A 72089-nucleotide genomic window follows, 5' to 3' on the forward strand; every position below is an offset into this window, starting at 1 on the left:
GTGGTTAACTCGCCCAATTAAAAGTCTAGCCCACATTTCTCTCTTCCACTCCAGAATTAAACCCAAGTAACCAAAGGACCTGAAGATGTAAAATAAAATAAAAGACTTTGCAGAGAAATGGAGTTCAACAGTCACAGAAGAATGTAAACAGTTCTGACAAGAAGAACTTGAGGTGATTAATTAGATGTGTCACTAGAGCTCTATGATTTACTAAAGAGTGGTTGAACTTCACAGACTTAAGGCAAATACAAAGAAAGCCTTAAACTGTTGACATTTTTATAACAGTCTGCATTAGTTGGGGTAACACAGAAACCCAAACATCTTATCAGCTCAACATAAGAGAAGTTTATTTCTCACCTACGGTCCAATACAGACGTTCTTGGTCAGTAAGCAGCATTTCTCCCAGTAGTGATTTAGGGGCCAGGCTCCTTCCATGAGCACAGAGGTGCATGCATGAGAGTTTCCCTGGGTCAGGACTGGAAATGGCCCACATCGCTTACATACGTGGCCACACCTAACTGCAAAGGACTCTGGGAAATGCAGCCTAGCTCTGAACCCAGACTATAAATAGTTAGCCAAGCTCTTCCATAACCATTGTCAAAATGCGAAACCTAATTCAAATTCGCTCTGCTGATCTGAAAGATGCAAGCAGTTTTCCAGGGATTAAATCAAGAAACATCTCTGTAAATCATACAAATATCATTAGATATGCAGGGAGGAAGCTTTACTGACTCTAGACATTTCAACCAGAACTGTTGCCATGTGTACGCTGACCCCATCTCCCAATTGAGCAACTCAGAATATGCTCTTAGCTGTCTTCTTTCATATTTTATACCTGACATTATATTTAGCTGCACAATTTATTTCTTTAGCAAATTCTAGCAATACCGTTAGATATGCCACTAGTGAATCAAGTGAAAAACTATGATCCCTAACAGTTAAGCCCTGAGGTCACTGCAACTATCTCTTTTCTGCTGTCCAATACTCACAGACCCTGCCAGCTTAATAAAGATGCTCTTTACTCTGGCTCCTGTGCTCTTCATAATTAACAGATGTTTAATGCCACAACAAGGTTCTAAGCTGATTACCATTACTGCAGCCTTATCTTCTAGTGTCAGGATATCTGTTTACTTCAGCTAAACAGAATGCTTAGACTCCTCTGATAGACCAGGGTCAGGCCTGCTATAGGCCCAAAGATGTAGCAGGAGGCAGAACACAAAAGTACATCACTGTAGCACAGCCAGGATTCCTTTATATGGTGTTGGGTAGCCCATAGCACACTGACGTGAAACCTCCACCAGCCAAACAGCATAAAATCTAAGTACACTGCTCTGTCCTTCTCTGGCCTGGAAGATTTCTCTTTCCATGATGACTCCATTGGCCACTGAATTAAAGACTCACCTCCAAAAGGAAATGAGAAATCCTCTGGGACCTGGGTCCACTCCTTTACCTGTATCCTGATCTCATATATCCTCTGCTTATTTGCTATTTCAATAAAAACCCAGAGTGAAGATCATTTAAACTAAGTGTACTTTATTATTCTCATCAACCTTGTAAACCAGTGCTAACTTTTTGAGTCTGGTCTAGCTCAGGTTCCTTATATACTTAACTCTAACTCCTCTTACAAGCTCTTGACACTTCTCACCACCAATCTGCTAGATATTTTCCACTGGGGTATCCCACAACAATCACCCTCAACTTGACAACTTCTGCTCCATGTTACTCCCTATTAGAACTTAATTTAATTATACTATCATTTTTGCAGTTGCCTGGCCTTGGAATAACAGTCATGTTTTACTCTTCCCTGTCTTTCTTGGTCCTCTTACATTCTAGCAGCCACCAAAGCTATACTCTACCCTTTTCTCAGTCAGGGTGCTACATTGTTCATGGCTGAAATAACTCTGATTCATCCAAGTAGAATCAGAGTTCATTCAATGATGTAGGGGACTTCACGGAATGCCCAGAATGGCCAGAGAATGAAACCAGGGAACCAGAACAATGCCCCAAACTGTGCTATAGCACCTATCCTAGTAGGATGTGATTGCCACCATCTCGAGTAACAGTAACAACAGCTCACATGACAGACACCAAGAATGCTGGGCCTGGAGGCTGTTTGCAAGAACTGTTACTTCTGTCTGATGTCCCTGGGAAATGGGCACACATCACCACCACCCTTACCAGAATGGCTTCTGCACTGTCCTCATCTCTTCATATCACTAATGTTCAGTTTAATGTCTTGGGTGGGTGGGTGGATCTGATTGATAGAGCTCTGGTTCCACGAGGAACCCCAAGGAACATTGGAAACATAAGAAAGGTTCAGATGCTGGATGTCTGAGGCAGGTACTAGGTTTTCAGTGCCCATTCTCACCCCCTGTTGTCTTCTAAACCTCACTTTCTTAGAAACTCTTATAGCAACTCTGTTCTGACTGATAAAATAGAAGCAGTGCTGTCTCTTTTGCTTTATTCTTTTTATTTGAATATGAAGCTGATTCTTTGTAGGGCATTGGTCACATGTGGGTCATTCACAGCCATCTCAGGTCCAAATAACACAGAATCTGGTAAATGAAAGTGAGAATTATGAAATCAAAGTGTCCATCATTGGATGAATGGATAAAGAAGATGTGGCACATATATACAATGGAATATTACTCAGCCATAAAAAGGAACGAAATTGAGTTATTTGTAGTGAGGTGGATGGACCTAGAGTCTGTCATACAGAGTGAAGTAAGTCAGAAAGAGAAAGACAAATACCGTATGTTAACACATATATATGGAATTTAAGAAAAAAAATGTCATGAAGAACCTAGGGGTAAGACAGGAATAAAGACACAGACCTACTAGAGAATGGAGTTGAGGATATGGGGAGGGGGAAGGGTAAGCTGTGACAAAGTGAGAGAGTGGCATGGACATATATACACTACCAAATGTAAAATAGATAGCTAGTGGGAAGCAGCCGCATAGCATAGGGAGATCAGCTCAGTGCTTTGCGACCATCTAGAGGGGTGGGATAGGGAGGGTGGGAGGGAGGGAGACGCAAGAGGGAAGAGATATGGGAACATATGTATATGTATAACTGATTCACTTTGTTATAAAGCAGAAACTAACACACCATTGTAAAGCAGTTATACTCCAATAAAGATGTAAAAAAAAAAGAATTATGAAATCAGCTCACTGAGGATGGGGAAGCTGCTAGCCTTTAAAATGCACTGGTAAGACATTTGGTCACACTAGTCACCTGCTGGATGCAGAATGCAGAGCAGGCAGTACCTAAAATAGTGTTAGAAGATATGCAGGGAAATTCTCCATAAAGTTGGCATCTGCTGACCATGTCCTAAAAGAGAGGGATGAACCAGTGTAGAGCTAGCAGTCTGCAAACAGAGATAGAGGGAAATACCACTTTGCTAAAGGAGGGGCTTTCTGCCTGAAGCCTACAGTCTAGCTTCACAATGCTGAGTCCTGCATGTTTGAAAAAGCCCAATCTGCTGCACCCTGACCTGTAATTTTTATTAGCAATGGCTGGAAGGGGCAGGTCTTAGCATTAGATAGGTCTGTGGCCCCAAAGCATTTTCTAGCACCGGAAAAGATGGTAGAACTGGAGATGAGAAGGACTCTGCTTCCTTGATTGCACTGCTGAAGTCTGCACTCCAGACTTCCAGGCTTCTTACTCTTTTTGGCTGAGGTTACTCTTTTATAGTTGATAATCCTATTGACACAGGGCCAATCAGAATGACAAATGGACATAAACCATATTGTGAACTAACCCTCCCACACTGTAGTCCATTCTATTCCAGGTGCTTTGCCATGAACTCCACATTCCTGCAGTAAGGTTGGCACTAGCCTGCCAATTCTCCTTCGGCTTCATAAACTACACTGCATTTGTAGCTGTAGCAGATCCTCAGCCGCCTAGTACAAGGCCTGACATACAATGGTTGATCCATACATATTTGTTGGAACATGAATAAATGGAAACCACAGTGGCCAAGGAATCAGAAAATTATGCATCAGCCCCCATCTGGCAGGTTCAACAGCATGAACTTAAACAACTCTGGTAATATTTCTGGATTCTAGGATACTTTAGTATATATGGAAGAATAATCTATTTATTGCCTACTGATAGAGGGTATATGTGAAAGTCCTTTCAAAATTATAAAACATTATAAAGAGTATTATTTTGGTTATCATTATTAAAAATTGCAGAGAGAACCAAATTAGGTTGACACATAAAATAAAATTAACGTAGAAAACATTACCACCTATACTACTCCACTATCAGGTAGAATATTTGGAAAGTGTATTGAAAGATACTAGAAACATAATCATCATTTAATTTTCAACATTAGGATAGGACCAGAAGATAGCAGTTCACAAGCCAGAAATAACTATCTGCTGCTTATTGTGTCATAACATAATATTTACTCTGTAATTACCTGGTCAATATTTACTTGGTGAATACATAGTTTTTCACGTGGTTGCTTGAATCCAATAAAATAAAGGAACAGCAGTTATCTTGATTTTCCTAGGGGATAGACCAGACAAAGATAAACTGTTTTGAAGGTCTTCCTTATTGGCTTATTTAGCCCTGAAAATTGTTAATATTTTAAAACCATAAGGAGCTTTTGTGGCATAAGCTTGCATTTGTGAACTTCAAAATCAATCCCCAGCAGAAAAAGCCTACCCTTTTGTCTGAAATCCCCTCCTACCTACCTGCACTCCCAATATGCAGGGCAGTTTTTTTCAAGACAAATAACACTGCTTGCCTTTTGAAACTTGTCACATAATGTGATTGAAGATAAAGACCAAAGTATTGAGGCTGCTTCCAAATCCCAAATCCCCCAAATTCTGAAAAGACTACTAATATGGATTTGTGGTTCTCTAAAACTGCCTCGCAGACTGCAGGGAAAGATGCTCTAAAATCTTCTGTGTTTTTATTTTTTCAGCGTTACATTGTAAAACATCCCTTGTGAATTCACTGGAGGTTTACTAAGGTATGTTGGGATCATTGTTTATTTTCAGAAGATGAAAGGGTCTACCTAGTGAGAAAACCAAGTTGCTTCATAAAATCACCTCAGGATCCAAACTATCTTCAATCTGAAATGTGCCACCATTCCAGACTATGGCAGATGTATTGTTTTGCAGGTCCAGTGACATTTACTTGTCTTGTATTTAGGAAGCCATCTGCTCCACTTAAGGCACTTTAAGAATTCTAGAACTAAGGCAACTAAATTTGGATAAACAAAACTGAAAGAAATCTATTTGAGGGAGAGGAGTTCAGACAAGAAGGAAAAAGAATACTATAAAGCTTCAAAGCACATGAAAAACCCAGCTTCTCTGCTCAGTAGACTTGAACATGAAGGGGGGGGAAAGATGTAACTGATTGAGTTTAATTTGGAATCCTATTGGATATTGCTATACTTAATGAATCTACATATTTCATGATCACCCTAATTGTTCCTATTTCTGAGATGGGCAGAGTGAAACAATTAAATAATGGTTGAAAAATACAACCTAATGGCATGTATGATACCATTGTTACTGTTGAAATAAGAGCAAATAACACATACACCACTCATGGCCAATAACAGCATTTCCTTCATATTTAAAAGCAGTGCAAATTGGTATTGGTTTCAGAGATATTTGCATGTTTCAATGATACATATTGAAAATATGTCCCTTAAAAGTTTAAAAAGTTGTTCCTAAACCAATCCCTTATAACAATAAACAGAGCAGAATAAAAGGTACATGGCAGCAATGTACAACTGGAATCTCTCTAGTCCTTTATTACTTATACTCCATATATTTCCAAAAAGAAAATAATGCCAAGTAAGAAAAGCCATGTGTGTGTGTGTGTGTGTGTGTGTGTGTGTGTACATACAGATGCATATGGAGGGAGGAGGGGAACGGAAGTGTTGGAAGAGTGTGTATAGTTGCGCCTGTGAACTCAGCACAAGGAAGCAGTCATATTTTTTGCAGAAAGGTAAAAAAAAAGAAGCATAATTATTTTGAGATTTATTTTATTAATAGCTTTTGTAACATACAAGTGTGTTATCAGAGGAATCAATAAGATAATGTGTCAAGCACCTAGCACAGACTCTGGCACACAGCATACTCAATATTTAGTCATTCATTCACTTACTCATTCACAAGGGACTGGGTACTGTCCTGCTAAATGGGAATCTGAAATCTGAATAAATTTGTCACTTACAATTTTTAGGGGAAAAAAAGGAAAATGTTAATGGTTAGACCTCAAATGTAGTTTTACAAAGACCTAGAAGCTTCTATGTTTTTTTCAAGCCCATCTTGGATAAAAGTCAAAAACCCAATGTTAAAATTTTGATTCTCTGAAGACATTTCTACACAGAGGTAAAGTATTACAGAACAGACATGGAGGTTTCTAAAGCTTGGACTTGACCCAGTACTAGAACTGAGAGAGTCTCTTCTGGAGGAACAGAAGTTTAGCATGAAGCCACAGAAGAGAGTCCTCAAGATGGATATCCATGGCCTTTTTCTGAAGTTCAGGTACTTTGGGGCTTGTTGATTAAAGTATCAATTTGCTTTAGGTAACAAAAATGGACTGTGATTTGTAGCCCTCCTCCTGACCAGAAATATCTTTCCCACCTAGTTATGAGTCACCTGAAACCTGAAATTCTACTCTAAGGGATTTATTGCATTGGGATAGAAATGTTCTTCAAGCATCCTTTGTGATGCTTCTATTATCATGCTTCTTATACATGGTTTATTTGTCTTTCTTTAATAGATGTGAGCATGTTTGGCTTCTTACTCCATAACCCCAGAACCCAGCACAGTGCCAATCATATAAAAAGGACTCAAATGTTTATATAGCAAATGAATAAATATACAATTTCCAAGGGTGCAACTCTTCACCAAATGGTATGATCCACCCATAGACTGCCTGGACAATATGAATGTTATTTAGACGAACACATCCTGGTCCTCATGGACAGCTATGAACACACTTGCCAGTGGTATCAAACTACTTTCCGGAAGGAGCATTAGATCTGTTCAGGCACTCAAACAAATTTGTCATTAAAGCGCTAGAGGAATATTACTCAGCCATAAAAAGAAACAAAATTGAGCTATTTGTAATGAGGTGGATGGACCTAGAGTCTGTCATACAGAGTGAAGTAAGTCAGAAAGAGAAAGACAAATACCATATGCTAACACATATATATGGAATTTAAGAAAAAAAAATGTCATGACGAACCTAGGGGTAAGACAGGAATAAAGACACAGACCTACTAGAGAATGGACTTGAGGATATGGGGAGGGGGAAGAATAAGCTGTGACAAAGCGAGAGAGTGGCATGGACATACATACACTACCAAATGTAAAATAGATAGCTAGTGGGAAGCAGCCGCATAGCACAGGGAGATCACCTCAGTGCTTTGTGACCACCTAGAGGGGTGGGATAGGGAGGGTGGGAGGGAGGGAGAGGCAAGAGGGAAGAGATATGGGAACATATGTATATGTATAACTGATTCACTTTGTTATAAAGCAGAAACTAACACACCATTGTAAAGCAATTATACTCCAATAAAGATGTAAAAAAAAAAAAAAAGCGCTAGAGTCTGACAATACAAAGCATGAAAAATACTACCTTTTCCTAGAGAAGTCGAGGGCAGGTATTATCAATCAACTACTTATACTATAAAACAATCATCCCACGACTCACTCTGCACTTTCATAGGCCCCAAGAAGTTTAGCTACCAAATACACCTCTGACCACTAAATCAATTCACTTGTGAAATGAAGTAGTTTGTTCAGATGGCCTTTGTCTTAGACAAGATTAATAAAGAAAGGGCCAAAGAATCTAAAACATATCATCCATCTCCTTGTTTAGTGAAAATTAGGGCATCTAATTATAAGGGAATTTTTTACTCTAGATCCTAAAACCAACTTAAAACAATTCATCAATCAATTAAATTCAACAAAAAATACATTTTGAGTGCCTACTAAATAAATGCCACAGAAATAAAACAACTAAGAGTCTCCATTTTTAAACAACCTACTAGCACAAAAGAGTTATTTATTGTTGTGAGTAACAATTCAGGAAAACAAAACTTTGAGAACTCCTGGTCTCATGCGGAAAATAAAACAAATCCACAAGAAAGAATTAAATGAGGTAAAAATGTAATAAGTATTAAAAGAGAAGTATCAACCAAATAGTGCATAAATAATATCTCTTCTCAATACTTCTTTACATTTTTTTAAAGACATTTAAGGAGAGAAGTAAGAATTATTATTTTTATTAAAAAGAAGATACACATGCAAATGGTAAAGGCTTAAAACAAAATATAGACCTGGGGCCTCCCTGGTGGCGCAGTAGTTGAGAGTCCGCCTGCCGATGCAGGGGACATGGGTTCGTGCCACGGTCTGGGAAGATCCCACATGCCGCAGAGGGGCTGGGCCCGTGAGCCATGGCCGCTGAGCCTGTGCGTCCGGAGCCTGTGCTCTGCAATAGGAGAGGCCACAACAGTGAGAGGCCCGCGTACCCACAAAAAAAACAAAAACAAAAAAACATAGCCCTGGTGGTCCCACTCCCTAGTCTTACACCACAGGGCAATAACTTCCAATTCTTCGGGCTACATTATAATACTAACCTCCCTATTTCTGAATAATAACATTAAACTGTGTCTGCTTTACCAGTGTTAGGCAACAACTACTAACTCTCTTCTTGGTAAATGAGGATTGAGCTCTTTGCTCCACTACCCCATTTTCCTTTCCAAATTTTCCCAGCATAGTTATTTCACAACATTTTAAGTTGATCATCAGTGTTCACTGCTAAGCAACGTTAGATGTATTATGATTATATTACACTTCATTTCTTGGGCAATTTTGTGTTTTTCTTAACTACAAAATTGTCTTTTCATTTACTTCAATATCTCTATCTCTAATCCTTCCCAAATATTCAAATTTATCCGCAAAAATGCTTCAGTTTTGTTTTCCACATAGTTCTCTGTGTAGTTCATTTGGTCTTTCATACAAGATTGTGGACCCATTTAGTCTTCTCTCCCACCCTCTACCCAAGTAGTATTTTTCTGTGTCCTGGACTCTATCTTCCTGTTCCAGTCAGCTGTGGTTACTCTCAAAAACTGCTGCATAAGTGTCCCAGGACTTTGTCTATTTCTATGATGTTTCCAGTGTATCCTGGATCTCATGTCTTCTTTTCGGGTCTATGACCTCATTTTGGTGAAGAATATCCTCGGTGGCTGAGACAGGGGGCCTCAGAGGCACAGTCTCCGTCCTGGCATATCTGCGGCTATCTTCATTCTACCCTCACACATAACGGATGGTTTGCTTCCACATAGAATTCAAGGTTGGAAATCATTTTTCCCCAGGATTTTGGAGGCATTCTCCCATTGTCTTTAGCTCCCAGTGAGTAGTTAAGATGCCAAAGGCCACTCTAATCCTGAACACTCCTTTTCACTGCAAAACTCCACAAGACACTTGTTCAAAACCACTATTTCTATTTGTTCACTCTCTCTCCTCAACTCATTTCAGTTGGGCTTCCTCTGTCATCACTCCACTAAACCAGGCCCTGTAATGATCAGAAAGGCCCTTCCCTGGCCATCTGCCATAATCAATTCCTGGTCCTCATCTCAGTGGCATGTGACTGGCTGAATGCCCTGCCTCCTTCGAACACTCTCTTCCCTGGGCTTCTATAGCGAAACTGCCCTTTACTGACCACCTTACCATCACTGCCAGCCCCGCCCTGACTTCTAATTATTGAATTACAGGGGGGTTTGCCCCTCAGCCTCCTTTTCTCTCGTCTGCCTCCTCAGATGGTCAATCTCAGTTCCATGGCTGATAAACAACCTCCATATGTTGATGTCTCTGACTTCTCTCATGAGCTGTAAACGCATATATCCAACTGCCTGCTCACCACCTTCACTGGTAAGTCTAAGGAGCATCTCAAATTTAACATGTCTAGGGCTTCTCTGGTGGCGCAGTGGTTGAGAGTCCGCCTGCCGATGCAGGGGACACGGGTTCGTGCCCCGGTCCGGGAGGATCCTGCATGCCGCGGAGCGGCTGGGCCCGTGAGCCATGGCCGCTGAGCCTGTGCGTCCGGAGCCTGTGCTCCGCATCAGGAGAAGCCCGCGTACCACAAAAAAAAAAAAAAAAATTTAACATGTCTACAGCAGAACTCATGATTTTCTGCCCCACATCTGCTCCCTCTGCCAGGCTTCACCGTCTAAGTGAATGGCAACTCCATCCACCAAAACCTAGGAATCAGGCCCAAACCTACATGTCAACTTGGACTCTCCTCTTTCCCTTGTACTCTGCATCTAGTAAACTAGTGATTCTTCATTGGGCTATTCACAAACTATATCCTAAACCTCACGTCGAAGCTACCATCCCTCAACTGGATACTCCCACAGCCTCCTCTATTTCTTGGGCTCTCTTGCCCTCTAGCTTCAGGGTTGGTTAATGGAAAGCACTGGCAGAAGACTGGAGGGCAGCCCCCTGGCGGGCCTCAGCTTCCAGCAGTGGAAACTCTGCATCCTCACATTGTCCTGCCAGGCCTAGGGGTAATAACAGTTTCTTACTGTTGCTAATCTTTGGGTTTCCTTGGCATCCTGTTTGACTTCCCAGCTCTTCCAGCAGCAATGCAACAATCTTCCCACGTTAAATTCCCTGTATTTGAAAGTCCTGGACTTCTTTCCATTTTCCAAGCTGGATTTCAAGGAAAACCAGTTCTATTCACTTATTATTGGCTTTCCCAAACTGAAATCTAAATGAAATCATGTAACCTACATGAAATCATGTAACCTACATGAAAGCAGGAAATTTGGTGCCCAGAACACAGTCCAGCCTATTTTGGGTACTCAATAAATATATTTTAAATGAAGAAAATGTTCAAGCATTTACCCATAGCAACAAGTCCTTTGGATTATATACAGTTAAAATATAATAACTATGATAAAACTTAGAGTTTTACTAGGCTCATAAGAAATGTTTAGTTTTATAGAGCACCCAGAGTAACTAAAATCATCCAAACCAAGATAAAAAAATCAAATTAAAAATAAATAAATAAAAACAGGCAAAGGGCTCAAATGACCTGAAAATAAAGAAATTACTTTCTGCCAAACAATATCAGAGGAAGGAACACTCCCAAACTCATTCTACGAGGGCACCATCACCTTGATACCAAAACCAGGCAAGGATGTCACAAAGAAAGAAAACTACAGGCCAATATCACTGATGAACATAGATGCAAAAATCCTCAACAAAATACTAGCAAACAGAATCCAACAGCACATTAAAAGGATCATACACCATGATCAAGTGGGGTTTATTCCAGGAATGCAAGGATTCTTCAATATACGCAAATCAATCAATGTGATACACCATATTAACAAGTTGAAGGAGAAAAACCATATGATCATCTCAATAGATGCAGAGAAAGCTTTCGACAAAATTCAACACCCATTTATGATAAAAACCCTGCAGAAAGTAGGCATAGAGGGATCTTTCCTCAACATAATAAAGGCCATATATGACAAACCCACAGCCAACATTGTCCTCAATGGTGAAAAACTGAAACCATTTCCACTAAGATCAGGAACAAGACAAGGCTGCCCACTCTCACCACTCTTATTCAACATAGTTTTGGAAGTTTTAGCCACAGCAATCAGAGAAGAAAAGGAAATAAAAGGAATCCAAATTGGAAAAGAAGAAGTAAAGCTGTCACTGTTTGCAGATGACATGATACTATACATAGAGAATCCTAAAGATGCTACCGAAAAACTACTAGAGCTAATCAATGAATTTGGTAAAGTAGCAGGATACAAAATTAATGTACAGAAATCTCTGGCATTCCTGTACACTAATGATGAAAAATCTGAAAATGAAATCAAGAAAACACTCCCATTTACCATCGCAACAAAAAGAATAAAATATCTAGGAATAAACCTACCTAAGGAGACAAAAGACCTGTATGCAGAAAATTATAAGACACTGATGAAAGAAATTAAAGATGATAGAAATAGATGGAGAGATATACCATGCTCCTGGATTGGAAGAATCAATATTGTGAAAATGACTCTACTACCCAAAGCAATCTACAGATTCAATGCAATCCCTATCAAACTGCCACTGGCATTTTTCACAGAACTAGAACAAAAAATTTCAAAATTTGTTTAGAAAAACAAAAGACCCCGAATAGCCAAAGCAATCTTGAGAACGAAAAACGGAGCTGGAGGAATCAGGCTCCCTGACTTCAGACTGTACTACAAAGCTACAGTAATTAAGACAGTGTGGTACTGGCATAAAAACAGAAAGACAGATCAGTGGATCAGGATAGAAAGCCCAGAGATAAACCCACGCACATATGGCCAACTTATCTTTGATAAAGGAGCCAGGAATGTACAGTGGAGAAAGGACAGCCTCTTCAATAAGTGGTGCTGGGAAAACTGGACAGGGACATGTAAAAGTAGGAGATTAGATCATTCCCTAACACCATACACAAAAATAAGCTCAAAATGGATTAAAGACTTAAATGTAAGGCCAGAAACTATCAAACTCTTAGAGGAAAACATAGGTAGAACACTCTATGACATAAATCACAGCAAGATCCTTTTGAACCCACCTCCTAGAGAAATGGAAATAAAAACAAAGAGAAACAAATGGAATCTAATGAAACTTCAAAGCTTTTGCACAGCAAAGGAAACCATAAAGAAGACCAAAAGACAACCCTCAGAATGGGAGAAAATATTTGCAAATGAAGCAACTGACAAAGGATTAATCTCCAAAATTTATAAACAGCTTATGCAGCTCAATAGCAAAAAAACAAACAACCCAATCCAAAAATGGGCAGAAGACTTAAATAGGCATTTCTCCAAAGAAGATATACAGACTGCCAACAAACACATGAAAGAATGCTCAACATCATTAATCATTAGAGAAATGCAAATCAAAACTACAATGAGATATCATCTCACACCAGTCAGAATGGCCATCATCAAGAAATCTAGAAACAATAAATGCTGGAGAGGGTGTGGAGAAAAGGGAACACTCTCGCACTGCTGGTGGGAATGTGAATTGGTACAGCCACTATGGAGAACGGTATGGAGGTTCCTTAAAAAACTAAAAATAGAACTACCATATGACCCAGCAATCCCACTACTAGACATATACCCTGAGAAAACCATAATTCAAAAAGAGACATGTACCAAAATGTTCATTGCAGCTCTATTCACAATAGCCCGGAGCTGGAAACAACCTAAGTGTCCATCATCGGATGAAAGGATAAAGAAGATGTGGCACATATATACAATGGAATATTACTCAGCCATAAAAATAAACAAAACTGAGCTATTTGTTATGAGGTGGATAGACCTAGAGTCTGTCATACAGAGTGAAGTAAGTCAGAAAGAGAAAGACAAATACCGTATGCTAACACATATATACGGAATTTAAAAAAAAAATGTCATGAAGAACCTAGGGGTATAACGGGAATAAAGACACAGACCTACTTGAGAATGGACTTGAGGATATGGGGAGGGGGAAGGGTAAGCTGTGACAAAGCGAAAGAGAGGCATGGACATATATACACTACCAAACGTAAGGTAGATAGATAGTGGGAAGCAGCCGCAGAGCACAGGGAGATCAGCTCGGTGCTTTGTGACCGCCTGGAGGGGTGGGATGGGGAGGGTGGGAGGGAGGGAGATGCATGAGGGAAGGGATGTGGGAACAGATGTATATGTGTGACTGATTCACTTTGTTATAAAGCAGAAACTAATATAAATAAATAAATAAATAAATAAATAAGTCCTTTAAAAAAAAAAAGAAATTACTTTCTGAAGGTCATTTCATTCCATTAATTTGGGTACCAGCTTCAAGTTATTTTTTAAAGTTTATTTTATCTATAAAATACATGCTTTCATTAAACGCATCATTACTTTTATGACCCTTGTAATCAATCTTTTTCCCCTTCTAAATATGATAAACAAATAAAACAGACACAAACATTTATATTGATGAACTTTCAAAAATACGTGGGTGATGGCTTACGGGAAAAGGAATTAAAGATAGCTTTATGATAAAATCTACCTTCGGGGCAGAACTTAAATGACTAAGGATTCTGAGAGCATTTCACAGCTCAGAAAATACTCAATCCAAAGTAAAATGGACTCTGAGCAGGGCTTGTATAAAATAAGAACATGAGTAATTAAGGCCCACTTTAAGACACTAAACTCTTTTCAAAAAGAAAATTGTGATCAGGGAGCTTTTCTTTCTGTCTAAGTATAGGGATTTTTTAATGCAGTAAAACAGAGATTGCAATTTGGAGGCTAGCTTGTTGCACCTGCCTCATAGGCCGGTTTTGTTTGTCAACACAAAAAGTTTTTTATTTCACTTTGTTCGATTTTTAAATTTGAAGTTGATGCCATCATTTACAAATCAGGCAATTTCACATAAACATCTGGAATTCTGATCTCTCTCCAAAATTCCCCCAGCGCCATCATGGGCTCTAATTGAGCAGTTGATGCCCCTTAGCCAGGCACAGGCTCTCTGGATAGCCCATCACTTCCTCCCGGGCCCGATATTCACCCACCTTCACTAATTTAAGTCTCCTGCTTGGTCCACTAAGGGTTGGTATTTGCACACACTGCAGGAAAAGATCTCATTTCACTTCCTGCTAATTTGAAATGTCTTACATTTTCAAATCAGGATTACTTCCATTTTTACTTTACAGTAAGGCAGGGCCTAAGATGGAATCCTTGGGTCAGGGACTTAATGGTTGGTGTTTACAAACTCAGATTGAGGAGTCAGGTGAATAAAGGACCTTTTTAGTTTTACCTCTTTCCCCAAACATAAGGCCTCCTCTGGACACCTTGGCATGTGTGTAGGGGACCATGGCTGCAGCTCCATGTCTCAGGCAGCAATGAAACCCTTACTCTACACCACCAAGATGTATTCCCTGGATTCTTGGGGTCTTAGCTTTCTGTCTGCTCTAAGGAAGCACATTGGTCTCTGCAGGGCACTACCCAATTAGCTTCTAGAAAAAGACTGTTTTATCAGTGGTATGGATTTTATCCAATTTTCAAAGCAAATATTGAAAATATTAAGTGCTTCTAACACTCTTTATCACCCACCAACTGCCTTTTTTAAAAAAAAAGACCATATCATTTTTCTCATATTCAGAAATTTCCTTTTCTGCTGGGAAACATTCACTGATTCTAGTATTCATTAGGACAAATCCTTGACATCTGAAACAAACCTTCTTCAAAGCTGAAAACTAATTCTCATAACAGCTCCATTTATTTTTGCATTAATTGGTAGGTAGTTGACTTTAAAAATTGGTTTTAACACTACATAGAAATTGAATTTTTTAATGGCTTAATGACATTAAAGCGAATAATTTACACCCTCACAAAAGCTTTTGTCTCTTGTGGTCCCATTTTTACCTCCCTTGATTCTCCAGTTTTATAATGATAAGTATTATAAAAATGCCCAGACAAGCTGAAGAGATACTTCTGGAATCCATATTTGGGTATATGAAGGAAAAGATGCTGCCAATTAAAAATGCAATAGAGCCCACTATTGTTAATTTATGGCTGTGAAAGACATAACTTTTTCTCATTTTGGTTATTTGATTTGGATAAAAACCCAGTTGCTGTGTGAAATAACTTGATTTTCCCCGTTGATGTGCAATTCTTCTAACACCATCATTTGGCATCCTGACTGATGATTGGATAAATTCCTTCGACTTTTATCATGAATCATTTAAATTACTCCTTTGCATAAAGGTTTAAATTGGCTTTGGAGCAGCCATTAGAGAATTTTTTTAAACACTGTTCTGTTTTGCTTTTCATGATATTATCTCACTTTCTGCACTGGATGTTCTTCCCTCTCAAGGTTGTTACTGTTAATTGGCCTCCCCCTTTCACATTACTAGAGTGCAACAAAACACACCTTCCAAACTGAAGAGGCTGAGGTTAGGGAACAGGGACAGGATAGAAATGGAACTCTCCCATCTTCTTTCCCTGCAAACCTGTGCTATGACATCTCCATCCCTATGAAACCACCTCCCTCCAGGACCCAGACCATCCCATTTTCTAGGTTTTGATTCAACAGGCAGGATCAAAAATCAAATGGGACTTTTTATAAAATTGTAGCTCCAACAACACCCAAAGCCTACAAATCCATACGCTATGCACCAAAGGAAAACCTGACAATCTGTTTCTAATTTTCCACGAGGAGCCTGGGTCACAGTGTTGGACCAGAAGGAGTAGAGGGCAAGTTCCACTGTCAGAAAGATCTAGAAAACTGCAGGGCCAGATGCTCAATAGATATATAGCTAGGGCAGAGATCTCTCTCCTCTGGAAACCTGTCTGCCAGAAATTCCTCACTGGTAGTCACTTCTTTGGTTAAACGACAGAAGCACATGCATTATCTCCAGGAAACTGCTACAAAACAATCATATATTACCTGGAAGGGTAAGAAGAATGGCATCCTGTTAACTGTGTATGAATGGATTGGATGTAAAAGAGCTGTGCTGTCCAATACTGAGGCCACTAGGCACATATGGCTCTTATGTACTTAAAATGTGGCTGGTCCAAACTGAGATGTGCTATAAGTGTAAAAAACACACCAGATTTCAAAGACTTAGTATGAAAAAAAAAGAGTGAAAATATCTCATTAATAATATTTACTCTGGGGGCTTCCCTGGTGGCGCAGTGGTTGAGAGTCCGCCTGCCAATGCAGGGGACACGGGTTCGTGCCCCAGTCCGGGAAGATCCCACATGTCATGGAGCAGCTGGGCCCGTGAGCCATGGCCGCTGAGCCTGCGCGCCCGGAGCCTGTGCTCCGTAATGGGAGAGGCCACAACAGTGAGAGGCCCACGTACCGCAAAAAAAAATAATAATAATAAATAATAATAATAATAATATTTATTCTGATTACATATAGAAATGATACTTTGTATATGTTTGATAAGATACATTATTAAAATTCCTTTCACCTATTTCTTTTCACTCTTTTAATATGAATTTTTAATATAAAAATTTTAATTACATAATGCAGCACATTTCTATTAGACAGTGCTATAATAGAATATGAGAGAACTTTTGCCTTATTGTGATGGTTAATTTTATGTGTCAACTTGACTGGGCTAAGGGGGGCCCAGAGAGCTGGTAAAACATTATTTCTGGATGTGTCTGTGAGGGTGTTCCTGGAAAAGATTAGCATTTGATGCAGTAGACTGAGTAAAGGAGACCTGCCCTCACCAAGGTAGGTGAGCATCATCCTATCCACTGGGGGCCCAAACAGAGCAAAAAAAGGTGAAGGAAGGGTGAATTCCCTCTTCTTGAGCTGGGACGTCTCTTTTTCTGCCCTCTTACATCACAGCTCCTGGTTTTCAGGCTTTCAGTCTTGAACTGAATTACACCACTGGTTTCCTGGTCCTCCAGCTTGCAGACGGCAGACTGTGGGATGTCTCAGCCTCCATAACCTCATGAGCCAGTTCTTATAATACATTTCCTCTATATCTATATCTATAGCTACATCTATATCATCTGTCAAGTTGGTTCTATTTCTCTGGAGAACTCTGAATAATACACTTATACTATATGGAATCTGAGCCTGAGAAAAGATAGTATATAAGAGGGGAACAGTGAAGAGGTGAGCTTGAGATGGCATCCTGGGAGCAAGAAAAGGTGAGGTCCAGGGGCCAACGGCAGTCTGGCTGTGCCCTCTAAGTGGTAGAGATCCCTGTGCAAGCAGAGCACAGAGGTAAGGGAAGGAGGACTTAGAGGAACTAAACAACCAATTTGCTGGCTTCATCATTTTGTCTAAGACTGGGCCTTAGACTATGAGAGGAGGCACCAACTAGATATTCCAACGTGGTTAAATTAGAATACATGTGGTCACTAAAAGCTCTACTTAAATGGGGTGATATCTGCTTAAATGGGGTTAAATGCCTGCTGTTTCTATAATTTTTATATGATTTGGCTTAGCCCATATCAGTTTCAGTCAGGATAAATTGTGAACACAAACTAGTCTAAAATCTCAAGGATTTTCAATCTTAAGATTTTCAATCTTAAAATAGCAAATGTTTATTTCTTCCTCAGGTCTACCTGTCCATCATGGCACATGTAGCCCTGCTCCGTCACATCGTTACTCCTTCTGCCTGGGATTTTGCCAACCCAGCATCATGGCAGATGGGGGAGAGGCATGGAGAACCACAGGCTGGCTCTTAAATCTTCTGCTCAAAAGTGCCACATGGCACCTCTACTGACATTTCATTGGCCAAATCAAGTCAAATGACCCTAGGGCAATAGGGTAGGAACATAAAATCCTCCTGTAGAAAGAGTTCTGAGGGATAGAAATGGGACTGCTTAACAAGGAGTAATACCACTGTGCACAGTACTTAAGCAGTGGGGTCTCATGGAAAAATTGCTGTCCCCAAATGCTTGAACATGCCCCTCTGTAGCAGACGTTTTGTTGCCTTACTAATATGGTGCATTCTCTAAGAGCTGCATCCTCTCCGACATTCATACCCTCCACATCCCTTTCAGATGACTGGACCAGGGATGAGGCCAGAAGCAGAGCTCAGAATTCTTGAATTCCAGTGTAGAGTTCAGGTGGAAATGGTCATTTTTATCCACAGGCACCACAGAGGAAAAGCTGGCAGGTAAAGCAGATGTAGAAAGGGATGCAGATATGAGACCATGAGAGAGACAGAGGGAGAAATAAGGTGTGGCCACCCTGGTCCGTGAGGGTGTCCACCCACCAGCTCCAGCTCCAGATTCTTAAAGCGTCTCTGTGCCACGTGGCTGAGAGATGCCTCTTACCATACACTTTCTATGGCCGCTTCATTCAAGCTACTTTCTCTTTGGGCAGATTACAGCAATACAGCATGGCAGTTACATCCGGACTTTCGAGGCAAACTGAGTTAAAAGCATGACTCTGCACAGTTATGTGCAACTTTGGGCAAACCACTTTGTCTTGGGCCTCCTCTATAAAATAGGGATAAGATCCATTTGTAATCTGAGTGCCATGAGGATTCAATGAGTCAGTATATATCAAAGCAATGATATACAAATGTCAGTCCTTATTACTATATTATTATTACAACCAAAAAATTTGGAAGACTTTTTCTGAGCTGCAGTTTCATGATTCTCGGCAGCTACTGCACACAATATCTCTTTCAGGAAAGTTAATGCTGATAGAGTTAATCTGAGGTCTGCAAATGATTAGGTTATGAGGTGCCCCCATTTCCCCAAATTGACTATCCATACATGATCTAGATACACTAAATACTTAATCACCCCAAATGTTCTCAGCAATGATACATCTGGACAAAGGAAGAGGGGGGGATTATACCCACAAAGCTTGGCCAAAGTGTTCACAGGTTCAGCTGGCAGCTGAAAGAGGATTTAGATAAGCATTCCAAACACACAGAACCATCCTTATTTATTAGCATTCTTCCAAATTAGCACTCTTGAGATTTGTCAATCATACATAAGAATTCTTTGTTTTTTCTGCCTTCTAAGAATGTTCCCAGGTTAAATTTATCCCAGGCATCCGTATGCTCAAAACATATGGAAAAGAGAAAAAAAAGAACATTTTTCCAAGGATTTTTTTAAATTTTATTTCTAAAAGAAATATTTTCTTGTTATAGGATATTTTTCAATGTTTTCTCCTCTTGACTGAAATTTAAGAATTAATTTGTGAAATTTTTTTATCTGACTGATTTTAGTGGTGGAAGAGGTTGATTTTTACTATTGATTATGAAGAATAAAAACCCAATAATCCCATCTTGTACATATGAACTTAAAATATTAAGTCTCTGTCCTTGACAAACTTGGATTCTAAGTGAAAAAATAGGACAAGTCAAGAAATGTTGTTTTAAATAAGAATAACTAACCATAGGTAATGCTACAGAGAAATTTCCCCCTAAGACTTTTACCCCGTCAATTTGCCTTTCCCCCCCTCCCAATTAATGCTTTCAGAAACTCTTTTTTCCTTCCTTCATTTCCCTTTCCAGAGTCTCAGAGATCTCTTCCTGGCCCAACCCTGTATGTGTTATAGAAATGAAATCTGCCAAACTTTCTCCAAGGAGAAGGTCTAGAACCCTTAGCCAAGAGAAATATTTTGGCAAAAGATGTGCCAGGTAGTTATTTGGATACAAGGAGAGCCTTCTGGATACCTGCCCATCTCTCCAAACCTGTAATCATCCAATTTGCCTCCAGCTGATGCTAACTCTATGAACACAAATACTCTGACAGGCAGTCACAGATCCATTGGGTCATACTCATAAGGACGCCCGATTATGGGCATAATCACATTGTTAGAAGATGATGTGAGCATTTATGAATCTGGATTGAGTAGTGTTTTAAAGTCAAAGACATAACACAATCACAAGAGTTACTGTACGTAATTATTTTAAGAAACAATGGAATTTAAGCCTGTTTAAAAAAAGTGGGAGGAATTCTACTATCACTATTAAAAAACTTTATTCTAGGCAAGGTATAAAACACCTGATTTCTGCTTTCACCTAAATCTCAAGAAGTATATACAATGTTCATGATGGGAGATGCTCATTCTGCTCTCAGGTAACTTGGGACTTAAATTTGAGCATGCTGTCCAATTGTATCCTTCAAATGCATTCATTTATTCACTTGTCCAATAATTTCTTCACCATTCAAATGTCTTGAAATGAAAAGCAGAAATGAAGGCAGAATTTGAGGAGTTTCACAAGTCGATAATTTAGGCTGAAAAATATGTTCATACAAAAAAAGTCAAATGAACTTTTATACAGCTGAGCCAGTGTACATTACAGGTCACCTGTAGTGAGAACACTTCCCAAATAATGGACATTTGTGGCGAGTATTCTTTTCTTTTTAAGTAGAGATGGAAGCAAATAGCTTCAAATCCATTTATGGGGCCAAATATCATGGTAATATATGGTTAAGATATGTAATCCAAATGCTTCTGAATATAACTCTATGTTATTGGTGTCATAAAGACTTGAATGATCCTAGAGTTATTTCCATAATTCTGTCCTTTGCCAAAAACACCTTAAATATAAGGAAGTCAATCAAAGAGGATACTCTAAGCAAAAATGTTGGGTGCTACACAATGAACAGAAAAGAGCAGTGAGTCCAAAAGAACAAACATAGAATAAGCAACAGAATAGCTTGGTTAGTCAAGGGATGCACTGAAACTCACATTTTTCAGAAATTCACCATGTTCTGATTTGACATCCAAGAACAGCAAGAGGACTAGTACTGGTCTAGTTGAAAAGGCAAAATGAAGTCCTAACACAATCCTGGATCATTGAGGCTCACTAAAGACCTCTCTCTAAAACACACACACACACACACACACACACACACACACATTAAAGTTCCACAGGGGAAACAGATAAACATACACACACATACATAATATGTCTATCTGAAAAGAAATCATATTCTCTCCTTCCTTTTTTTCTTACTGCACACCCTTAATAGTATCACTTGCTTAGTTCCCAAGAAACCTTTCATAGATTTTGTAAACGAAGGTCATATCACAGAAAGACTGGTATAATAACTCTTAAGTCTGAAAAGGGCAGATTCTAGGCCATTTTCCCACAGGACTGCTGTTTCTTAGGTAGTGCTTCTTGGTTATGCAATTAAACTAGAAGGCAGAAAAGCACCCCATGCAGCACTTAGTCTTGCCCTCCTCCTGTATCTAAGTAAGCCTGGATATGCCAACTTTCTGAGCAATTGACTCAGAACCAATTTGTGGCAAACAAATGCTCTCCTGCTACTTAGAGTGGAAAGATCTCTCCATGTGCTTTTGTCTAGACAGTCTCAACTACAGGAATATAGTGTGTTTGCTGGCCCTCCAGTGACTTATTAAATGCCAAATCCATACAGCATAGGCACTAAAGCTTAAGAAATGGAAAAATAGCTTACCCAGTGGACTTGTAAGGTTATGTTGGCAGCAAGACTTATACAGTATCAATAAATAATAGCAATCTATCAAAAAACTTTAGTTGAAATAGTAATGTTTAGAAATATCCCATTTAAGGTGGGTGAAATGCACCCACTGGGGATTAGTAGCATGGAAAATATTCCCATGCAGTGATGTAAAAGAGTCTCAGGCCCACTACAGCAATTCTGCTTGGAATGTCAGTTGCCTTTAAAAAACTACAACGTAAAACTAAACCCTCAACTAAAACTGTTTCAAAAATGAAAGGCACAGACCAGAATCTGTCCAAGAGAAAACAAAAGCTTTTCTCTACAAAAAACCCAGTACATTTTCTTCATAAAGTTTCTCAAATAAAAAATCAGATATTATCATTATTGCTGTTATTCATATTTTAATATTTTCCTTTGATAATTCTATTAAAATAGACTCTTCTGAATTCTCTAACCAAATCTTAAATTCCAGCAGATATTTCAACAAACTATAATAGAAGGAGAAAAAGGAAGATGAAAAAATTGTTTCATGTTAAAAAGAAAGTTCTTGTTTGATAACAGAAATATCTTTTGATAGATGTTTGCTAAATAAAAGTTCTCCAGATCATCAGAGTCAAGGTATTGTGCTGCCAGGTATCTATCGTTTATGCTTCACTATACAGCAGTGAGAAATTTTTTAACTGTTTCTTTGCAAAACATAAGATATATTTTGAAAGGCAGCATATTATATGTGAAACTGATCATTATAGGACTTTCGGCAATACAGATTATTCATGAAGGTCTTAACTATTACTGTTCTTTAGTTTATAACACAATGAAAAGCACTATTGCTAAAAACTGGATATTTATTCACTTTCTTTGGGAGATATTATTCAGAAATAATCTAGAAATCCATGAATCTTTGGAAAAAATTATGTTCTTTTTGATCAACTTGCTGCAGCTAAAGTAATTTTCTCAAAAATAACGAATGACTGATTTTCTCAAATTGTTCTTTCTAATATTTAAACATTCATTTTCCCCAAGATTGTAATTAGATATTTGACAGCTATAAGATGTCTATTATTTCTCCGAAATTCTTCAGATTTTTTTCACAGAAGGAAAAGCATGCTCCTGGAGAGTCGGGTCATCTCCTGATGCTTCTCCTTCACAGCCACACCAGGAGCACCCATCTGGAAGAACTGTTATTAGTGAGTGTGGACTAGGTGGCAGGCACAAAGTACTTTGGGAATTGTTATTTTTTATTTGCTATTCCATAAAATAAACCATTTAAGAGGTGACAATCAATGAGGTTAAGTTCATTTTCTAAGTTCACATTGATTACTGGGAAAACCAAAATTCAAAACCATCCCAGGTTCCAAAGTCTATGTAGCTTTCAGCACTCCTTTTCCACAAAATTAAATTTGATCAAATACAGAACTTTTAAAACAAGAGAACTGTGTTGACTCAGGTATTTAAAATATATGTGGTCATAACAAATATTTGGTTTTTATGCCAAACATCTGTTTAACAAAAGCTAATATTAGGCAAAATCATTTTGGCTTCAATCTTTAGAACTTCAGATTTTAATTTTAAATTGGGTCTAAGTTTTAAATGATGGGTGATGTGGGCAAATGGTAGGCAAAAATGTAAACCTTATGTTCCAAATATTTTGGACTTTTATTAGGAATGATTTTAGTACTTATGTTTTTTAAGTGAAGTCTTCTGCATGGTGTTAAATAATAAGAAAAAATATGTCATTTGATCATTTTAAGCCAAGAGCAGAAAAGTTGACATTCCTCATGGAAATTGGTTCTGAATGTTATTTACTGGTTGATTAAGTGTGAACTTTTTTTTCCTAAATTTGTCTGGAGGCTGAGATACCCACCAAGAATCCAAAATAACTGAACATAGACCCACATAGGAACACACACACCATTGTAAAACTTTCACAATACCTGGGACAGAAAGAATCCAATTTGAAGATAGCATTTAGCTCTCAACAGCAACATTGCTAGAAAGTACTATCACAATGCTTTCAAAATAATCCCCAACATATGATACTATTCTTGGCCAAAAGGATAATCAGGTGTGAATGTAGAATAAACTCATTTCCACATGTGCAAATTTTCAATCCATTTACCTTCCAGGCAAGTTTTCTCATGGAAATCCCACTGAAATGAGGTAGTACACAAAAATAAAGACAAAAGATCCCCAAACCAGAAGATCCCTCACAGGAAAGCAGAGGCAGGGGTCCCCAGGATGAAATTTCTCCAATATTTCAGCCATGCAGCAGGTCCAGAGAACAATCTCCTGAGACTAGTGCAGAACAGAAGTCTGCATGAGAAATTTCTTCAAGAATTAAACTTGGGCCTCCCTGGTGGCGCAGTGGTTGAGAGTCCGCCTGCCGATGCAGGGGATACGGGTTCGTGCCCCGGTCTGGGAGGATCCCATATGCCGCGGAGCGGCTGGGCCCGTGAGCCATGGCCGCTGGGCCTGCGCATCCGGAGCCTGTGCTCCGCAACGGGAGAGGCCACAACAGTGAGAGGCCCGCATACCGCAAAAAGAAAAAAAAAAAAAAAAAAAAAAAAAAAAAAAAAAAAAAAAGAATTAAACTTAACTGAACATATTGAGACAATAATTACACAACTGGTAACGTTTGAGGGTAAATCAGTGGTAGATAAAAAGAAAATTAAGCAAACGTAAAACCAATTTTCAATCCAAGGAAGCAAACAAATAACAAATGGGAAAGAAAATGAATGATATTTTAAATGCTCTCTAGCTCAGGTTTGATTAGTATTTGCACACTCCTCAGAACATTAAACATTAAAAAGTGATCAAGCAAAAATTAAGATGTAACTAAAGTTAAAGCTTAGGGGGAGTAGGAGGATGCGGAGTTCGCATCTCCTCGCAGCTGGGGCACCTACTGGGCACTGGAGGGGGTCCTTGGATACCTAAGAGAACAGGAAGAACCCCCACGCGACCAGGTACGATGTGGGAGGGAAGGAGGGAGGGAAGAAGAAAGGAGGCGGGAGAGGACCAGTGCTCCTGAGGAGGGGCTGGGGGAGGAGAGAGGTTCCTGTGCTCGGAGGGGTTCACTCTCAGCAAGGGGGTCAGCAGGGACAGAGAGGGACCTTCAGGGAATTGGGGGATTGGAGAGGAATGCGACCAGCATCTCCCCACGCACTAGGGCCCCGGCGAGCCTGCTGGGGTCCTGGGCCTGAAGCCCCACCCACCAGGGCCCCCTCCAGCTGCACAGATCCTGGTCCTGAGCCACCCCCCACCAGGGCCTCTTCTGGCTACATGGGTTACTGGGCCAGGGCCCCGCCTCCTCCAAAGCCTCCCTGTAGGTCCTGGAAGCCTGACTGCTGCCCCTAACAGGGTCTCCTCTGGCCACGTGGATCCATGCAGGCCAAGCACCGCCCCTTCCAAGGACTCCTCCAGCTGTGTTGGCCCCTGTGGGTGCTGGCCGACACAAGTATGTGTGCTCTGGACCAGCTCCAGGAACAGACACTGGTGAGCAGAACACACGCAGAAGTGGAGTTGACACAGCTGGTCCAGAGACCTATGTAGAGGTTTTAGAGGGCTACTGGGGAGGTGGAAGTAGGCCATAGCTCACCATGGGGGCAAGGACATTGACAGAGAAGGTACCAGGGAATTTTTGTTGTTCTTGCTGTTTTTCATTGTTTTCATTTTATTTTTTACTTTTTATTTAGTTTCGCTGTTGTGGTTCTGTTTTGTTTTCCTCTTGTTCATTCATTTTTTTTTAAATTAATTTTATTTATTTATTTTTGCTGTGTTGGGTCTTCGTTTCTGTGTGAGGGCTATCTCTAGTTGTGGCAAGCAGGGGCCACTCTTCATTGCGGTGCGCGGGCCTCTCACTATCATGGCCTCTCTTGTTGCGGAGCACAGGCTCCAGACGCGCAGGCTCAGTAGTTGTGGCTCACGGGCCCAGTTGCTCCGTGGCATGTGGGATCTTCCCAGACCAGGGCTCGAACCCGTGTCCCCTGCATTAGCAGGCAGATTCTCAACCACTGCGCCACCAGGGAAGCCCTTGTTCATTCATTTTTATTGTTATTCTTTCCAATGTATATAAATTTTTAAAATTTTATTTTATTTTCTATTCTTTGTTATTGTTCTGCTCTTTTCTGTTTATTGTTTTCTTGGTTTTTTGGTTTGTTTGTTTGTTTGTTTTGTTTTGTTTTGTTTTGTTTGTTGTGCTGTGTGGCTTGCAGGGTTTTGGTTCCCAGGCCAGGGGTCAGGCCTGAGCTTCTGTGGTGGGAGTGCTGAGTCCAAGCTGCTGGACCAACAGAGAACTTCAGGTCCCAGGGAATATTAATTGGTGTGTTGTCTCCCAGAGGTCTTCATCTCAGAACCAAGACCCAGCTCCACCCAACTGCTATCAAACTCCACTGCTGGATGCCTCAGGCCAAAAAACCAGCAAGACAGGAACACAGCCCCAACCATCAAAGAAAATGAAACAACAAAAAAATATGTTACAGACAGAGGAGCAAGGTAAAAACCTACAAGACCAAATAAAGGAAGAGGAAATAGGCAACCTACCTGAAAAACGATTCAGAGTAATGACAGTAAACATGATCCAGAATATCAGATATAGACTGGAGGCATGAAATGAGAAAATACAAGAAATATTTAACAAGGACCTAGAAAAACTCAAAAACAAAAAACAGTGATGAACAACACAATAACTGAAATGAAAAATACACTAGAAGGAATCAATAACAGGATAACTGAGAAGAACGAATAAGTGATCTGGAAGATAGAATGGTGGAAATAACTGCTAGGAGTAGAATAAAGAAAAAAGAATGAAAAGAAATGAGGACAGTCTCACCAACCTCTGGGACAACATTAAATGCACCAACATTCAAATTATAGGGGTCCCAGAAGAAGGAGAGAAACAGAAAGGGTCTGAGAAAATATTTGAAGAGATTATAATCAAAAACTTCCCTAACATGGGAAAGGAAATAGCCACCCAAGTCCAGGAAGCACCGAGAGTCCTACAAAGGAAAAAACCCAAGGAGAAACACAATGAGACACATATTAATCAAACTAACAAAAATTAAATTCAAACAAAAAATATTAAAAGCAGCAGGAGAAAAGCAAAAAATAACATACAAGGGAATCCCCATAAGGTTATCAACTGATTTTTCAGCAGAAATTCTGCAGGCCAGAAGGGAGTGGCAGGACATAATTAAAGTGATGAAAAGGAGGGCTTCCCTGGTGGCGCAGTCGTTGAGAGTCCGCCTGCAGATGCAGGGGACACGGGTTCGTGCCCCAGTCCGGGAGGATCCCACATGCTGCGGAGCGGCTAGGCCCGTGAGCCATGGCCGCTGAGCCTGTGCGTCCGGAGCCTGCGCTCCGCAGGGGGAGAGGCCACAACAGTGAGAGGCCCGCGTAACGCAAAAAAAAAAAAAAAAAGAAAAAAAAAAAAGTGATGAAAAGGAAAAACTTACAACCAAGATTCTCTACCCAGCAAGGATCTCATTCAGATTCGATGGAGAAGTTAAAACCTTTACAGACAAGCAAAAGCTAAGAGAATTCAGCACCACCAAAGCAGCTTTACAACAAATGCTAAAGGAACTTCTCTAGGCAGGAAACACAAGAGAAGGAAAAGACCTACAATGACAAACCCAAAACAATTAAGAAATGGTAATAGGAACACACATATCGATAATTACCTTAAATGTAAATGGATTAAATGCTCCAACCAAAAGACACAGACTGGCTGAATGGATACAAAAACAAGACCCATATATATGCTGTCTACAAGAGACCCACTTCAGACCTAGGGACACATACAGACTGAAAGTGAGGGACTGGAAAAAGATATTCCATGCAAATGGAAATCAAAAGAAAGCTAGAGTAGCAACACTCGTATCAGACAAAATGACTTTAAAATAAAAACTATTACAAGAGACAAAGAAGGACACTACATAATGATCAAGGGATCAATCCAAGAAGAAGATATAACAACTGTAAATATGTATGCACCCAACACAGGAGCACCACAATACATAAGGCAAATGCTAACAACCACAAAAGGGGAAATTGACAGTAACACAATCATAGTAGGGGACATTAACACCTCACTTTCCCCAATGGACAGATCATCCAAAATGAAAATAAATAAGGAAACACAAGCTTTAAATGATACATTAAACAGATGGACTTAACTGACATTTATAGGACATTCTATCCAAAAACAACAGAATACACTTTCTTCTCAAGTGCTCATGGAACATTTTCCAGGATAGATCATATCTTGGGTCACAAATCAAGGCTCGGTAAATTTACGAAAATTGAAAGCATATCAAGTATCTTTTCCAACCACAATGCTATGAGACTAGATATCAATTACAGGAAAAAATCTGTAAAAAATACAAACACATGGAGGCTAAACATTACACTACTAAATAATCAGGAGATCACTAAGGAAATCAAAAAATACCTAGAAACAAATGACAATGAAAACATGATGACCCAAATCCAATGGGATGCAGCAAAAGCAGTTCTAAAAGGGAAGTTTATAGCAAAACGGAGCTGGAGAAATCAGGCTCCCTGACTTCAGACTATACTACAAAGCTACAGTAATCAAGACAGTATGCTTCTGGAACAAAAACAGAAATATAGATCAATGGAACAGGATAGAAAGCCCAGAGAGAAACCTATCCACCTATGGTCACCAAATCCATGACAAAGGAGGCAAGATGATACAATGGAGAAAAAACAGCCTCTTCAAAAAGTGGTGCTGGGAAAACTGGACAGCTACTTGTAAAAGAATGAAATTAGAACACTCCGTAACACCATAAACAAAAATAAACTCAAAATGGATTAAAGACCTAAACGTAAGGCCAGACACTAAAAAAATCTTACAGGAAAACAGAGGCAGAACACTCTATGTCATAAAAAACAGCAAGATCCTTTTTGACCCACCTCCTAGAGAAATGGAAATAAAAACAAAAATAAACAAATGAGACTTCATGAAACTTAAAAGCTTTTGCATAGCAAAGGAAACCGTAAGTAAGACCAAAAGACAACCCTCAGAATGGGAGAAAATATTTGCAAATGAAGCAACTGACAAAGGATTAATCTCCAAAATTTACAAGCAGCTCATGCAGCTCTATATCAAAAAAGCAAACAACCCAATCCAAAAACAGGCAGAAGACCTAAATAGGCATTTCTCCAAAGAAGATATACAGATTGCCAACAAACACATGAAAGGATGCTCAACATCACTAATAATTAGAGAAGTGCAAATCAAAACTACAATGAGGTATCACCTCACACCATTAAGAATAGCCATCATGAAGAAATCTACAAACAATAAATGCTGGATATGGTGTGGAGGAAAGGGAACCCTCTTGCACTGTTGGTGGGAATGTAAATTGATACTGCCACTATGGAGAACAGTATGGAAGTTCCTTAAAAAACTAAAAATACAACTAACATATGACCCAGTAATCCCACTACTGGGCATATACCCTGAGAAAACCATAATTTAAAAAGAGTCATGTACCAAAATGTTCATTGCAGCTCTATTTACAATAGCCAGGACATGGAAGCAACCTAAGTGTCCATCGACAGATGAATGGATAAAGAAGATGTGGCACATATATACAATGGAATATTAACTCAGCCATAAAGAGAAATGAAATTGAATTATTTGTAGTGAGGTGGATGGACGTAGAGTCTGTCATACAGAGTGAAGTAAGTCAGAAAGAGAAAAACAAATACCATATGCTAACACATATATATGGAATCTTAAAAAGAAATTGCTATAAAGAACCTAGGGCCAGGCCAAGAATAAAGACGTAGAGAATGGACTTGAGAACATGGGGAGAGGGAAGGGTAAGCTGGGATGAAGTGAGAGAGTGGCATGGACATATATTCACTACCAAATGTAAAATAGATAGCTCGTGGGAAGCAGCCACATAGCACAGGGAGGTCAGCTCGGTGCTTTGAGACCACCTAGAGGCGTGGGATAGTGAGGGTGGGAGGGAGACGCAAGAGGGAGGAGATGTGGAGATATATGTATATGTATAGCTGATTCACTTTGTTATAGAGCAGAAACTAACACACCAGTGTAAAGCAATTATACTCCAATAAAGATGTTAAATATATATATATATATATATATATATATATATATATATATATATATATATATATATATATCTTCCAAAAACAAAAGTCCAGGACCAGATGACTTCACAGGTGAATTCTATCAAACATTTAGGAAGAGCTAACACCCATCCGTCTCAAACTCTTCCAAAAAGTTGCAGACAAAGTACTCCAAGCCCATTCCACTAGGCCACCATTGCCCTGATACCAAAACCAGACAAAGAGGGCTTCCCTGGTGGTGCAGTGGTTAAGAATCTGCCTGCCAGTGCGGGGGACGTGGGTTCAATCCCTGGTCCGGGAGGATCCCACATGCCGCAGAGCAGCTGAGCCTGTGCACCACAACTATTGATCCCGTGTGCCACAGCTACTGAAGCCCATGCATCTAGAGCCCATGCTCCCCAGCAGGAGAGGCCATGACAGTGAGGGGTCCGTGCACTGCAGCAAAGAGTGTCCCCCGCTCACCGCAACTAAAGAAAGCCTGCGCACAGAAACAAAGACCAAACACAGCCAAAACCAAAAACAAATAAATAAATAAATTTATATTTAAAAAAAACAGACAAAGATATCATAAAAACAGAAAATTACAGACTTATATCACTGATGAACACAGAAGCAAAAATCCTCAGCAAAATACTAGCAAACAGAATCCAAAAACACATTAAAAGGATCATACACCATGATCAAGTAGGATTTATCCCAGGGATGCAAGGATTTTTCAGTATAGGCAAATCAATCAATGTGATACACCATATTAACAAACTGAAGGAGAAAAACCATACGATCATCTCAATACATGCAGAAAAAGCTTTTGACAAAATTCAACACCAATTTGTGACAAAAACTCTCCACAAAGTGGGCACAGAGGGAACCTACCTCAACATAATAAAGGCCATATATGACAAACCCACAGCAAACATCATTCTCAATGGTGAAAAACTAAAAGCATTTCCTCTAACATCAGGAACAAGACAAGGATGTTCACTCTTGCCACTATTATTCAACATAGTTTTGGAAGTCCTAGCCATGGCAATCAGAGAAGAAAAAGAAATAAAAGGAATCCAAACTGGAAAAGAAGAAGTAAAACTGTTACTGTTTGCAGATGACATGATACTAAACATAGATAATCCTAAGTATGCTACCAGAAAACTACTAGAGCTAATCGATGAATTTGGTAAAGTTGTAGGATACAAAATTAATGAACAAAAATGTCTTGCATTCCTATACACTAACAACAAAAGATCAGAAAGAGAGATTAAGGAAACAATCCCATTTACCATTGCAACAACAAAAAAATAAAATACCTAGGAATAAACCTACTTAAGGAGGCAAAAGACCTGTATGCAGAAAACTATAAGACCCTGATGAAAGAAATCAAAGATGACACAAACAGATGGAGAGATATACCATGTTCTTGTACTGGAAGAATCAACATTGTGAAAATGCCTATACTACCCAAAGCAGACTACAGATTCAAGTCAATCCCTATCAAATTACCAATGGCATTTTTCACAGAACTAGAACAAAAAATTTTACAATTCATTTGGAAATGGAAACGACCCCAAATAGCCAAAGCAATCTTGAGAAAGAAAAACGGAGATGGAGGAATCAGGCTCCCTGACTTCAGACTACACTACAAAGCTACAGTAATCAAGACAGTATGGTACTGGCACAAAAACAGAAATATAGATCAATAGAACAGGATAGAAAGCCCAGAGATAAACCCACCCACCTATGGTCACCTAATCTATGACAAAAGAGGCAAGACTATACAATCGAGAAAAGACAATCTCTTCAGTAAGTGGTGCTGGGAAAACTGGACAGCTACATGTAAAAGAATGAAGTTAGAACATTCCCTAACACCATACAGAAAAATAAACTCAAAATGGATTAAAGACCTAAATGTAAGACCAGACACTATAAAACTCTTGGAGGAAAACACAGGCAGAACACTCTTTGACATAAATCACAGCAAGATCTTTTTTTGACCCACCTCCTAAAATAATGAAAATAAAAATACATAAATAAACAAATGGAACTTAAACTTAAAAGCTTTTGCACAGCAAAGAAAACCATAAACGAGGCAAAAAGACAACCCTCAGAATGGGAGAAAATATTTGCAAATGAAGCAACTGACAAGGGATTAATCTCCAAAATATACAAACAGCTCAGGCAGCTCAATATCAAAAATACAGGGCTTCCCTGGTGGCGCAGTGGTTGAGAGTCCGCCTGCCGATGCAGGGGACACGGGTTCGTGCCCCGGTCTGGGAGGATCCCACATACCGCGGAGCGGCTGGGCCCGTGAGCCATGGCCGTTGGGCCTGCGCGTCCGGAGCCTGTGCTCCGCAGCGGGAAAGGCCACAACAGTGAGAGGCCCACATACCGCAAAAAAAAAAAAAAAAAAATACAAACAACCCAATCCAAAATGGGCAGAAGACCTAAATAGACTTTTCTCCAAAGAAGACATACAGATGGCCAAGAGGCACATGAAAAGATGCTCAACATCATTAATTATTAGAGAAATGCAGGTCAAAACTACAATGAGGTACCACCTCATACCAGTCAGAATGGCCATCATCAAAAAATCTACAAACAATAAATGCTGGAGAGGGTGTGGAGAAAAGGGAACCCTCTTGCACTGTTGGTGTGAATGTAAATTGATACAGCCACTATGGAGAACAGTATGGAGGTTCCTTAAAAAACTAAAAATAGAACTACCATATGGCCCAGCAATCCCACTACTGGACATATCCCCAGAGAAAACCATAATTCAAAAAGAGTCATGTACCATAATGTTCATTGCAGTGCTATTTACACTAGCCAGGACATGGAAGCAACCTAAATGTCCACTGATGGAAGGATGGATAAAGAAGATGTGGCACATATATACAATGGAATATTACTCAGCCATCAAAAGGAACAAAATTCGGTCATTTGTAGAATCGTGGATGGACCTAGAGTATATCATACAGAGTGAAGTAAGTCAGAAATAGAAAAATATTGTATATTAACACATGTATGTGGAGTCTATAAAAATGGCACAGATTAACCTATTTTCAGGGCAGGAATAGAGACACAGATGTAGGGAATGGACATGTGGACAGGGGGTGGTGACGAATTGGGAGATTGGGATTGATGTATGTGCACTGCCACGTGTAAAACAGATAGCTAGTGGGAACCTGCTGTATAGCACAGGGAGCCCAGCTCAGTGCTCTGTGGTGACCTAGATGGCTGGGGTGGGTGGAGGGAGGGAGGTCCAAGAGGGAGGGGATATATGTATGCATATAGCTGATTCACTGCGTTGTACAGTAGAAACCAACACAACATTGTAAAGCAACTATACCCCAAGGGGGAAGAAAAAAGCTCGGGGCAGGAAGCGTTCTTGTGTGTGGTTAGAAGGTCAGGGTTGCAAGGTTTAGTGAATAAAAATACAGGACACGCCGTTAAATTTGAATTTCAGATAAATAGCTAATAATTTTTTATGTAAGTATGTCCCAAATATTGTATGGATGGGGTCGAAGGTTGAAAAACAGCTATTGGGAGTCAAAACTAAGAAATCAGGGCTTCCCTGGTGGCGCAGTGGTTGAGAGTCCGCCTGCTGATGTAGGGGACGTGGGTTCGTGACCCGGTCCGGGGGAATCCCGCGTGCCGCAGAGCGGCTGGGCCCGTGGGCCATGGCCCCTGGGCCTGCGCGTCTGGAGCCTGCACGTCCGGAGCCTGTGCTCTGCAATGGGAGAGGCCGCGGCGGTGAGAGGCCCGCGTACCACAAAAAAAAAAAAAAAAAACTAAGAAATCAGAAAGTAGCATTACAAGCCAAATAAGTAAATAGTAAAATATTTGAAAATGGTTGCCCCCAAAGGGCAAAAAACTATGAGAAGGAAAGTGGCTCTGTTTTTCACATCAAGTATTTCTTTTAACAATTTTAGTCTTTCTTTACACATAAGATTTGATTAAAGTGTAAACTGAATTGTTTAAATAGATTTGAAGCAAATATGATAAAATGGTATGATTAGAAAAAGCAGGATACATAGGTCTTTGTTAAATTATTCTGAATCATTTTTTTCTTGGGAACAAACAGATCTAAGGAAATTTCAACAAACATTGAAAGATTATTGCTTTGCAAGGTTTGCATCTTATCGGAATATTTGGGATTATGGTGGTGAAAATTACGGAGGAGTCTGGAGTCATGTCTTTTTATTAATTCATTCAACAAATATTTATTGCACATCTATTACCTTACAGAAAATCAAGTTGTATAGATCACAAACACAGAAGGAAAATAACAAATATAGAAAGACCAAATTACCAAAATTTCATTCCCTTAGAGCCAGTTCACCACATGGTAAGTCAGTGCTTCTCCCTGTCCTCAGAGATCCTACAGGCTTGTCCCTTCTTGAGCCTGTGCTCAAGGAACCTCTCCCATGCTGGCATAAGGAACCTCTTGTGGGTAGGAACCCACGTTCACGGATCGTGGAGGGATCCCTCCTAGTCTAGAACGACATCGGAGAAAAAGCTCAGGAAGTATTTGTTGAAAGAGGGAATAAAGTGAATCAATGAGTAAATAAATGAGTGTGATTAAACTGTATTTTACCAGCTCTAGCAGTAATATAAGGCTTCACTGAAAGTGAGAAAAGAGTTGGAGCAAGTAAGAGGCTATTGAATTAATTTTTATTTATGTAATTACCCTTTAAATGATACGAGGCGATGCAGGGAAAAGGAAGGGGACACAGAAGACCCAGAAGATAGTCCAAAGAAGCACACAGCAGGACTCGAGGATGGAATAGGGGAAAGGAGCGCTGAAGAATCAAAGACGTACTTCAGAAACCACTTGGCCTGGGAGCCTGGAAACAGCAGGTCGCGCTAAGAGAAACAGAAACGTAGAAGAAGAGCCAGCGTTAGGGGAGTTAAGAGTTCTGTTTTGCGCCTGTTAATTTGTCTCCCGCACCTGTGGCCCAGAGACAGTCATGCCTGAGGCAACTCACATTTTTTTCAATGTAAATGTGACAAGCTGACAGGCAGTTCCTGCTTTTTGTCACCTCAAACATCGTCGGTTTGATTTCTTGAAAGTCTCTTCTGCGCAGCTCTGACTTTCTGCGCCCTCCGTCGGCGCCTGTAACAGGCACAGCCATCCCTTCCAGGGGCTCTGGGAGATCCGTCAAGCCTCGCCCCGCCCTTGGTAAATCGGGGCTCGGTGCTCCTATGCAGGAGTGCCATCTAGTGGTCAGAGAATGTCACTTCAGGCTAGACTCACGCGGGTAACGTTCTGCTTCCGGTTCCAATTTCCAGGTGCGCTGTGACAAAACCCGCACCTCTCGGTGTCTAAATACGACTTTATGAGAGCATTTACCAGTCACAGTGCTAAGAAATGAAGTACACAGTCTGCTTTTTAATGTGTCCTTATCAAATGAAGCAGATGCGGGCTAATGGGGGGAACAGTGAAATAAAATCGGTAGAGCTCTATTTTCTTTCGTTTTTTTCCTACAGTTTTTCATAGTTGATGAAGAAATGGTGTTTGTAGCCATAAATATAATTTGGCTATCTTCATATCTTTAAGACAAAGGCTTACAAACACCTAACTTGCAAATGTCTCACATAGAAAAGGGTCCCTTAACTCCCTTAAAGTCAGTGGTTTGTTTGCTCTTCTGGACAACCCTGATTCACTCTGAAAAACCATGAAGCTGTTTTGATGCCCACTGCCCAGAGTCATCTCGTTTTCTCAGAATGTCCAGAACATTCTGTCAAACCTTTACAGCTATTTATATGCACATCTTATCAACCTTGCTGTAAGCTTCTTGAGGCAGAATCCATTTCTGATTTATGCATTAAAAGCTCCAAACAACTGATTACCAAAGAGGGTTTCTAACATCAAGGAGTCAAAGCCTTTGCAAAAAAGCCTCTCAGAATCCCTTGCAAACAGTGGACTTCCTGGCCAGAAAGTGTGTGATCTGCACATACATGCAAAAGTTTGCTCAGACCCTGAGGGACTTCAGTGGCCCCTGGAAGCCCAGTAGCATGCTGGTCCAGTTGAGAAATCCTGATAAAATGAACTTCTGGAACATAGCCTATTCATAAGTTGGAACATCCTGTATGGGCAAAACAGGTACATGCAGAGATACAGAGTAAAGCTTGTGAAAACTGACTTCCCCTACATTGTCAGGTATCCACCAGAAAAAAAAAAAAATCTGCTTCTGCTTATTGAGATTAATGAAAAGCACAGTTGAAATTCCTCGAACTTGGGGGAATGAATGAAATGTGGAAACAGTCATGCAAGGGTCCAGATATAACCAAGATCCTTCTTTTCCCAGGATCCCAACAAGGCCCTCCACCACCCCCAGCCCTAGTCTTTGGGGCCCTCTGATATCCTAGTTTTTTTTTACCTAAATGTAAAAAGAAGCTCTTTCCCTGTGTCCTTAGCATTATTAGAATTTTTTGCATAGTTACCACTTTATCTCTCTCTCTCTCTCTCAGACACACATACTCTAAGTGGGGAAAATGTCCAAAACACAAAAATAGATTTCTTACCCTGAATCTGCCTGTGGGTTAGTTTGGATGGCAAACCTGGGATCTTTTATTTCCACCTTAACCTTCCCCCAAACCCCCTTCTCAGCCTAAGAGCCCTGGTGACCTTTTCCCAGCTTTGGACCCCTCCTTCCTTCCAAGAAAAGAACAAGACCAGAAAATTCAGTGATTCTTGACTACATACACAGGAAATAGCTATGGATTGACAGGCCCCTCCTGGTGAAGTGAGGAAAGCTGACCTGGCTTTCCCAAAGTTCACATGGGCAGGTCAATAGCCACAGACCCTTTGCTCCCCAGTCTGCATGATGCTTCCGCCCTTACTCATGGAAATAGAAGTGTCTTCTCTCCACAGGAAGTTTTGATCTTCCACAGTGCTTTTCAATAAGCCTTTTAGAATATAGATCTATTTTCACATCACGGTCCAAATACAAACATTTTATCAGAAGGTAGGCAAATAAAGTTTTGAGAGTTTACAGCAAGACGAAATGAGCTACAAACCTTACTAAGCAGTTCTTACATGGGGAGGAGAGGGAAAGATACCGAGGAAACGTCAAATTCAGAGCTCCATGCCTTGGTGCTATCCTGAAGTAACAGAAGCACGTCACAGGACAGATGAACTGACCTTGGACAAGTACACTGCAGAGGGACCTCAATTCCCACCTCTGATGGGAGTGAAGCCAGATGAGTGTCAGCACTGAGGCGGTCAGGGAGACAGTCATCTCAGAAACAGGTAGAGTAAAGCTCTAAGAGTTATTAAGGTGGCCAGGAGGAGAGTCAGTGGCCAGCTTGATGAAGGCTGGACAAATCCGACATAAGCAGATAAACCAGAGAGTAAAACTGAGGCACTCCCAACATCACCTGGAATGGAGATGATAGTCAAAATCATCTCTGGCCGGCGTGACACCAGCATCAGCGTCTTGGAACAATGTCTAATGCATCCTCACCGTCACAGGCCGTCAGAGGAAATGAGCCATCAGTCAAGGTTCAGTTTAGAAAGGAAAAATCAGCAAGAGGCCTTGGAGAAAATGATGTGTGAGAAATGCAAATCTTCCACCTTAATCTAACTACAGGACAGCATATTGAGTCCTTAAGACAGGGACTCTCATCTCGGGACTACTGACACTTCGGACTGGAAAGTTCTTGGTTGTGGGAAGCCATCCAGGGCACTGTAGGATATTGAGCAGCATCCCTGGCCTCTACCCACTAGATGCCATTTTCTCTCCCCCCACCCTCAGTTGTGACAACCAAGGATGTCCCCCAATATTGTCAAATTTCCCCGGGGGCAGGATTGCCATTGTTGAGAACCACTGCTTTAAGAACACTTTTCATGGTCACTGGATCAACTGAAACAACGTTCTGATTTTTCATGACATCTTTCCCTATTCTCCCTCTTGAACTTGACTGTTTGGCCATCTCCCTGTTCTCTTAACCCTGACTCCAATTTGCTCTCTGCCTGATTCTTTGGCCTTAGCATTTCAAGCCATCCTTTGCCTCTAATTTCACGTTTATCTAGGATTTAATGCATCGTAGGCAAGCTCCAGACCAACACCTTCTCCTCTGAGCCTCAGACCCTTCTTTTCCTTCCCCCAAAGCTCCACGGCCAAGATCCAACCATTCCTTCTCCAGTGCACAGCACTGTCTCTGAGACCTCAGCAGCCGTGTGCCCAGAACACCTCCCCAAGACTGGGAATCTGACAAGAGCCAGTTGAAGGGATAAAGCTGTTCTCTCCTCATATCTGGGGATCCCGGAGGCTGACAAAATTGTTCTTCCCTTTCCCATAAGATCTGCTAGTGAGATGGGGCAATGAGCCAGGCCCTCCCCTCTCACCTGCACAAGATGCTAGAGCAGGACCCCTAGGAAGAGGACCCAAGCTTTCCCCTCCTCTCCCAAACACCCAAAGGCCCAACACGCCTCATCCTCTCTGCTCAGCAAGGCTTCATCCAGCTCTAAATCTATAGTTTTCCTGTTTGTGGGTTGACTTTGCCAATCACACCCGCAGAAACCTTTCTGGGCCACAGGGACAAGGTCCCTGCCTTCAAAAGCGTTCCAACTACATGGCACCCTACTCTTTTTTTTTTAATTTCTACTGGTGAAGCAAGTTCTTTGATTCAGAGAGCCTTTCTTATGAGGCACCTTTTCTAATGTTTCAAGTAAACATATTCAAAATGCAGCCACAGTGTGCCTTACTAAACCAGATGCTCAAAGACAGACTTTCTTCATCTCAATTCTTCACCTCCACTCCACTGAAAATGTTCTCTCCTTCTCCAAACTGTGTCATCGATTGTGTGAAACTGAGAAAGGGGACTCCTCTCTGCTTCAGTTTCTACATCAATTGAAAAGACACTAATAATGTTTGCTTCATTTTCAGATAGCTCTTTAGGTGTTAACAATGTAGAATATTGAAAATGCAATGAATGTCACCTAAATGCCCCCAAAGATCTAAGAAATGTATTTTCCTTCTCTGGCTGGATAACCAACAGGGCCTTCAGTTCAGTAACACATTATATTTTATTCCATACAGAAAATATGCAGGATGTGAAACTGGTAGTGGACCTTGAGGAGAACAACAATCTTCTTAGCAACTGGAGGTGCCAACAATGAAAAACACTGGCATATGTCTGAGGAGTTCTCCACTGGTGAAGCTATTCGAGGAGAGAGCAGATGACAACTGCCAGGTATGGTGTTGCCAGGATTCTGGTGTTGGGTAGCATGTGGAAGTAAGTGAACTCTGAAATCCTTTATGAGCCTACAATTCTAATATGACTTCATCATATTGTAGGACTGACAATTCATTTACAATGGAAAGTTGTTCTCCTAAATGGCAAGTTATTATTACGTTAGGACATCCTCTTTATCAGTGGAAGTAAGAGCTCTTCTTTTTTTTTTTTAATACATTACATGACTTATAGCCTTCTTTCTCATATTTTTCTTGCCTTCTTTTATTTTCCTCTCAGCATTCTTTTTTTTTTTTTTTAGATGATGTTGGGGGTAGGAGTTTATTAATTAATTTATTTATTTTTGCTGTGTTGCGTCTTCGTTTCTGTGCGAGGGCTTTCTCTAGTTGTGGCAAGCAGGGGCCACTCTTCGTCGCGGTGTGCGGGCCTCTCACTATCACGGCCTCTCTCGTTGCGGAGCACAGGCTCCAGACGCGCAGGCTCAGTAGTTGTGGCTCACGGGCCTAGTTGCTCCACGGCATGTAGGATCCTCCCAGACCAGGGCTCAAACCTGTGTCCCGTGCATTGGCAGGCAGATTCTCAACCACTGCGCCACCAGGGAAGCCCAAGAGCTCTTCTTGAAATCGATTTTTTTGCCCTACAATTAGAAGGCTAAGGAAAGTTTCTCTACTTTCAAATCCTTTCCAAGAACAAGTGTTAGATACTTTTTGTTCCATGACCATCGCTGTCCTTCTGGGGGCCAAGAGACTCACTCTCAGTGTCAGGGTTCTCCTGAGACCCCAGGGACATTAATAAAGAGGTGTCTACAAGGGCAGCTCACATAGAGCTCAGTGAATCTCAGCGTGCTGGAGAACATCAATTCTTTTCTAAAATTTTTAATTTTAAAGATCTTTTTCTTATATGTCAATCCCAATCTCCCAATGGATCCCACCCCCCCTTCCCTTCACCGTGTCCACACGTCCATTCTCTATGTCTGCGTCTCTATTCCTGTCCTGCAAATAAGTTCATCTGTACCATTTTTCTAGATCTCACATCTATGCGTTAATATATGATATTTGTTTTTCTCTTTCTGACTCACTTCACTACCACGTGTAAAACATATAGCTAGTGGGAACCTGCTGTATAGCACAGGGAGCTCAGCTCAGTGCTCTGTGGTGACCTAGATGGATGGGGTGGAGGGGTGGTGGGAGGGAGGCCCAAGAGGGAGGGGATATATGTACACATACATATAGATGATTCACTTCGTTATACAGCAGAAACTAACACAACATTGTAAAGCAACTATACCCCAATTTAAAAAAAAAAAATCTGTTTCTTTTCCCAATGAAATCTCTAACAATTCAAAAGACTGGATTTTCAAAAGTATTATTCCTGCTATAAATCTCCTCTTTGCATCTCTGCAGTTTCTCTTCAGGGCAATGGGAATACCCACAACAGAATAAGAAAAAGGTCATGTGCAAAAGTTACAAAGATTAACTTTGCAAGTTATCTTGCTACATGAACTACATTATATAAGATAGTTCTCCTAATGGCAAAGGATTGTCATTCATGGAACAGTTTGGCACTCTGGGGGTGGTACAGACATGTCTTTAAATAACTTTGTGAAAAGATTTAGCAAAGACAGAGTGAACTGATGTGCCATCCACCGTTAGTAAGAGTGGCTTCACTTAATAATGTAGGTCATGTAGGAAACCGCCATAAAGGCTGCCTGTGGCTGTCTTCCAAGTGTTAGAAATTACTGGTGCATTTTTAAAAGCTTGAAGTACTCTTTGAAAATAAAAGTGCTACTTTCATAATTAACTAGATGTTTATTCAGTTATATGCAGTCTTTCATCAGACCTTTAAGCACTAGATTTTTTTTCCATCTTCTTATCAGACTACAGAGAGAATAGTGGTAAACTGATAAAATGCTTGTGGAATTCAGCATCTTTTATCCGTCCTTCCCTGGCCTTCAGTTTACTCAAATTTTTTTGTCTCTCAATAGTTTAATTACATGTGAAAAGACTCCCAATAACACACTTGTGTTATAGCATATTAGAATTAAATGAGGGGGAAAACTTTTCATTATGTGGTTTTACTGTTATTCATTTGTACATTCATCTGACAATACTGACTCAAGCTGCTGTGCGTTCTTTTTTTTTTTATTTTTAAAGTGACTGAGTTTTTTTTTTTTTTTTTTTTAATTTATTTTTGGCTGTGTTGGGTCTTCGTTTCTGTGCGAGGGCTTTCTCTCTAGTTGCGGCGAGCGGGGGCCACTCTTCATCGCGGTGCGCGGGCCTCTCACTGTCACGGCCTCTCTTGTTGCGGAGCACAGGCTCCAAACGCGCAGGCTCAGTAGTTGTGGCTCACGGGCCTAGTTGCTCCGCGGCATGTGGGATCCTCTCAGACCAGGGCTCGAACCCGTGTCCCCTGCATCGGCAGGCGGACTCTCAACCACTGCGCCACCAGGGAAGCCCATGTGTGTTCTCTTAAGCTCCAAATATTTTACATTCCAGGTTGCATCCAGGAAGCTACATAATTAAAAGAAAAGGATAGCTTGCTTTCTAATACTATTTGGAGCTAGCAGAATTTCACCAGGTTATATTTTCATCCATTATGAATTGGTCTTATATAAAACCTATGCTTTTCTTTGTGAATGAACCAATTCTTGCCATTCCAGTACACAGTCTGACATATATGTTCACAAAAATTGAAATTAAATGAAAATTGTTGGTCAGATAAATCCATTATGTATGAAGTCAACAACTATAAATGAAAACAAAATGCAACCTAGCCAATGGTTTAAGAAATTATTCTCACTTTATTAAAGCACACACATACCAGTTAAATTCATGGAAGAGTTTAGCTAAAAATATAATACATTTCAAACATTTGTCATAAACTGAAACCTTATTTTGAATAAGATTATAAGAGGAACTAAGTCTTAAAGAAAACATCAGAGAGTTCCTTTGATACTAGAAATAGTCCATCCTTGTTCTGAAATAGTTTTGCCCTTATGACTCCACTCCCAAGGTAGGCTTTTGTGACATAAGTAAATTTAACTTTATTTCTGGAACAAGTAGTCTTTCTTCATAAGTGTCACACTGAGCTGGGCTGATTTAGCTTTCTATCTTCTTTATAACAGCCTTAGCAAGTTTCAAAATATATGGCCATTCAAAGCAAGTTGTATTGCAAGCTTTTCTCATTTGTTTTCACTTATCAAAAAGTTAGAACTAAGTGAAGCCAGAGTCCTTCAGGCAAGACTAAGTCAAGGTTAGAATTGGCTGGTTAACAGGGGTGTTTTTTTACAAAGAACATGTGCAAATTCCCAATCAAGGAATTAGGCCGGAACTCATAGACTGGGAAATGTTCACTAACACTGAAAATGAATGAACCCTAAAACTCTCTGAGCAAGAAATTAAGGGGATAAGAACTCTGTAGACCCAAAGTCTCCAAATCACTGCATTCTTCGAAGATTTTAAATATACTCTTCTTGCACGAAGATTTCAATTTATGCTGGCAATATCTACCCATGAAGAAAAGAGGTTAGTATTAAGGTCACTACAAGGCAAATGCTTTTATTTAATGAGTATTTTAAGTTTTTCCTTCCTGACATGATTATTATATATGACTGTGTCTAGGTTTTATGTCTGCCTTTGTAAATCTGTGTGATGCTAAGTTCTTTTTCACAAAGGCTCTGGCTGATGTCACTCATGACATTGTGGTGGAGATTTATTCCCTGACCTTATACTTTGGAAAGGACAGCCTGAAATGCTCAAGAAATTGTGGGCCTTAGTAGATTATACTATGAGTTATTTCTCTTTCCCGTAGATTATACTATGAGTTATTTTTCTTTCCCAGAGGAAGTATTACCAACTGAAAGCAGAGGCCAAAACAGGGTCCGTCTGACTGTCAATATCCTTGCAGAAGAGCCATTTGAGCAGGATACTGGTTTAGAATTCAATTTGAGGCTAAGATGATGGTCCTGATACAGAGAGAGTGCTTTGGCAACTTTTCTTTCATTTTTTGAACTTGTAATACATAGACAACACAGAATCTAAAAAGGCATCAGGGACTTCCCTGGTGGTCCACCTGTTAAGACTCCACACTCCCAATGCATGGGGCCCAGGTTCGATCCCTGGTCAGAGAACTAGATCTCACGTGCTGCAACTAAAAGATCCCGCACACGGTAACTAAGACCCAGCACAGCCAAATAAATAAATAAATAAATAAATAAATAAATAAATAATTTTAAAAGAAATAATAAAAAATAGAAAATAAATAAAAAGGCATCAGCATATAACATTAACAACACAGTATACCTCGGTTGAGTTTTTTAAATATTACAAGCAAAGAAAAATTTCCAAATTTCATTCCAACTGAAGTTTTAGGACCTATTTTATGTTTCAATGTTTTCACATTCTGATTACATATTTATTTACATACAGCATGAGTCGGATTAAAGAACAGAACCCACCTTAGCACTGTCTAATTGACTAAGGCTAACAGGAGTTGTATTTATATTTAATTATTTACTATCTACTGCTTTGTAATGATTTTTAACATCAACATAAAAATGGTGCCATTTAATTTTTCTGGTGCTGTGTCCCCTTTACCGTTTATCCAACAACTAATAATTAAGCACCTACTATCAGCCACGTACTGGCAAATACTCCAGGTAATAGAGTTACTACCGAGCTTTGCAAAGTAGGGATCTTCAAACTCTCTGGCAAGCACAATCGACGCCTGGGGTTACAATGGATAACTCAGACTATAAATTCAACCCTATGACTTTGTGCTGTTCTACTCTGCCTCCTTCACTTCTCACAAGCTTCTGCGTGTTCATGCTCCAAAGAGGAGGGTCGCAAGGGGAAAATCACTAACACTCCTCTGTAACGTGGGTCCCTCAACACTCCTCACACTGCTCTGGATGTCCTCATCCACCTCAACCAAAATGCAGCTTTAATACCCAAACGCAGCTGAAAACACCCAAATCTATCTCTGTCCCGGCTCCTCTCCTGAGCTTCAGACCTACACATCCAGTTCCCTCCTGCTGCCCTACAGAAAGCTCACCCCACACGGACCACAGCTGAACTGACCATCGACTCACACACACACACACAGAGTCGGTTACCAGGTCATCACTTCTGATGAGGGAGGCTTTAACTGTAGATAGAGGAGCTGTTATTCTGGATTCATCAGTTAAGTAGAGGGAGTCTGGAGCCAAAGCTATTGGGGTAAATGTGTTTCTTTAATTCTGCAATGCAGTGAAATGTAAGATCCATGTCCAATGTCCATTTCAGAAGCATTAAACTACAGGGAAGTACATGTGCTATTTAGAATCAAGGACACACTCTATTTCTTCTCTTTTGTTTTCCAGGAGGATGCCCTGTTATACGGTTATATCTCGTGGCCTTCTGTTTGTATTAAACATGAGATGAGTGGAGCCCCCTTTAGTTTTAGAATATTTTGCTTTCCCATTTTCACTAGTTGAATATAGGACTTACATGATTGGTCTGATGATGGCAGACATGTGTGAGGACCCAAAAAATACCACTAGAGTCAAGATGTGAGTGGAGTCTGACTATATTTGGGAAAATCTGTAACATGACATGCCGAGAGCTCACAAGAAGATGAGACACCCAAGAATGAATTTAATAGAACACAGATCTCCCCTACTTGCTTTATATAAAGATTTGACTACTTATTACAGATATAGGATACTCTAATGAAGAGAATATGAAACAAACTGAGTAAGAGAAGCTGCATACAGAGCAATAAAACTTGGATGATATTTTTAATATTAAAATAGGAGATGTGGTTAAGGCTTGATCAAAATATAATCCATCTGAGCTAGCCTAGAGGTAAAACCTTTCTCCCATGACACAGCTGATATCATAGTTGAATAAAAATACGAACCAGGCATGGTTCTGTCTTGCCCCCCAGGATTTCAGAGGACCACAAAGGAAGACCCTAATGACATTAGCAAGTTTCATTTCTAAATAAATCTGTATCAACCCTTCTCTGCTTGGCCACGCCTTCTCTACTAGCTCCTGCTCGAGTCTAAATTCTGGTCATTTGTCAGTCACCTGTATTTCTTCCATAGTCTTGTAACTTGTCTCCCTGCTTCTGGTCACTCTTCTTTTTTTTTTTTTTTGCGGTACGCAGGCCTCTCACTGTTGTGGCCTCTCCCACTGCAGAGCACAGGCTCCGGACGCGCAGGCCCCAGCGGCCATGGCTCACGGGCCCAGCCGCTCCGCGGCATGTGGGATCCTCCCGGACCGGGGCACGAACCCACGTCCCCTGCATCGGCAGGCGGACCCTCAACCACAGCGCCACCAGGGAAGCCCCTGGTCACTCTTCTTTTAAATCAATTTCCCATGTTTTGTATTCATCATCACAGACTATGACTACACTATGCACTTGCTTGCTTCTCTGCTATCTCTGCTCCCGTTGTTTGTTCTTAAATTCCAGGAGGGGCCATCTGTAACTTGGCAGTGTTACAGAGCTTGAGATAATGTGTTCTGAATGAATAAACAAATGACAGTATCAGCATGGCCTTTCTGAGATTCAAACCTGGTCCTTGGACAAGGCTCTGGGGAAGGCTCTGTGGCTCAGTTTCAACATCTATAAAACAGGATCACAATACTATTTACCTTAAAGAGGTCTAAAGAATGCCAATTTAATCATCATCCATACTGTTGGGTGTGTTAGAAGGAATACCTGAAGTAGGTCACTTTTACCTTTTATCTTTCTGCTTATAGGACTTACTCTGTGGAGAGAACCACTGTAATCAATTTTCTTTCTCAATTTTTTTTCTGCAAGTTTACATGCTGTTGTCTTCATAATAACAGAAGTACCTAATATTGGCAAAAGCCGAGTATCCTAATAAAAAAATAAAAAGCATAGCTTTTCATTTTCTATGCACTATGCTAAATATTCATCTATATCATTCTCAAGAGAAAAGTATGAAGTAAGTACTACTATTATTGACCCATTTTACAGATGAGGAAAGGGATTTAAAAGGAGATATGATTTGCCCAAGATCAAACATTTAGTGTGTAGAGCCATGACTCTGAGCTCAGGTCTGTCTAGGCTATTAGCCACTGCATTTTACAGCCTGTGCTCTATACTAGCATCTAAAGAAGGTTAAATAGTTTTGAAGTAAACAGTTTATTTCCTCTTCACAATACTTAATCTTGAAAAATACATAAACTAATTCTATGTATTTTTGGTAGTTTGAAAACTAGTTACTCTTTATCTTCATCTAGTAACAAAAATGACATTATCTAATGTACAATTTCTTTAAATTCAATAGATCTAATGTTTAAACATTTATGAAGTGTTTTAAACATTTTACTAAGCCAATATATCAGACACACTAGGAAATGCAACCTTTGTGGAAGTAAATAATGTATGCTAATCATCCTTTTCTGTATTTCTCACAGATGGTATCACATTATATGTCAAAGTAACCTCATGATTGTGTTTTTAATTATGTACATAAACTATATCTTAAGGAAAAAAACAATACTATTTACCTTAAAAGCTATTAGGAGGATTCACAAAGCAAAAACTAATACATGTAAACCAGTTAAAACAGTGTCTGCCACACTGGAAGAACACAATAAGCTATAGCTATTATAGTTTTTTATAATCATCGCTATAATGTCCTGTTATATTATTGAACTCCCCTTAAAATAAGTTCCTCTTACTTAAAGTTCAAAATTCGTGGCAAGTATATCAAATCCAACGTGATTGGTGCTGTGAACTGAACTATGTCCCCCCAAAATTCAAACGCTGAAGCCCTCACCCACAATGTGATTATGTTTGGAAATAGGCCTTCAAGGAAGTAATTAAGGGTAAATGAGGTCATAAGAGTGAGGTCCTACTCTCATAAGATTGGGGACTTATAAGAAGAGAAAGAGGTCTCTCCCTCTCTCCCTCTCCCTCCACGTGTTCATGAGGAAAGGCCACAGGAGGACACAGCCAAGAGCCTGAGCTGACTAACAGAATCAGGGTCATGAATGATTCAGTACACCCACCCTCCTGCTTTACAGAGTCACCTATAATTCTTTCTCTTACCTCCATGTCTGGGTGAGAATACCCTTTCCCTTCTTCACTGGCTATTTAATTCAAACTCATTCTTCAAGAATACCTTCAGGTGTTTCCTATTCCAGCAAATCTACCTGAGCTCCTCTAGTTTAGGTTAGGGATGCATCCTCAGTGTGGCAGGTGTGCCCTTTGTTTCAGTTTATCAGGGTACTGATGACCAGTAGCACCGCTAGGCATACTGTAGATGATCCTCAAATATATACTTAATAAATATGTCATTTAGATATCAACTGGGATATTCTTGATGTTCTGCTGAGAGACTGACATCACAGCAATGCAAAAAAATTTAAATAGAATATTAGATACACCTATTATTGAAGTCATCTGGCAATCTTTTCAAGTTGCTTGGCTATTGGTTCCTTTTCATCTGTCTTTTTTTTTTCTTTTTTTGCGGTACGTGGGCCTCTCACTGTTGTGGTCTCTCCCGTTGCGGAGCACAGGCTCCGGACGCACAGGCTCAGCGGCCATGGCTCACGGGCCTAGCCACTACGCGGCATGTGGGATCTTCCCAGACCAGGGCACGAACCCGTGTCCCCTGCGTTGGCAGGCGGACTCTCAACCACTGCGCCACCAGGGAAGCCCCATCTGTCTCATTTTTTACTTGCCCATCCCTACCATCAATAGCTGCACCATCCCCACCATCAAATTTCTTTTACTGCTAAGTCCAAGCATCTTAGCTATCTCTTTTTCTTCTTGACTTCTAATTCATGCCTTTAAGATCTCATGTTCCACTCAAATGGAATTTTCCCACTCCGATGGAATTTTCCCAGAGACAGATGCCCCACTATTATGATCCCTCACTTATACATTCTGCCTAGAAGATAATTTTGTGGAACTCACTGGAAATGAAAGGCAGAGGTCAGAGGGATTGAATCCTACTGGGTGTCAAGAAAACAGGATAGGAACTTTCAGGACATTGGCAAATGTTGTAGTAGGCAAATATTGGCAAAAAAGAGATATTGTGAAACAAACTGGGGAAGAAAGCATGCAGAGCGAGAGGGGTGCAAGAGAATCCAACTCTATTGTTACAGCAGCTGCAAAGGTACAACCACACCAAACTATTTACCTGTGTCTCAACCAACTCCTCCACTTGATCCAAAATGTGAAATACAATGGAAAATTTTTTGTTATAAACACAACTATAAAATTTTATGTTATAGATACAGCTGATGTATGTCTTTAAGTCAGATGAGATAGAGAAATTAACAAGCAACTGGGGGGGACAGGAAGATATATTTAAAGTGTTCTCATTACAAACTATATTTATCTACACAATTAGATCAAGAACAACCTTGATGTCCATCCTTTCCTCCCAATTTTGTCTTTTGTGAGATCCTTTTAAATATTCTTATGTTTCTTTATTCTCTTTATGATCTCATTCATAATATAAGAATAATAAGGACTTACTATAGTTACAAGAATAAAGGAATGCTTTTCAACATTTTAATATCATACACAATGGTAACTCAATGCAGTGTCAATTATTCTAATTGGAACCAAGTTTTCAAATACAGATACGTATAACATTGTGCAACCCACCTTATTTTTCCCATCCTCTGTTTTCATAATAAAAGGAGTAAAAATATTTTCCTTTTTTCAATTTTAAAATATTTTTTCCCTGGATAATCTTTTTAAACATGTGAGTCAATATACTCTTACAGAAGGAATAACAGCTATGACTCAGGGCCATGGAATAAGCTTCCCGTAATAAATTACTATGATTAGAGCTACCGGACAAAGTGCTTCAGCCCCTGTAGCAAATTCTTCCCAGCTCCTTTCATTAATCAGACTGCCTACCTGGCTTTATCATTACAACCAGGCCTTTCAACTTGGTGCCTGAACCAATTAATACATAATTTAAATCGGAAGCGTATTTAAAATTCTATCAGAGTACCCTGTAGTGACTGGGAGTATATCATCCTGTATTAATTCCATAAGTTTGTTTGTAAAAGTAATTGGTTTTACTGTCAATAAGTTTTCTGAAGCAAAAGCTACTTTTTTCTTATTCAACATTCCTTTCTGCATACAACAGATAGTATTACCTGCAAAGTTTAATGACAGGTATCTGGGGGATGAAACATATCTTACTAAACTCACATACACACTGCTTAAATGATTCTTCTTGAGTCTTTCAGTCTATCACATCAACCCTTCAATATCGGTGATAACAGAGAATAAAACTTGCAACAATCCAAAACTTACAAAATAGTACGTTAAACTAGGTGGAACTATTACTAATCCCTATTCCCTGATTTCATGAAGATGTAAAATATCCTCCACTCATCATTTTTCCCCATGACCTGCAGGTAGATGTGTCCAAAAGATCATCCATAGAGACTCCAAAGACAAGTTATTTGCCAGGAATGAAAATGAAAACAAAAAGGCTTTGTTGAAAATGTGTCAGGCACTGCCAACTGCTGATAATAGAATCCTTGATCATCCTTACTCTGGTTCTTGTTGTAACCAAATGGCCACTAATAGCTATTTAGAACCCTAGAGTCATATTAACAATGGTTGCCCCAACTGGGTATCAGACTTCAGTACAGCATAGGCGGACATCGCAATACAAAGGTAGAGCCGGCTTGGAGAAGAGGGAATAGCAAGCAATAGCATGAACCTTTGATTTTAAAATCCAAGGAATGCATTCATCCTGGACACAGTCTGTGCTTATGCTTTATTGAGTGCCTATGGGTAACTGTATGTGTGTGAAATAGCAATGATTTGCTAACATGCATCACAAACATTTCATACTCTACTTCACAACTGGCTACTTTTATAGATCTGGCCCCAAAAGTCCCTTGCAAAGTAGTTGAAAAATATACAAATATGCATACATTTACATACATATGCATGTACACACATACACACATAAATTTATCTTTATATCCTATAAAGTGTTCAGGAATTTCCCATTTGGGGACAAATTCAATAATAGCCCTTGGCTATATTTATTTATCTTGAGACTTTAGTTATAAATACCCCTGCTTAAAATTTCTTAGACTTTTTAAAAAAATAACCAATGTAATGAATTTCTCTTATATGTGAAACAGATACAAAATGCCTGAACATTTGCAAACATTTCTTTTTTTTTTTTTTTTTTTTTTTGGCTGTGTTGGGTCTGCGTTTCTGTGTGAGGGCTTCCTCTAGTTGTGGCGAGTAGGGGCCACTCTTCATCGCGGTGCCCGGGCCTCTCACTGTCGCGGCCTCTCTTGTTGCGGAGCACAGGCTCCAGATGCGCAGGCTCAGTAGTTGTGGCTCGCAGGCTCTAGAGCGCAGGCTCAGTAGTTGTGGCTCACGGACTTAGTTGCTCCGCGGCATGTGGTATCTTCCCAGACCAGGGCTCGAACCCGTGTCCCCTGCACCAGCGGGCAGATTCTCAACCACTGCGCCACCAGGGAAGCCCTACAAACGTTTCTAAGCGTGTTTTAATTATGAGAGCACTCAACACGATGAATCGGGCCAAGAACACTCCTTGTTTTTCTTGGTGGGAATACCTCTGTCAAGAAGCCACCACAGCAGCCACTATGGAAAACAGTATGAAGGCTTCTCAAAAAACTAAAAATAGAGCTATAATATGACCCAGCAATTCCACTCCTGGGTATTTATCCAGAAAAAATATATATATATTAGTTTGAAAAGATACATACACCCCAATGTTCATAGCAGTATTATGTACAATAGCTAAATATAGAAGCAACCTAGGTGCCCATCAGCAGATGAATGAATGAAGAAGATGTGATATATATTTATATATATACACAATGGACTACTACTCAACCATTTAAAAAAGAATGAAATTTTGCCATTTGCAACAACATGGATGGACTTGAAGGGTAATGTGCTAAGTGAAATAAGTCAGACAAAGACAAATACTGTATGATATCACTTACATGTGGAATCTAAAAAAATAATGCTAACTAGTGAATATAACAAAAAAGAAGCAGACTCACAGATATAGAGAACAAACTAGTGGTTACCTGTAGGTAGAGGGAATGGAGGAGAGGCAAAACAGGGGTAGGGGATTAAGAAGTACAAACTACTATGTATAAAATAAATAAGCTACAAGGATATACTATACAACACAAGGAATATAGCCAATATTTTATAACTATAAATGGAATATAACCTTTAAAAATTGTGAATCACTACTCTGTATACCTGAAATTTATATAATATTGTACATCAACTATATCTCAATTTTTGAAAAACCACCAAAAAATAAGAAAGATTTAAAACATAAAATAAAATGGTCATATGATACAATAGGGAAAGTAACATGAAGGGGATATGCTGGGGGACCTCTGGGAAATATTTTTCTTAATTTGAGACAAAATATATTGGAGAAAACTATTCTTTCTGCCTTTGGAGTTTGTAATGATGCTAGGAGCTGCTGCATCTCTCTTGAAACAATGAAATTTATCTGAGGACAACTGCCAACACACAGGATAACAGAACAGAAAGATGGAAAAATATGGATTCCTGATGATGTTACTGAGCTTCTGAGTTGTCCAACATTGGAATCACTTTACCTTGAAGCTTCCAATTATGTGAGATAATAAATATCTTTATTCTTTAAGCCATTTTCTTATAACAAATTTATTTGCAGTTGAAAGCATCTTATGTGATACAACAGCCAAGGATCTTTGCTCAATATCTTCCAAAGGCACTACATTTCCAGAGGAAAAAACACTTATACAATGTTATAAATAAATAAATAAATAAAGTCAAAGTACAAAATGATTCAAACAGAACAATTTCACACTCTGATTTTTTAACTAAATATCATAATCTAATTGTCTGCATAATTTCATGCCAATACATTAGAATACTCTCCTGTACTTACATAGTACCTATCAGAATTCATTCACAGGGGCTTCCCTGGTGGCACAGTGGTTGAGAATCTGCCTGCTAGTGCAGGGGACATGGGTTCGAGCCCTGGTCTGGGAAGATCCCACATGCCGCGGAGCAACTAGGCCCGTGAGCCACAACTACTGAGCCTGCGCGTCTGGAGCCTGTGCTCCACAACAAGAGAAGCCGCGACAGTAAGAGGCCCGCGCACCGCGATGAAGAGTGGCCCCCGCTTGCCACAACTAGAGAAAGCCCTCGCACAGAAACGAAGACCCAACACAGCCAAAAATAAAAATAAATAAATTAAAAGAAGGCTCAATATTTAAAAAAAAAAAAAAGAATTCATTCACAGTACACAGTACAACATGGAGATTTACACCTCAGGCTCTGGATTCAGGTACACAGGAATTTGGTCCTAGATCTGCCCCTCCCTAGATATGTAAATTGGGCAAACAAAATAACCCCCCTAAGCTTTAGTTCCTTCATCAAAAGAGTGGGAATAATGATAGTACTTATTTCTCTGCATTAATGTTGGTGTGACGAGCTAATTCATGGACCTGCCTCAGCACTTACCATATAATGATTCAATAAATGTTGGCTACAAAAAAAACTGTAATAAGTATACAAAAGTCAATATTACAAAGAAAGACAAGTTTAGGTCTTTAGCATATTAAAAATATCAACCTACAAAGCACAGCTATATAATTTTATACTGCTAATGATATTTAGAAGTAAGAAAAGTCAAAGAAACTCCAGGAGGACTTTGTGAAAGAAACCTAAATCTCAGTTTTCTTCTCAAAAGAGCAAGATCAGACTTAGTTAAATGAGGATTATTCAGATAACAGTATGTTAGTTTTATTTACAGGTAATATGCTCCATCATTTTAAAAAACGTGGGCTTCCCTGGTGGCGCAGTGGTTGAGAGTCCTCTTGCTGATGCAAGGTACACGGGTTCGTGCCCCGGTCTGGGAAGATCCCACATGCTGCGGAGCGGCTGGGCCCGTGAGCCATGGCCGCTGAGCCTGCACGTCCGGAGCCTGTGCTCCGCAACGGGAGAGGCCACAGCAGTGAGAGGCCTGTGTACCGCAAAAAAATAAAAAATAAAAAATAAAAACGTATTATATCTAAAACCTATTGTGTAACGTAATTTTGTACATGGGAAAAAAGCAAACTCTGCAGCTTTATTAATATAGGAATCAAAGGGGTTGAGTATTAGAAATACTCAGACATTCAAAGGAGGTCTTTCTAACTCTGGAGGTAACCTTTGGTTGCCTATTAGAAACAAAGGTGAAAATCACGGTGACATAAAATTAGTTTTAAAACCAAAGAGAGGGGAAAAAAAGAAATACATTTTGAATAATCAATGCAATATACTTTCCAAAATCCACTAAACTGTAGAGGTGGGGTGCAGGGGCGCAGGGGGAATAGTCTTCTCAATTGTTAAAAATCCTGCACAATGATTATAGGTTGTTGACAGTAAATATGTATGTGTCAGCTAATATCAAAGCAGAAAAAAGCAATTAACAAGTTATTAAATTGGAATTTGATTTAGATTTATATTAAGACTAATTATTTGTTTATTTTTTAAAATGGTTTGCTCCAATAATGCCTTAAATCATTCAAGAAATATTTATTGAGCAGCTATCAGATGTCAGGCCACGGACTCGGCATCCAGGCACTGTGGATGAATGAAACATGACCCCACCTCAAGTACACCACAGTCCACTCAGGAGGACATCTGATATGTGCTATACGTGGATACGCTCACAGTGCTATAGAAGATACTCACACAATGAAATTCGAAGATTTAAGGTAACTTCAATTTCATCAATAATGACACCTACAATCAAGCCCCAAATAATTGCTCTATCTAATAGTTTATCAACAAACAGAAATGAACACTAATGGATGAACTAAGCAGTTAGTTCCTGGGCCATTAACTAGCATCCAGGTCTGTGTATATATCTCCCTCACCAAAACCCTGGAACCAGTTCTACACATCCATTTAGTTTTCCCAGCACCTGGTTTGGTGCCCTACTTGCAAGAGGCACTCAATGGTCCTTGAATGAACTCAGCATAACATTCTAAAAGCTCATTTGTTTCTTTATGGAGGCAGTAAACAATAGCCCTGCCATCTAGTTAACCCTCTTACTAAGTAGCAACCCTGTTATATAAGCTCATTGACTCTGAGTTTCTTCATTTTTACAGTAGGATGATTTAAGCAACCTCCTAGGATGGTCATGAAGATGAAATAAGATAACATACATGAATTTTTCTGACAAATAGACACTCAATAAATGTTATTTCCTTTTTTCTTTTTCTTCACTCCTCTCCCCTCCCCCATTCTATATAAGCAAACATGACAGTCTTTTTTTCAGTTAATATATACAGAGGACAATTAACAGTATTGAAGTACTTCTGAGCCAGCTTGGGTTACTTTCAATATTTTTACATCAAGCACATTAAATGTGGATAGAATTATTTTACATCTCATATTTACTTTATTAAATTATGAATTACAAACTACTTTATAAATAAGGCAAAACTATTTTGTTGAAGGAAATTATTGTACATGCAAATAGAACTAACATTCTGTTAAGACAATAAGTATTTTTTACAGGGCTTAACCTGATTTTTCCATGGCTCTGAACCTAAGGATGAATATTAATTACAGAAACTATTTTTAAGGGACTGACATGCCTGAATTCTGAGCTTGAAGCCATCTTACCGCAGTCATTGAAAACAGATGCAGGCTGAGGGTCTAAGGGAAATGAGTGTGTACCTACACCTGGCAAGTTGTACTCTTTGGGGTCTATTCCAGTGGCAGTGTTTGGACTCAATGTCAGCACACGGTACCTGCTCTGTGAAGCTAACTCCAAACTCCCAGGGAGTGTCAGTCATAATCATATCAATGACTTCATGGAGGGGGAAAAAAACAGTGGAAGAATGCTCTTGGCTAATACTGGGCTTAGAGATCTATGAACATTTTTTCACATAATTATCATACAAATTTATAAAGTAAGCACCCATTTACAAAGGTAACAGAAGACTGAGGCTTTGAGGTTAAATAACTTCTCAAGGTTACAAACCTAGGTCTGTCAGATGGCAAAGGTTACATTTCTAACCAAATCTCATTCTTGTTTACCTTCTAGGGTTTTCTAAAACTACTGCCTGTCAGCAAACTGCTTATTATTCATGTACCTGAACATAAATTGGCTACATCACTGCACACACTGCTTAAGTCCACTGACACTTTTTGTGGTAAGACTTTCTAGATGGAGGAAAAGGTGCAATGATGTATGTTCTAGCAAGTTCCTATTTAACTAGCTGCTCTAGAACTTGGCCCATGAGTCTTCCTGCCTCCCTGCCATGTCATGGCACTTGTCTCCTATAACTGTTTCCTTGCATGTCTCTGAGGCTAGACAGAGATTTGTGTTCCATTGGTGTCACTACCATTCCATTGAAATTGACATGTGGGGTGAAATCTACTTACCATCCTAAGTGTTTCCCAAGAACATCTTCAGGGCACCATTAGGGCCTTGTCCTTAGGGCAGATGGTGGCTCAAGACAGTGGGATTAACATACACCAGCACATTGGAATGTCCTACAGTAATGACCTCATGGTCCTTGGCAGGTCGCCCAAGGGAAAGTGTTAGATATTAATAATGTTCCAACTGGATGCCACTGAAAGGCACACGGCAGAAGCTCAAAAGGAAATATTGAGTTGGCCAAACATTTCGTTCTGGGTTTTCCATAAGATGTTACAGAAAACACAAACAAAGTTTTTGCCCAACCCAATACTTAACCAGGTATCACTCAGGCCCTGCACACACCTTCCCTTAGGTCTCTGGGGGAAAAGCCTCAAGTCAACTAGGGAGGGACTTTTTTTCTTTTAACCAAAGCTAATAACATTTTCTCAACCAACAAACAAATTGCCTGGTCCTTATATATTAGACCTCTGTGTGTGGGGCTGGGGGTGGAGGAGCATATAACCCTCCCTGCGTCAACGGTTGAATCTCACTAGCACCCTCCTGAACATGCTGATCCGCTCTACTGTTGCTCCCCACAAGGATCCTAGGACCACTCAGTTCATTCTAGTTCAACAAACATGATTTGCTTACCTTCTTTTGGACAAGAACACTGCTAGGAACTGAGAAATCTAAGATAACGTGCAGTTTCTGCTGTTTGGGACATTCCTGCCAAGTGGATGAATAAGTCATTCTAATAGAAGGTAATAACTGGTGCAAGAAAATTTTGCACAGAGCCTGGGAGAAAACTACCTGTAGGACATGAGGTCTAAATGGAGTTCTGAAAAACAGACAGGTGAGAGTGAGTCAAACAAAGAAGAGGGACACAGGGCTTCCCTGGTGGCGCAGTGGTTGAGAGTCCGCCTGCCGATGCCGGGGACACAGGTTCGTGCCCCGGTCCGGGAAGATCCCACATGCCGCGGAGCGGCTGGGCCCGTGAGCCATGGCTGCTGAGCCTGCGCATCCGGAGCCTGTGCTCCGCAACGGGAGAGGCCACAACAGTGAGAGGCCCGCGTACTGCAAAAAAAAAAAAAAAAAAAAAAAATGAAGAGGGACAGGGAATTCCAGAAAGAAGGAACACCATGATCAAGGCACAGTCATTAAAAAGCATGAAGGGTGCAAAAGAATCAGACTTTCACATCAAAAGAACGCAGTATAGGGGATGGTGAGACATGAGACTGGAGAGGTAGGCAGGAGCAGAGAGAGAGATGGGCTTTGTCAACCTAAGGAGGTCAGGATCTACTTCATCCTGTGGACGAAGACCAGCCACTGGAACACATTTAAGCAGGAGAGGGGCAAGGTCATATTTGCATTTTCAATAGACCACTCTGGTGGCCAGGAGACCCTTAGGAGGCTATTACAGCAATCACAGAGACAGACAATAAGCAGAAATTGAGGTAGACAGAGGACAGAATCAATAAACATTTAGGAGGACCTAAGAGGATCTGGTGACTGTCTAGAGGAGGGGTGAGCAATATGGCAGTGTCCAAATGGGCCACAGTCATGTCACTGACTGAACAGACCACTGCGGGGGGCAGGGGGAAGGGAGGTGATATTTGGTTGTACAGCAGGCTTGGCCAAGAGGAGGGTAGCCCATGAACATGTTAGTTAAAGGGATATGCAGGCAAAAACATCCAGTCTGCAGCTTTCTACATAAGGCACAGGAGAAACAGTTTTGAGAATAACCTGCACATAGACCAGAGGTTGCAAACTGGCAGACATGGGCCACATCTGGTTTTGTTTGTCCACCTGAGTACTGATTCATGAGAAGTTCAAAAAAATTTTGATCCACTTTTATATTGCCATTATTTAAAATATAAGATATTTTACATAAAATCTAAATTTATGACCCCTCTTGGGAGATCTGGCAACATTGAGCCTACATTCCATTGTGGCACCAATTGTGGACCTGGGCAAGCCCTGTTCTTCTACCTGAGCTTCGCCCTGACTGCTGTCTGCCCTCTGCTAAGGTCAGGATCAGCGACTATTTATCACATGCTTACACCATTGTTTATCTCAGAGCAGAATTAAGAGAAAAGTGAAACATTTGTTGCATTGCTGTTACTGTAAAAGTTAGAATTAATACATTTACATTATCTCCTTGGTTCCTGAAGGATGTGCATTTGTGATTCCTGTTTTATCAAGACTTTTGCTTAAGAAAATAAATGCTTCAAAACACATTCCAGTTTTTTAATGAACTGACACTACCTCCCTGCCTGTCGCCGCTGAGTGTCAATATCTATAAATTACCAGGTGCTGTTCTCACAGTGTTAGTGAATGTTTGGGGGTGGACAGGCATAAATGATTTCTTGAAAGTTTGCACAACTGGAACTTAAGAGAACCTATCAAAGCCTTTTATTTACATATATTTACCATCTATATCAAGCTATTTGGGGGTTAATATAAATATACAGATCAGATATTTTGGTCAAATAATATACATTTGAATAATAAAACTTCATCCTACAGAATATAAAAACAGATAAAGAAAAAAATATAACCTGAGCTAGTGATTGATAACAATGGCAAAATAAGATTTTGGAATATCCGATATATTCAGTGTTTTCTTTCCATTTCACCTTGGAAAAATGTAAGCATGAATGTAATTTGGTGAAATTTATTTTTATATTTAACTAGGGGAATAATCTCATAACTGGCGCCCAACTATGTACCATTAGAACTTCATTATCTACTATTAATTGAGACAAAATAATACATGGATACATTATTATCCATGTTGTTCTAATAGCCCGTTTTAGTCAAGCAGACCAATATGTGTTTTTACCTTCATTACTTTCTCTTTTACTTTATCCCCAGAGAGAATATAAACAATATGTGAAGAGGATCAAAAGACAATCCACAGGAGCGGAAAGGAAAAGGGGATAGGTAATCTGCTATTCCATGCCGTCCTGTCTAAAATTCCCGCTTCCAAATCCGGTAGTGGTGAAATGACTCAAGCAGTTCTCAAGGAACAAGTAGGGTATTCCTCTTATAGGCAAATTTTAATACAGCTCTTCCTTCAGTGAACTCACCCTGGCATGTTTTGACCTCACTTTTTCTCTTCACATGAATATAGGGTAGCAAATTATAACAGGTTTTCATAGTTGTCAGCACAGGAAGGAATATATTTGCAAAGCTTTTTAAAGATAAGTTTGTGGTGTTTAAGTTACATATTTATTTTTTTTTCCCAAAAAGAAAGAAAGTCAAAGGATAATCCTGTTACTTGCCATGTTTGGGATGAAGTTATTGAAAGAAAACAGATTATGACTTAGAAATAAAATGAATATATTCATACATGATCCACACAAGATTAATCTTCTCCAAGAAATTCCTAAAACATTGCCAGGCAATCACATAAAGCATTCTTAGTCATGTCAGAGACGCTGGACAAGGTCTCCTGTACACTGTTACACTGAGATGTCTAATTAATAAAAAATATCATACAGCACATGCACCTCAGCACAGATCATCAAGAAAGGTCCAGAAATAATGAAAATAGCCTGAAAATTCATTTGACTCACCTGCAAACGCTCATGCTTTTATTCTCCCTATCAAGTAAGGCTTACAGGACACAATTACCCTTGGCTCCAAGATCACCTCTCTACCTTTTCCAGTCACGCCATTTTTCCTACTCTCTGCCCCCGAAAACTTCTGGTTGCTTTGGGGTTGGTTCATTTCTACTTTCTAGGAAACCACTAGCCCCACCACAGCCACTGATAGCTGAGGCTCCTCTCCTCCTGAGACAAATGACCCACCAAAGGATTGGCAAGGTCCAAGTCCATACAGTTAAAGGGAAAGGACCCTAAACTTTTCTACAGTCAGTTGCCTTCTTTTACTTTTTTTACTGTCCAGACTCATTTTCTGTCCTCATTTGAATAGCCTCTGTGATCCTCCACCTTCCAACATCTATACAGTCTATACTGTGCATCCCTCTTTCGTAACTTATTGCAAAAAAATATGATGGGAGACCATTTCAAGTGATGATAAACATTTTTGTTAATAAACAAAGATGTCAAAACATCTTTGACAACCTAAATACCTCCATCACTATCCATTTAAATTGAAAAAGAAAATTCAAATCCTGTCAAACAATGCTGAAATCAAAAATAGCTTGAATGCCCCACGGAGGTCTCAGAACATTGCTTTCAGCATACACGATTAACTTCAGTTACACTAACCTGTGACTTTCTTAAAAAATTCACTAATCCCAAATCTCTATTAGTTCCATCAGCTTCATGCTTGCTTCAGTTTCTTGAGCATAGAAGGAAAACACTTTTAATGACTTTTGACAGAGGTGCTGTAAGCCATGCATGTCACTGCAGATGGGGTAATGACAATGAGAAGACAATGGCCATGAATTAGTGCATCAATCAGAGTTGACCAAAGAATGAAGAATCCTATCACAATATAAGAAATGGATGTTGTGATTCATCTGGAATGCTTCTCAACAAAACAGCTTCCTATTCAAACACTACTCTCTACTTTTCTATGAGAAGGAATAATAAAGTATAAATCACATTATACAGTTACATGTTCTAATAAAGCTAAAAGGCACCTAATACATTTTAGAACGCTTTGGAGAACCTTTTCTGTTGTGCCTTTCCTTCTGAAACATATTGGCAATTGCAATGCTAGCAATCTTGTCACTCAAATTAATAATTATAAGGAAGAAAATAACTTAAAACATAAATTGTCACCACATTAGCCATCACGTTTACATGTCTGTTCAATCCAGTAATTGCCACAAAAGCCAATCTTATTTTTAAAGGCCAAAACGTAAAATAATTAAATTGCTATTGTTAACTCTTTTGAATGAACAGCTTTATTTTATTGCAAATTTAAAAAAAAAAAAAACCAGTCTGCACCATTCAGTCTTGAATGACATCCTGTTGACAAGGCAAGGAAGGAACAGGTGAGTGTTTAGTTGAAAGATTTCTATAACTGAAATGAGCATCTTGCCAACCAGATTGGGCAACCACAAGGAATAGCACCTGAGAAAACAATCCAAAGCTGCCCGGGTGTGATACAACCGCCCTGGCTGTTTTGGTAAGGAAAAACTCCTGCTTTATTTTTCCTTCACTCAAAAATGAATTCCTTCCTTTAAAAAATTAATTTATAAACTAGGACAGACTAGTTTAACTGCAACAATAACTATTCTAACTCACCACAAGTTCAAAGTAAGCATATTTTGTTCACCTTTAATTCCATAGATTTCATAACTTCCTTTCTGACTGTCTTTGAAACAAGAGGAAAATAAACATCATAAAACTCATTCCCTTACAAATTCTAAAATTCAAGTCCTAACTTAAGTCCTAATACTGGTTTGCAGAATTCTGCACTGGTCCAGCCAGCACATGGGGTTGCCACTTGGATAGGCAAACACTTCCTCACACTGACGTGGCTCAGCCCTAAGGAGTTACACAGAAGGGATGAGACTATGTTCTGCTGAAATGTCTTCACCAGTGTTTCTTTCCACCACTGAGTCCATATTCAAAACACATAAAAGGACCACATAAACATGTTGAGACTTACAATTGATGCCGAAGAGAATAGTCAAATGAATATCACATCAAGAGTATGATACAACAAGCCTGGGAGAAAATATTTGCCAAAAAAACACATCTGATAAAGGACTGTTACCCAAAATATACAAAGAACTCTTAACAATAACAATACAATTAAAAAAATGGTTCAAAGACCTTAACAGACAGCTCATAAAAGAAGATATACAGATAGTAAATAAGCATAGGAAAAGACGCTCCATATCATATGTCATCAGGGAAACAATGAGATACTACACACCTATTAGAATGGCCAAACTCCAGAAAAATGACAATACCAAATGCAGATGAGGATGTGGAACAACAGAAATTCTTATTCACTGCTGGTGGGAATTCAAAATCGTACAGCATCTTTGGAAGACAGTTTGGCAGTTTCTTACAAAACTAAACACACTCTTACCATATGATCCAACAATTGCACTCCTTGGTGTTTACCCAAATGAGTTGAAAACTTATATCCACACAAAAACCTGCATATGGATGTTTACATTTATAGCAGCTTTATTTATACTTGCCAAAACTTGGAAACAGCCCAAAATGTCCTTCAGGGGGTGAATGGATAAATAAACTATGGTACATCCAGACAATGAAATATTATTCAGTGTTAAAAAGAAATGAACTATCAAGCCATGAAAAGACATGGAGGAACCTTAAAAGCATGTTACTAAGAAAAGAAACCAGTCTGAAAATTGCTACACACTATGTCATTCAAACTATATGACATTCTGGAAAAGACAAAACTATGACAGTCAAAAGACCACTGGTTGCCAGGGGTTGCCAGGGGTGGGGAGGAGGAGGAAGGTATGAATAGGAGGAACACAGACGACTTTTAGGGCAGTGAAAATACTCTGTATAATACTATAATGATGGATATATGTCATTATACATTTGTCCAACAACACCAAAAGTGAATCCTAATGTAAACTATTGTCTTTGAGTGATTATGATATATCGATTTAGGTTCATCAACTCTAACAAATATATCACTCTGATGGGGGATGCTGTGCATGTGTAGGGCAGGGGGTACATGGGAAATCTCTGTACTTCCTCTGAATTTTGCTGTGAATCTAAAACTGCTCCCCCAAAATAAAGTCTTTTAAAACTCATACAGAAGTTAAGAAAATCTGCAACTCTATTTTTGAGGCTATTATTGCTGAGTAATTATAGCATAGGAAATATCTATCTAGCACTTTGTCTTGATCTTTTCCCCTCTGCATTAAATTATTTAAATGAACATTGTTTCTAGCATACTTTTTAAAACTTTGACTCAAAAAACAATGCATTTGATAGCTCTTAACTTTCAGATGCCATCGCTGCACAACTGAAACCTTACATGGCCAAGATATCTCCTGTTTGCTTATTTTGTTTGCTGTGATCGTCCTGGTACTCTGTAGGAAAATCTCCCTCCATTCTATCAGCACAGTAACAACCTTCTTTTGCATTCCAAGGGAAGGTAAGTCACGATAAATAATGTCAACCTTAATTTTCTGGTATTGTACACTAAGTCACAGAGAAACCAAGTGTAAAGTGCTTTGCCTCACTTTCTTCTATTTTCATTAATAGGCACAGAAGTTTTGAGAGCTAGTGAAAATTCTACACACCATGTAGAGTTCACCCCTTCAGTACACAGAAACAGAAACTGAGGCGCAAAGAGAACAAATGGCTTGTCCTAGGTTACTCATGTCAGTATGGCAGAAGCAAGCACAGATGCTAACTCCAAGCTGCTAGGGTAGGACCTTTTATTTCTTATCACCCTTATTTACTTGGCTTATGATATAATGGGATGAAAATGATCGTATGGTTGAAGAAAGCCCAGATTGCAACTAACTTTAGGGTCTTAGAACCTTTTGTGTTGAAAGAGACACTGTAAAAAAAAAAATCCATGTGAGAGGAAGCCAAGGTGTAGTTCATTCCAAGGACTGACACCAAACAGACCTCTATTCTAGTGCAAGAAGGTTCTAGTCATGTGTCATCTCTGTGCTCCAGGACTTGCTCATTCCAAGGGAACTTGGTGGCAAGTGACAGAAAGCCCATTCAAGATGGTTTGACAAATGAAAGGGGCATTTATTGGCTTTTGTAACTGAAAAGCCCAATGTTATCTTCAGGCATGGCTGCATCTAGGGGTTGAAGCAATGTCCTCAAGCAATTCTCTTTACTCCTCCCACTACAGTTCAGCTAAAAACCATGGTCACTGTGTATGAAACAAAAATAAGAAGACTCTGAAAAGAAATAAGGAGAAGGCAGATTGGCTCGGGACCTTGGGACCCAAGGAACGAAACAGTGGTGAGCCTTCTGGGCTTTCTTTTGACTCATATATCCTAGATTTGGTGCTGAAGAAGCCAGAAACTCAGAAAACACCAATGGTGCAGACAAAAAGAGGTGCCCCAAAAAACTTCTCTCAGCCAAAGGACCAGGAAAGGGAAGCTTAACAAGACAGGGGACAGCCTTACTCTAGTCATAGAGTATGGAAAAAATGGCAACCCCACCCATAGTCCTGTCAGCAAGACTAAATGGGATCGTTGCTTTCCAAGCTCACCAGGCCTAATGATGTGCTCAACAGCCCAACCAGGGTGGTGTTAGAGTGAGTAGGAGCTGGAACTTTCATCCCCACTGGGTAATAACAAGGCCCTCCCCCATGGTGTCATAGGAGGCCACATGGGAAGCCTGGACTTCCATCCCCACCTGATGGTAAGAAGGTGACTCTCTTGCAGTATTGAATCCCCACCTCACAGTTTCAACAGAAGCCAAGTGGAGAGAGGTAATGAGGCACCCCTCCTCCTCCCAGCTAGGGTGATGCCAGTGTTGGCCTAGGTAGAACCTGAACTCCTACACCAACCTGACAGTCATGAGGAACCCCTAGTTTCTCCCCCTCCCCCAAGGTGTCAAGGAAAACCAAGTGGAGAACCTACACTTGCACCTTACCTGGCAGTAATGAGGCAGTGACTCCTTCCCCCACTGGCATGATGTCAGAGGAGGCCTCTTAAAATACAAGATTTAAATATGGTCTCTAGAATCTCACAACTAATACCCCAAATGTCCAAGACACAATAAAAAATCACTCATCACACCAAGAACCAGGAAAACCTCAATTTCAATGAGAAAAGGCAATCAATCGATGCCAACACTTAATGGCATTTAAGGATTATAAAGTAGCCACCATATCAATAAAAATGTTTCAATGAGCACTTACAAACACAGCTGAAACAAATGAAAAAATAGAAACTCTCAACAAAGAAATAAAAATTATCAACAAAGAAAGAGGATATATAAGGAAGAACCAAAAAGAAATTTTAGAACTGAAAAATACAGTAACCAAAATTTGAAAATTCAGTGGATAAACTCAACAGCAGAATGGAGATGACAGAGAAAAGAATCAGTGAGCTTGAAGATGGCAAAATAGATGTTACCTATTGTGAACAACAGAGAGAAAAGAAACTGAAAAAGATGAGCAGAGTCCAGGAAACTATGAGACTATAACAAAAAACAATAAAAAATGGAGTTCCAGGAAGAGAGGGAAATGATACTTCCAAATGAATACTCCAGTTGCAAAGCACTGAGGATCTTCTGAACTTTTTAATATACAATGATGTCATTAAAACAGAACACAAGGTTATGAAAGCATTTTTATGAAGAAATGGGCTCTTTATTCAATTTCGCACTTAGAGCACAGTAATAAAACTGAATTTGGGGAGGCATATTGGAAAATCTATGAAGTAATTTCATGTTTTATCGATTCAGGAAACTATAGTTCAAAGATATAGATCATCTATTATATTTACTTTTTTATTTGCTTTATTAACCACCTAGATCAAAGAACACTAAAAATTCCAAAACAAAACTACATTCAATGTGACTTGTTTTGAGGAATAATATGAAGCAAGGTCTACCAAATTGATCCTGCTACATTTTGGAAGGGGTCCATGTTAAGATTTAAGTGTACCCAAGAAAAAACCTGGTGACCAGTCTCCTGAGAGGTCATAAGTCTTAGAAAATTTACTTATGAGTAAATGTGTGATCCTACCTCAGCTTTATCAGATCTATAGAGCTGACAAGATTCATCCAAATGACTCATGCTTCTCAAACTCATAAGTAAATTATATTTCACTCATAATATTTTGTTCCTGGTATCAACAAAACTGGAGGAGAAGACGGTTTTAAAAATTGGTGTGTGTGCACAGAATCACAATACTGTGATTCTGCTATCTTCCATTTGCCCCTTTGCCCTCCTGATATAAACTGACTTCTAAGAATTATATCAATAGATGTTGGAACTTCTGACTTCTAGTTGGGGAGCCCTAAATCAGAGGGAAATCAGAGGGAGGGAGGAGACTGAGGTTAGAGTATTTATTCCCTTGCTTCCTCTCCTGAGATTGCCTCTCTCTGGCTAGGACCCTCAACAGGAGGTCCTGCATCTCTCAAGCAAGCTAATCCATAGAACTCTCTCTTTCCAGGTTCTGATTACCTCTTACTCTCTTCCACCCTTCAAGCCTAGGGGTGGTGAAAATTTCACTGCTAACTCTGGGCACTTGTACCATCTCTTGAAATTCCTGACACCCTACTCACACCTTTTAATAGCCTCTTAGAAAACGTAGCCCTGAATCATCCAGATTTGCGTGTGCTATCTCTTTTCCACTGGGACCCTGACTGACAGATACCACACAAGGAGATGGCTAATCTCAAAAGACATACGGCCCCTGTAAGACCAGAAATAATCACAGCCCCTTAACAGAGCACCTCCCTTGTATGTGTGACCACCTTGTTCTCTGTCCTTCTCTCCCTGGCCCCGCCTTAGGATATTGCTGAGCAGACACGCCAACTTCTGGGTCTTGGGACCGTTTTTTTTCATGAGCTTTGCTGACCTTCCTCTCCCAACCTGGATTTGTTCCCAGGGTCTTCCTCCAGAAAGGGTTCAATGATTACCCTTCTAATACCGAATCATAATCATTTTCTTCCAGGCTTCCCTCTCTGACATTTCCCACATTATTTGGAATATGAGGTGTTTCTAAACTTTTCAGTCAAATAATTAAACCTCTTGGTTTACTATCATAGGCAACTAATTATTTTCATGTTTTGTGTGGACTTTACTAGGCTAACATTAAAATATTAATCTTAATTTTCTTATTTTAAAATTTAAAGAAGGATACTGTTACCTCATATACTACAAATGAGAACTTAAAACTGGAAAGATTCATATTCTAATTAAAATACAATGAAATAAATCTTTTCCTAATGAGGAAAAGACTGAAGCCCAAAAGAATATTGACAATTGAGAAGGCTAGATTAGAAATGCACATTTACAATTATGGATTTTCATAAAACTGAAATGTCTAAGGTCTCCCACGTAATCAATAGAAGGATTCCACCTAGGCCCACAATTTCGGTTGCCACTCAGTAAGTTATAATGTTTGTTCATGAAAGCTTAGACACAATGCATAGAGTTTCTTCAGGCATGTACACAGAGTATTAGGGGAAAATTTAGAATTCATATGGTTAAATTTTTCCTACAAAGATATAATTCCATGTTAAAAAAATTAATACACATATTTCTAATTATAAATCATATAATTCAGATCAAGGGCCAAATGAAATACTGAATTCTAACTACAAATCAAGAACCCAACCCTTTAATAAATTCTGCTTATTTAACCTTTGCTTTTCTTTATACAGTGAGAAGGGCCACTGCTTTTTTCACCCCTAAGATATTTCTGAGTTATACCTATTTGAAACCTTTTCTTGCAGAACTTCAGAGGAAACAGCCCCTTAATGTCTCCCAGTAAACCATGACCTCAAGACACTCCTCATTTTCCTCCAACTTTGACTTTCTTCCAGGAATGCTGAGCCTTTTTCTGGACTGTCCCTTGTACCTGCTTGGTTCAAAGCTTCCTCTATAACATGTAAAAACGTAATAGCCAAACATTAATTAGCAATCTAGCAATTAAGTGACCTAAATATGCAGAATTGGTCTTATATTGATACATTTAGCCTGACTTGTTTATACATCATAATTGCAAAATAATGTAATGCAAAAACAAAAGCAGAAAAGCTTCTGTCCATTTTTCAAAAGTAGAAATATTTACCACTTCAACAACTTGTTATTTTCTTTCTCTCATTTTTTTTTAAGCCACAGCAAGATATTACTGACATCTAGGGAAAAAATGATCCCTATTGAACAAGGCAGTTATGTTACCATACAGTTTACAACATTAAGATTTATTTTTGCTTGAGGCGAAGTTAAGATTAAAGAGACGAAGTCGCTAACACCACACAGGCTCATAAAACACTAAGCCATTACTATGACCTTAATGTGAAACTTAGGATTTGAGACATCAATATTGCTTTATAATAGTCTCATATTAATTTAAGATTCAGTTGTAGTTTGTCATAGCTCAATTTCCCATTTTCATCTAAACTACCTTGAACTTTGGTTGCACAAAATAATTTTTTATTTCTTTACTAACTGAGTACTTTAAAAGTTCACAGGATCCAAAGGTGAAAGACAATAAACTGTTTAAAATATCAAAAAAAAAAATCCACCTCATATCCTAGTTTGTAATCTTGTTCAGTACCTTTGCAGTGAGTAAAGGGATTGCTGTGTGTACTTAGACAATATGATAACACAAGGATATCATGAAAAATTACTTGGTAACTTTTTAAAATTATATCTTTTTTTCTCAAAGTTTTCTAACTTCACATGTTCACCTATTTATCCAAAAATCACAGCTCTGCCATATATTTTGCAATGTAAGGATTAATATAATTAGGTTAATTTCTTAACCACTTAAAGGTTCAGTTTCTTATCTGTAAAATGGGTCTTTGTGATGACTAAATAAATGAAATAACATATGTAAAATGTTTAACATATAGTTTAGCTCACTTTTACTCCCCTCATTCCATACCACATGGGGATCTCTAAACACTGAGCCAAGATTAAATAATAAAGACTTATAATACTAAAATGGGGGAAAAAAACATCGTCACATCTACTCTGTACCAGGATAAATGTTACAAAAGAGATTATAGTTTTATCCTTCAAACTTTAAGACATTTTGCATATTCCTATGCATTAATTTATATAGAGAGAATTGATTTCCATATTAACTACATTTTATTAATCTGAAAAAATTTCAAGTGTCCTTAGGCAAGTCATTTACTATCCCTAGGACTCAATAGCTTATCTATAAAATGAAGCGGCTGAACTAGATCATCTCAGATGTGTTTCCATTCAAAGCTACAGTAAACTAAGTTTCTGAACAAGCTATAAGGGAGATATCCATGGAGTCCTAAATATAAACTATTTAGAGGATTTCTGAATTAGTTAAGGGGAAGGCTGCTCTAACAAAGGAACCCCAAAACAAAATGGCTTAAATAAGATTCAAGTTCCCTTCCCTTTCCGGTAACTGTCCACCCACTCTAGGCTGCAAGGCAGCTTTGCTCCCTAAGACCATTTGGGACGTCTGGTTATTTGTCTTCCCCCATCCTCCAGGGTGGTGTTTCCAAGGGGAATTCCTTCCTAGCATTTCTTGGGGAATTATGTATGTTTTTCCAAATCCTGAATTCTGAGAAAAATCATTGAGAAGTCAGGAGAATAGGAAAAAGTATCAAATTTTACCATGAGAATTAAAACTTTTCAACATACAGAATCATTGGTTCAAAGGACACCAAAGGAAGAGTGGTCACTATTGATCAGTCTTGTTGGTAGTTGTTGTCCTGTTATGAGTCCCTGGCCCTGCCTGCTGCTAATGATGAGTACTTCACTCATATAAAATAAATATTAATTCATTTACATACATAGTATACTTTATACAAATCTTATGTGTGATGTTATAAGAGATAACAAGTTTTGGAACCAACATAAGTCCTTAAATTGGCAATTTCTACACACGATTTAAGAGAGAGCTATCAACCTTGCTGGGAGAGCTAAACGTTACATTATTCCCATAACACTCACCTAATGTTTGCTAGCATTCTCCAGTGTCTGAATCTTCCCTATAGGCTAAAGTCTGAATATTCCCTACAGGCTAAAGTTCTTCAAAAATACATTAACTAAGGAAATGCCAAAAGAAGACTTGAATGTTATTGTAGAATACTGCAACATTAAATTAGAAACAGATCTAAAATCTGAATTAGAAAAAGCAGTTTAATTCCAGAACAAAACCAAAATCAGGGCAAGCAGACCAAATATTTTCATCACTAAAAGAAGGAAATAAGCTTATGTAAAGAATCATGTACCTTAACAGCCAACTTGAAAATGCTTTTGGATATACTTTTAATAATCCAATCAATGTCAACACAAAATGAAGGAAAAATAATTTCTAACTGCATTATTTGTCACAAAACAAAGAGAAGACTATCAGATAGGTCAATTAATGCTTTGTGTGTTTTTAAATATTTTTAGATATTAAATATTTGTGGTACTACTTTTTATTTTTTAAATGATTATCCTTTGGAGTTAATATTGTATTAATGTTCCTTTCCTTTAATGCTTTCTGTTATCAAATGTCAATATCAAGTAAAGTTGTTTCTATATGCTACTGAAGTATATACTCTTACCACAATATATTGGTTCATAGTAATAATAAACCATGTACTTAGCATTATATCTTTTTTAACAGACCATCTCTGAAACTTTTAGTTCAATCTTATTATTTAAAAATATTCATTATTGGGCTTCCCTGGTAGCGCAGTGGTTGAGAGTCTGCCTGCCGATGCCGGGAACACGGGTTCGTGCCCCGGTCCGGAAAGATCCCACATGCCGCGGAACGGATAGGCCTGTGAGCCATGGCCGCTGAGCCTGCGCGTCCGGAGCCTGTGCTCCGCAACGGCAGAGGCCACAACAGTGAGAGGCCCGCATACCGCAAAAAAAAAAAAAAAAAAAATACGAGGAATACTTAAAGACAATCCAGAGTCAAGACCATAACTGTAACAGCCATAGTGAGAAACAGTGTAGATATGGATGTGAAGATGCAAATAGGAAGGATATCCCTCCAGTGTAATGAAAAGAAAAAAAGGGACCCTTGTATCTTTTCCCTTGTCCAGAAAGTTTAAACTGTTTGTATATAAAATGTTTGTGTTTATAATATGTAGCACCCTCAGATAGATATAAATTGTGTACGGGTCATTGTCAACCTCAGGTTGCCATTTTGGACATTAGAATCTTTACCTGAATGATCAAATAGGGATCAGGACAGGTGGCTATCTCTTAACTTTCCTACAGGGGCTCTTTAATTACGTCCATAGACAGCTGAAAGCCTGGCTGAGGAGGACTGAATTATATTCACTTACATCTTAGTTTATTTAAACACTAGTTATCATAAGAAGGAAAGAAGGAAGAGAGGGAGGGAGGGAGGGAAGGAGGAAGGAAGGAAGGAAGGAAGAAAAAGGAGGGGAGGGGAGGGAAGGAAAGGGTTTTTTTTAACATCTTTATTGGAGTATAATTGCTTTACAATGGTGTGTTAGTTTCTCCTTTATAACAAAGTGAATCAGCCATACATATACATATATCCCCATAACTCCTCCCTCTTGTGTCTCCCTCCCACCCTCCCTATCCCACCCCTCTAGGTGGTCACAAAGCACGGAACTGATCTCCCTGTGCTATGCAGCTGCTTCCCACTAGCTAGCTATTTTACATTTGGTAGTGTATATACGTCCATGTCACTCTCTCACTTCGTCCCAGCTTCCCCCTCCCTGTGTCCTCAAGTCCATTCTCTACGTCTGCATCTTTATTCCTGTCCTGCCGCTAGGTTCTTCAGAACCATTTTTTTATTAGATTCCATATATATGTGTTAGCATACAAGGGAAGGGTTTCTGATATCAATTTCTTGCTTATCCTAGCCAAAGAACTGGCGAAAACCAATCTTTAAATATGGCTGCAGGAAAGTCTCTGTTCAAATTGAGGTGAGTTGATTTCTTTGTCTTTGTCTTCGCTCTGCCTCCTCTCTGTGTCATGCACTGTGTTTGTCCCCTGCTGGTCTAGACTGACACAGACTTCTCTGTGTATGTTTCCAGTTACTTTGAATGCTAGGTCTCCGCCACAGCACTGCTAAGTGTCTGAGAACTCACTCAGATGCTGCCTGCTTCACTTTTACACCCAAGGAATGACCTGGGGTGATCAAAATGACATGCCACCTACACTGTTCTACGTTTTCTGTGTTCTCAGCTAACTGGAAGAATGTTTTCTTAATTAGAGTTAAAACAAAGTGAAAAATATGCCTCTGTGGGACCGAACTATGATAACAGTGATACTGCCTAGGACTTACTAATAAATATCCTCCTTAGTTATCTTTCTTGCAGTTCCTACATTAACTCTGTCTTTAAAGCATTCTCGAGTGATAGAATTTTACCAACAGTCCCATCCGATATAACAGAACAGTAAGCCAGGGCCTACACAAAATATTACTCGAAATGTTTGTTCAACATTTTGTTTTGTTTCTGCATTTCTGTACATGTATAGCATGCAGCTGCTAAAGCAGCCTAAGGTAACGACCATGAATGCATGCATCTGTAGAGTACTTCCTGTAGCTACATAGCCGTAATTTCCCTTCACAAAGCCCTGCTTCAGTGGGTTGGCCACTCTTGTCAATAATCACTATTTAGTGGTTGCTTAATTCAGAAGCAAGTGTTAAAGCCTTACTGGGGAGCAATCCAGGAATTCAGAACACTACAGAACTAATCCGTTACCATATCTTCAAAATTCAGTGAAAATATTGTAAGTATTTTCTGATTTTGAAGACTTCTCTGTACTTTTGCCCTCTGGAGGCTGCTGCAGGGACCCTGCCCCAAGGTTGACTGCCTGGCCTCTGGCTGCATATTGAATCTATACCT

This window comes from Mesoplodon bidens (assembly GCF_964165515.1).
Source record: "Mesoplodon bidens genome assembly, chromosome: 12".
Taxonomy (NCBI): domain Eukaryota; kingdom Metazoa; phylum Chordata; class Mammalia; order Artiodactyla; family Ziphiidae; genus Mesoplodon; species Mesoplodon bidens.